We start from the raw sequence: 72,089 nt of genomic DNA on the forward strand, positions 1-72,089 counted from the left end.
ATATTCATATCTTCTTTGGAGAAATGTCTGTTCATGTCCTCTGCCCATTTTTTGATCGGGTTGTTTGTTTTTTTGTTGTTAAGCAGTGTGAGTTCTTTGTAGCTATTCTCCTCAAACTGTTCCAGAAAATTGAGAAAGATGGAGAACTCCCTAACACATTCTATGAAGCCAACATCACTCTGATCCCCAAACCTGACAAGGACAACACAAAGAAGGAGAACTACAGGCCGATATCACTGATGAACATAGATGCAAAAATCCTCAACCAAATTTTGGCAAACCGATTACAGCAATACATCAAAAAGATTATACACCATGATCAAGTGGGATTTATACCAGGGACACAGGGATGGTTCAACACCCGCAAGTCAATCAACGTGATACACTACATCAACAAAATGAAAAACAAAAACCACATGATCATCTCAATAGACGCAGAGAAAGCATTCGACAAGATCCAACACCCATTTATGATAACAACCCTCAGTAAAATGGGTATAGAAGGAAAGTACCTCAACATAATAAAGGCCATATATGATAGACCCACAGCCAACATCATACTCAATGGACAAAAGCTGAAAGCCATCCCTCTGAGGACAGGAACAAGACAAGGGTGCCCACTTTCACCACTCCTATTCAACATAGTACTGGAGGTGCTGGCCAGAGCAATTCGGCAGGAAAAAAAAATAAAAGGAATCCAAATAGGTAACGAAGAAGTAAAACTCGCGTTGTTTGCAGACGACATGATCTTATACATAGAAAACCCCAAAGAATCCACAGAAAAACTATTAGAAATAATCAACAACTACAGCAAAGTAGCAGGGTATAAAATTAACGGGCCCCAAAGCATCTTGCTTCCAGCTCTCTGGGAAGCTAAGAAACAACTCGCTCTGCACAGTGCTCTAACAGCCTACCGGGAACATCTCTTACAAAGGCCTGTGAAACGCAGTTTCTTTGCGGGCCTGATCTGGCTGAAGTAGAACTTCTGCTCTGGGTGTGCTACATTGCCCTAGAGCTGCAAGGCACAAAGTGCTGCGTTCTTTCCATAGGGGCAGATGGGCCCCAAAGCATCTTTTTTTTTTTTTTTTTGGTTTATTAATGTTATGATGGATTACAAGCTTGTGAAATTTCAGTTGTACATTTTTGTTAGTCATGTTGTGGGAACACCACTTCCCCCTCCGTGCCCTCCCCCCACCCCCCCTTTTCCCTGGTAACCACCGATCAGATCTCCTTCTCAATATACTAATTTCCACCTATGAGTGGAGTCATATAGAGTCTGTCTTTCTCTGACTGACTTATTTCGCTTAACATAATGCCCTCGAGGTCCATCCACATTGTTGTGAATGGGCCAATGTCGTCTTTTTTTATGGCTGAGTAGTATTCCGTTGTGTATATATACCACATCTTCTTTATCCAATCATCAGTTTCTGGGCACGTAGGCTGGTTCCACGTCTTGGCTATTGTAAATAATGCTGCGATGAACATAGGGGTGCAACGGACTCTTGAGATATCTGATATCAGGTTCTTAGGATAGATACCCAGTAATGGGATGGCTGGGTCATAGGGTATTTCTATTTTTAACTTTTTGAGAAATCTCCATACTGTTTTCCATAGTGGCTGTACCAGTTTGCATTCCCACCAACAGTGTATGAGGGTTCCTCTTTCTCCACAACCTCTCCAACATTTGTCGTTCTTGGTTTTGGATGTTTTTGCCAATCTAACGGGGGTAAGGTGATATCTTAGTGTAGTTTTGATTTGCATTTCCCTGATGATTAGCGATGATGAACATCTTTTCATGTGTCTATTGGCCATATTCATATCTTCTTTGGAGAAATGTCTGTTCATGTCCTCTGCCCATTTTTTGATCGGGTTGTTTGTTTTTTTGTTGTTAAGCAGTGTGAGTTCTTTGTAGCTATTCTCCTCAAACTGTTCCAGAAAATTGAGAAAGATGGAGAACTCCCTAACACATTCTATGAAGCCAACATCACTCTGATCCCCAAACCTGACAAGGACAACACAAAGAAGGAGAACTACAGGCCGATATCACTGATGAACATAGATGCAAAAATCCTCAACAAAATTTTGGCAAACCGATTACAGCAATACATCAAAAAGATTATACACCATGATCAAGTGGGATTTATACCAGGGACACAGGGATGGTTCAACACCCGCAAGTCAATCAACGTGATACACTACATCAACAAAATGAAAAACAAAAACCACATGATCATCTCAATAGACGCAGAGAAAGCATTCGACAAGATCCAACACCCATTTATGATAACAACCCTCAGTAAAATGGGTATAGAAGGAAAGTACCTCAACATAATAAAGGCCATATATGATAGACCCACAGCCAACATCATACTCAATGGACAAAAGCTGAAAGCCATCCCTCTGAGGACAGGAACAAGACAAGGGTGCCCACTTTCACCACTCCTATTCAACATAGTACTGGAGGTGCTGGCCAGAGCAATTCGGCAGGAAAAAAAAATAAAAGGAATCCAAATAGGTAACGAAGAAGTAAAACTCGCGTTGTTTGCAGACGACATGATCTTATACATAGAAAACCCCAAAGAATCCACAGAAAAACTATTAGAAATAATCAACAACTACAGCAAAGTAGCAGGGTATAAAATTAACGGGCCCCAAAGCATCTTGCTTCCAGCTCTCTGGGAAGCTAAGAAACAACTCGCTCTGCACAGTGCTCTAACAGCCTACCGGGAACATCTCTTACAAAGGCCTGTGAAACGCAGTTTCTTTGCGGGCCTGATCTGGCTGAAGTAGAACTTCTGCTCTGGGTGTGCTACATTGCCCTAGAGCTGCAAGGCACAAAGTGCTGCGTTCTTTCCATAGGGGCAGATGGGCCCCAAAGCATCTTTTTTTTTTTTTTTTTGGTTTATTAATGTTATGATGGATTACAAGCTTGTGAAATTTCAGTTGTACATTTTTGTTAGTCATGTTGTGGGAACACCACTTCCCCCTCCGTGCCCTCCCCCCACCCCCCCTTTTCCCTGGTAACCACCGATCAGATCTCCTTCTCAATATACTAATTTCCACCTATGAGTGGAGTCATATAGAGTCTGTCTTTCTCTGACTGACTTATTTCGCTTAACATAATGCCCTCGAGGTCCATCCACATTGTTGTGAATGGGAAAATGTCGTCTTTTTTTATGGCTGAGTAGTATTCCGTTGTGTATATATACCACATCTTCTTTATCCAATCATCAGTTTCTGGGCACGTAGGCTGGTTCCACGTCTTGGCTATTGTAAATAATGCTGCGATGAACATAGGGGTGCAACAGACTCTTGAGATATCTGATATCACGTTCTTAGGATAGATACCCAGTAATGGGATGGCTGGGTCATAGGGTATTTCTATTTTTAACTATTTGAGAAATCTCCATACTGTTTTCCATAGTGGCTGTACCAGTTTGCATTCCCACCAACAGTGTATGAGGGTCCCTCTTTCTCCACAACCTCTCCAACATTTGTCGTTCTTGGTTTTGGATGTTTTTGCCAATCTAACGGGGGTAAGGTGATATCTTAGTGTAGTTTTGATTTGCATTTCCCTGATGATTAGCGATGATGAACATCTTTTCATGTGTCTATTGGCCATATTCATATCTTCTTTGGAGAAATGTCTGTTCATGTCCTCTGCCCATTTTTTGATCGGGTTGTTTGTTTTTTTGTTGTTAAGCAGTGTGAGTTCTTTGTACCTATTCTCCTCATCTGTTCCAGAAAATTGAGAAAGATGGAGAACTCCCTAACACATTCTATGAAGCCAACATCACTCTGATCCCCAAACCTGACAAGGACAACACAAAGAAGGAGAACTACAGGCCGATATCACTGATGAACATAGATGCAAAAATCCTCAACCAAATTTTGGCAAACCGATTACAGCAATACATCAAAAAGATTATAGACCATGATCAAGTGGGATTTATACCAGGGACACAGGGATGGTTCAACACCCGCAAGTCAATCAACGTGATACACTACATCAACAAAATGAAAAACAAAAACCACATGATCATCTCAATAGACGCAGAGAAAGCATTCGACAAGATCCAACACCCATTTATGATAACAACCCTCAGTAAAATGGGTATAGAAGGAAAGTACCTCAACATAATAAAGGCCATATATGATAGACCCACAGCCAACATCATACTCAATGGACAAAAGCTGAAAGCCATCCCTCTGAGGACAGGAACAAGACAAGGGTGCCCACTTTCACCACTCCTATTCAACATAGTACTGGAGGTGCTGGCCAGAGCAATTCGGCAGGAAAAAAAAATAAAAGGAATCCAAATAGGTAACGAAGAAGTAAAACTCGCGTTGTTTGCAGACGACATGATCTTATACATAGAAAACCCCAAAGAATCCACAGAAAAACTATTAGAAATAATCAACAACTACAGCAAAGTAGCAGGGTATAAAATTAACGGGCCCCAAAGCATCTTGCTTCCAGCTCTCTGGGAAGCTAAGAAACAACTCGCTCTGCACAGTGCTCTAACAGCCTACCGGGAACATCTCTTACAAAGGCCTGTGAAACGCAGTTTCTTTGCAGGCCTGATCTGGCTGAAGTAGAACTTCTGCTCGGGGTGTGCTGCATTGCCCTAGAGCTGAAAGGCACAAAGTGCTGCCTTCTTTACTTAACGGCAGATGGCCCCCAAAGCATCTGGCTTCCAGGTCTTTGGGAAGCTAAGAAACAACTCGCTCTGCACAGTTCTCTAACAGCCTACAGGGAACATCTCTTACAAAGGCCTGTGAAACGCAGTTTCTTTGCAGGTCTGATCTGGCTGAAGTACAACTTCTGCTCGGGGTGTGCTGTATTGCCCTAGAGCTGCAAGGCACAAAGTGCTGCGTTCTTTCCATAGGGGCAGATGGGCCCCAAAGCATCTTGCATCCAGCTCTCTTGGAAGCTAAGAAACTAGTCGCTCTGCACAGTGCTCTTACAGCCTACCGGGAACATCTCTTACAAAGGCCTGTGAAACGAAGTTTCTTTGCAGGTCTGATCTAGCTGAAGTAGAACTTCGGCTCTGGGTGTGCTACATTGCCCTAGAGCTGCAAGGCACAAAGTGCTGCCTCCTTTCCAAAGGGTGAGAGGGCCCCAAAGCATCTTGCTTCCAGCTCTTTGGGAAGCTCAGAAACAACTCGCTCTGCACAGTGCTCTAACAGCCTACCGGGAACATCTCTTACAAAGGCCTGTGAAACGCAGTTTCTTTGCAGGCCTGACCTGGGAGAAGTAGAACATCTGCTCTGGGTGTGCTACATTGCCCTAGAGATGCAAGGCACAAAGTGCTGCCTTCTTTCCTTAAGGGCAGATGGCCCCTAAAGCATCTTGCTTCCAGCCCCTTGGGAAGCTAAGAAACAACTCGCTCTGCACAGTGCTCTAACAGCCTACCGGGAACATCTCTTACAAAGGCCTGTGAAACGCAGTTTCTTTGCAGGCCTGATCTGGCTGAAGTACAACTTCTGCTCGGGGTGTGCTGCATTGCCCTAGAGCTGCAAGGCACAAAGTGCTGCGTTCTTTCCATAGGGGCAGATGGGCCCCAAAGCATCTTTTTTTTGTTGTTGTTGTTTATTAATCTTATGATGGATTACAAGCTTGTGAAATTTCAGTTGTACATTTTTGTTAGTCATGTTGTGGGAACACCACTTCCCCCTCCGTGCCCTCCCCCCACCCCCCCTTTTCCCTGGTAACCACCGATCAGATCTCCTTCTCAATATACTAATTTCCACCTATGAGTGGAGTCATATAGAGTTCGTCTTTCTCTGACTGACTTATTTCGCTTAACATAATGCCCTCGAGGTCCATCCACATTGTTGTGAATGGGCCAATGTCGTCTTTTTTTATGGCTGAGTAGTATTCCATTGTGTATATATACCACATCTTCTTTATGCAATCATCAGTTTCTGGGCATGTAGGCTGGTTCCACGTCTTGGCTATTGTAAATAATGCTGCGATGAACATAGGGGTGCAACGGACTCTTGAGATATCTGATATCAGGTTCTTAGGATAGATACCCAGTAATGGGATGGCTGGGTCATAGGGTATTTCTATTTTTAACTTTTTGAGAAATCTCCATACTGTTTTCCATAGTGGCTGTACCAGTTTGCATTCCCACCAACAGTGTATGAGGGTTCCTCTTTCTCCACAACCTCTCCAACATTTGTCGTTCTTGGTTTTGGATGTTTTTGCCAATCTAACGGGGGTAAGGTGATATCTTAGTGTAGTTTTGATTTGCATTTCCCTGATGATTAGCGATGATGAACATCTTTTCATGTGTCTATTGGCCATGTTCATATCTTCTTTGGAGAAATGTCTGTTCATGTCCTCTGCCCATTTTTTGATCGGGTTGTTTGTTTTTTTGTTGTTAAGCAGTGTGAGTTCTTTGTAGCTATTCTCCTCAAACTGTTCCAGAAAATTGAGAAAGATGGAGAACTCCCTAACACATTCTATGAAGCCAACATCACTCTGATCCCCAAACCTGACAAGGACAACACAAAGAAGGAGAACTACAGGCCGATATCACTGATGAACATAGATGCAAAAATCCTCAACCAAATTTTGGCAAACCGATTACAGCAATACATCAAAAAGATTATACACCATGATCAAGTGGGATTTATACCAGGGACACAGGGATGGTTCAACACCCGCAAGTCAATCAACGTGATACACTACATCAACAAAATGAAAAACAAAAACCACATGATCATCTCAATAGACGCAGAGAAAGCATTCGACAAGATCCAACACCCATTTATGATAACAACCCTCAGTAAAATGGGTATAGAAGGAAAGTACCTCAACATAATAAAGGCCATATATGATAGACCCACAGCCAACATCATACTCAATGGACAAAAGCTGAAAGCCATCCCTCTGAGGACAGGAACAAGACAAGGGTGCCCACTTTCACCACTCCTATTCAACATAGTACTGGAGGTGCTGGCCAGAGCAATTCGGCAGGAAAAAAAATAAAAGGAATCCAAATAGGTAACGAAGAAGTAAAACTCGCGTTGTTTGCAGACGACATGATCTTATACATAGAAAACCCCAAAGAATCCACAGAAAAACTATTAGAAATAATCAACAACTACAGCAAAGTAGCAGGGTATAAAATTAACGGGCCCCAAAGCATCTTGCTTCCAGCTCTCTGGGAAGCTAAGAAACAACTCGCTCTGCACAGTGCTCTAACAGCCTACCGGGAACATCTCTTACAAAGGCCTGTGAAACGCAGTTTCTTTGCAGGCCTGATCTGGCTGAAGTACAACTTCTGCTCTGGGTGTGCTACATTGCCCTAGAGCTGTAAGGCACAAAGTGCTGCCTTCTTTCCAAAGGGTGAGAAGGGCCCCAAAGCATCTGGCTTCCAGCTCTTTGGGAAGCTAAGAAACAACTCGCTCTGCACAGTGCTCTAACAGCCTACCGGGAACATCTCTTACAAAGGCCTGTGAAACGCAGTTTCTTTGCGGGCCTGATCTGGCTGAAGTAGAACTTCTGCTCTGGGTGTGCTACATTGCCCTAGAGCTGCAAGGCACAAAGTGCTGCGTTCTTTCCATAGGGGCAGATGGGCCCCAAAGCATCTTTTTTTTTTTTGTTTGTTCATTAATGTTATGATGGATTACAAGCTTGTGAAATTTCAGTTGTACATTTTTGTTAGTCATGTTGTGGGAACACCAATTCCCCCTCCGTGCCCTCCCCCCACCCCCCCTTTTCCCTGGTAACCACCGATCAGATCTCCTTCTCAATATACTAATTTCCACCTATGAGTGGAGTCATATAGAGTCTGTCTTTCTCTGACTGACTTATTTCGCTTAACATAATGCCCTCGAGGTCCATCCACATTGTTGTGAATGGGCCAATGTCGTCTTTTTTTATGGCTGAGTAGTATTCCGTTGTGTATATATACCACATCTTCTTTATCCAATCATCAGTTTCTGGGCACGTAGGCTGGTTCCACGTCTTGGCTATTGTAAATAATGCTGCGATGAACATAGGGGTGCAACGGACTCTTGAGATATCTGATATCAGGTTCTTAGGATAGATACCCAGTAATGGGATGGCTGGGTCATAGGGTATTTCTATTTTTAACTTTTTGAGAAATCTCCATACTGTTTTCCATAGTGGCTGTACCAGTTTGCATTCCCACCAACAGTGTATGAGGGTTCCTCTTTCTCCACAACCTCTCCAACATTTGTCGTTCTTGGTTTTGGATGTTTTTGCCAATCTAACGGGGGTAAGGTGATATCTTAGTGTAGTTTTGATTTGCATTTCCCTGATGATTAGCGATGATGAACATCTTTTCATGTGTCTATTGGCCATATTCATATCTTCTTTGGAGAAATGTCTGTTCATGTCCTCTGCCCATTTTTTGATCGGGTTGTTTGTTTTTTTGTTGTTAAGCAGTGTGAGTTCTTTGTAGCTATTCTCCTCAAACTGTTCCAGAAAATTGAGAAAGATGGAGAACTCCCTAACACATTCTATGAAGCCAACATCACTCTGATCCCCAAACCTGACAAGGACAACACAAAGAAGGAGAACTACAGGCCGATATCACTGATGAACATAGATGCAAAAATCCTCAACCAAATTTTGGCAAACCGATTACAGCAATACATCAAAAAGATTATACACCATGATCAAGTGGGATTTATACCAGGGACACAGGGATGGTTCAACACCCGCAAGTCAATCAACGTGATACACTACATCAACAAAATGAAAAACAAAAACCACATGATCATCTCAATAGACGCAGAGAAAGCATTCGACAAGATCCAACACCCATTTATGATAACAACCCTCAGTAAAATGGGTATAGAAGGAAAGAACCTCAACATAATAAAGGCCATATATGATAGACCCACAGCCAACATCATACTCAATGGACAAAAGCTGAAAGCCATCCCTCTGAGGACAGGAACAAGACAAGGGTGCCCACTTTCACCACTCCTATTCAACATAGTACTGGAGGTGCTGGCCAGAGCAATTCGGCAGGAAAAAAAAATAAAAGGAATCCAAATAGGTAACGAAGAAGTAAAACTCGCGTTGTTTGCAGACGACATGATCTTATACATAGAAAACCCCAAAGAATCCACAGAAAAACTATTAGAAATAATCAACAACTACAGCAAAGTAGCAGGGTATAAAATTAACGGGCCCCAAAGCATCTTGCTTCCAGCTCTCTGGGAAGCTAAGAAACAACTCGCTCTGCACAGTGCTCTAACAGCCTACCGGGAACATCTCTTACAAAGGCCTGTGAAACGCAGTTTCTTTGCGGGCCTGATCTGGCTGAAGTAGAACTTCTGCTCTGGGTGTGCTACATTGCCCTAGAGCTGCAAGGCACAAAGTGCTGCGTTCTTTCCATAGGGGCAGATGGGCCCCAAAGCATCTTTTTTTTTTTTTTTTTGGTTTATTAATGTTATGATGGATTACAAGCTTGTGAAATTTCAGTTGTACATTTTTGTTAGTCATGTTGTGGGAACACCACTTCCCCCTCCGTGCCCTCCCCCCACCCCCCCTTTTCCCTGGTAACCACCGATCAGATCTCCTTCTCAATATACTAATTTCCACCTATGAGTGGAGTCATATAGAGTCTGTCTTTCTCTGACTGACTTATTTCGCTTAACATAATGCCCTCGAGGTCCATCCACATTGTTGTGAATGGGCCAATGTCGTCTTTTTTTATGGCTGAGTAGTATTCCGTTGTGTATATATACCACATCTTCTTTATCCAATCATCAGTTTCTGGGCACGTAGGCTGGTTCCACGTCTTGGCTATTGTAAATAATGCTGCGATGAACATAGGGGTGCAACGGACTCTTGAGATATCTGATATCAGGTTCTTAGGATAGATACCCAGTAATGGGATGGCTGGGTCATAGGGTATTTCTATTTTTAACTTTTTGAGAAATCTCCATACTGTTTTCCATAGTGGCTGTACCAGTTTGCATTCCCACCAACAGTGTATGAGGGTTCCTCTTTCTCCACAACCTCTCCAACATTTGTCGTTCTTGGTTTTGGATGTTTTTGCCAATCTAACGGGGGTAAGGTGATATCTTAGTGTAGTTTTGATTTGCATTTCCCTGATGATTAGCGATGATGAACATCTTTTCATGTGTCTATTGGCCATATTCATATCTTCTTTGGAGAAATGTCTGTTCATGTCCTCTGCCCATTTTTTGATCGGGTTGTTTGTTTTTTTGTTGTTAAGCAGTGTGAGTTCTTTGTAGCTATTCTCCTCAAACTGTTCCAGAAAATTGAGAAAGATGGAGAACTCCCTAACACATTCTATGAAGCCAACATCACTCTGATCCCCAAACCTGACAAGGACAACACAAAGAAGGAGAACTACAGGCCGATATCACTGATGAACATAGATGCAAAAATCCTCAACCAAATTTTGGCAAACCGATTACAGCAATACATCAAAAAGATTATACACCATGATCAAGTGGGATTTATACCAGGGACACAGGGATGGTTCAACACCCGCAAGTCAATCAACGTGATACACTACATCAACAAAATGAAAAACAAAAACCACATGATCATCTCAATAGACGCAGAGAAAGCATTCGACAAGATCCAACACCCATTTATGATAACAACCCTCAGTAAAATGGGTATAGAAGGAAAGTACCTCAACATAATAAAGGCCATATATGATAGACCCACAGCCAACATCATACTCAATGGACAAAAGCTGAAAGCCATCCCTCTGAGGACAGGAACAAGACAAGGGTGCCCACTTTCACCACTCCTATTCAACATAGTACTGGAGGTGCTGGCCAGAGCAATTCGGCAGGAAAAAAAAATAAAAGGAATCCAAATAGGTAACGAAGAAGTAAAACTCGCGTTGTTTGCAGACGACATGATCTTATACATAGAAAACCCCAAAGAATCCACAGAAAAACTATTAGAAATAATCAACAACTACAGCAAAGTAGCAGGGTATAAAATTAACGGGCCCCAAAGCATCTTGCTTCCAGCTCTCTGGGAAGCTAAGAAACAACTCGCTCTGCACAGTGCTCTAACAGCCTACCGGGAACATCTCTTACAAAGGCCTGTGAAACGCAGTTTCTTTGCGGGCCTGATCTGGCTGAAGTAGAACTTCTGCTCTGGGTGTGCTACATTGCCCTAGAGCTGCAAGGCACAAAGTGCTGCGTTCTTTCCATAGGGGCAGATGGGCCCCAAAGCATCTTTTTTTTTTTTTTTTGGTTTATTAATGTTATGATGGATTACAAGCTTGTGAAATTTCAGTTGTACATTTTTGTTAGTCATGTTGTGGGAACACCACTTCCCCCTCCGTGCCCTCCCCCCACCCCCCCTTTTCCCTGGTAACCACCGATCAGATCTCCTTCTCAATATACTAATTTCCACCTATGAGTGGAGTCATATAGAGTCTGTCTTTCTCTGACTGACTTATTTCGCTTAACATAATGCCCTCGAGGTCCATCCACATTGTTGTGAATGGGCCAATGTCGTCTTTTTTTATGGCTGAGTAGTATTCCGTTGTGTATATATACCACATCTTCTTTATCCAATCATCAGTTTCTGGGCACGTAGGCTGGTTCCACGTCTTGGCTATTGTAAATAATGCTGCGATGAACATAGGGGTGCAACGGACTCTTGAGATATCTGATATCAGGTTCTTAGGATAGATACCCAGTAATGGGATGGCTGGGTCATAGGGTATTTCTATTTTTAACTTTTTGAGAAATCTCCATACTGTTTTCCATAGTGGCTGTACCAGTTTGCATTCCCACCAACAGTGTATGAGGGTTCCTCTTTCTCCACAACCTCTCCAACATTTGTCGTTCTTGGTTTTGGATGTTTTTGCCAATCTAACGGGGGTAAGGTGATATCTTAGTGTAGTTTTGATTTGCATTTCCCTGATGATTAGCGATGATGAACATCTTTTCATGTGTCTATTGGCCATATTCATATCTTCTTTGGAGAAATGTCTGTTCATGTCCTCTGCCCATTTTTTGATCGGGTTGTTTGTTTTTTTGTTGTTAAGCAGTGTGAGTTCTTTGTAGCTATTCTCCTCAAACTGTTCCAGAAAATTGAGAAAGATGGAGAACTCCCTAACACATTCTATGAAGCCAACATCACTCTGATCCCCAAACCTGACAAGGACAACACAAAGAAGGAGAACTACAGGCCGATATCACTGATGAACATAGATGCAAAAATCCTCAACCAAATTTTGGCAAACCGATTACAGCAATACATCAAAAAGATTATACACCATGATCAAGTGGGATTTATACCAGGGACACAGGGATGGTTCAACACCCGCAAGTCAATCAACGTGATACACTACATCAACAAAATGAAAAACAAAAACCACATGATCATCTCAATAGACGCAGAGAAAGCATTCGACAAGATCCAACACCCATTTATGATAACAACCCTCAGTAAAATGGGTATAGAAGGAAAGTACCTCAACATAATAAAGGCCATATATGATAGACCCACAGCCAACATCATACTCAATGGACAAAAGCTGAAAGCCATCCCTCTGAGGACAGGAACAAGACAAGGGTGCCCACTTTCACCACTCCTATTCAACATAGTACTGGAGGTGCTGGCCAGAGCAATTCGGCAGGAAAAAAAAATAAAAGGAATCCAAATAGGTAACGAAGAAGTAAAACTCGCGTTGTTTGCAGACGACATGATCTTATACATAGAAAACCCCAAAGAATCCACAGAAAAACTATTAGAAATAATCAACAACTACAGCAAAGTAGCAGGGTATAAAATTAACGGGCCCCAAAGCATCTTGCTTCCAGCTCTCTGGGAAGCTAAGAAACAACTCGCTCTGCACAGTGCTCTAACAGCCTACCGGGAACATCTCTTACAAAGGCCTGTGAAACGCAGTTTCTTTGCAGGCCTGATCTGGCTGAAGTAGAACTTCTGCTCGGGGTGTGCTGCATTGCCCTAGAGCTGAAAGGCACAAAGTGCTGCCTTCTTTACTTAACGGCAGATGGCCCCCAAAGCATCTGGCTTCCAGGTCTTTGGGAAGCTAAGAAACAACTCGCTCTGCACAGTTCTCTAACAGCCTACAGGGAACATCTCTTACAAAGGCCTGTGAAACGCAGTTTCTTTGCAGGTCTGATCTGGCTGAAGTACAACTTCTGCTCGGGGTGTGCTGTATTGCCCTAGAGCTGCAAGGCACAAAGTGCTGCGTTCTTTCCATAGGGGCAGATGGGCCCCAAAGCATCTTTTTTTTTTTTGTTTGTTCATTAATGTTATGATGGATTACAAGCTTGTGAAATTTCAGTTGTACATTTTTGTTAGTCATGTTGTGGGAACACCACTTCCCCCTCCGTGCCCTCCCCCCACCCCCCCTTTTCCCTGGTAACCACCGATCAGATCTCCTTCTCAATATACTAATTTCCACCTATGAGTGGAGTCATATAGAGTCTGTCTTTCTCTGACTGACTTATTTCGCTTAACATAATGCCCTCGAGGTCCATCCACATTGTTGTGAATGGGAAAATGTCGTCTTTTTTTATGGCTGAGTAGTATTCCGTTGTGTATATATACCACATCTTCTTTATCCAATCATCAGTTTCTGGGCACGTAGGCTGGTTCCACGTCTTGGCTATTGTAAATAATGCTGCGATGAACATAGGGGTGCAACAGACTCTTGAGATATCTGATATCACGTTCTTAGGATAGATACCCAGTAATGGGATGGCTGGGTCATAGGGTATTTCTATTTTTAACTATTTGAGAAATCTCCATACTGTTTTCCATAGTGGCTGTACCAGTTTGCATTCCCACCAACAGTGTATGAGGGTCCCTCTTTCTCCACAACCTCTCCAACATTTGTCGTTCTTGGTTTTGGATGTTTTTGCCAATCTAACGGGGGTAAGGTGATATCTTAGTGTAGTTTTGATTTGCATTTCCCTGATGATTAGCGATGATGAACATCTTTTCATGTGTCTATTGGCCATATTCATATCTTCTTTGGAGAAATGTCTGTTCATGTCCTCTGCCCATTTTTTGATCGGGTTGTTTGTTTTTTTGTTGTTAAGCAGTGTGAGTTCTTTGTACCTATTCTCCTCATCTGTTCCAGAAAATTGAGAAAGATGGAGAACTCCCTAACACATTCTATGAAGCCAACATCACTCTGATCCCCAAACCTGACAAGGACAACACAAAGAAGGAGAACTACAGGCCGATATCACTGATGAACATAGATGCAAAAATCCTCAACCAAATTTTGGCAAACCGATTACAGCAATACATCAAAAAGATTATAGACCATGATCAAGTGGGATTTATACCAGGGACACAGGGATGGTTCAACACCCGCAAGTCAATCAACGTGATACACTACATCAACAAAATGAAAAACAAAAACCACATGATCATCTCAATAGACGCAGAGAAAGCATTCGACAAGATCCAACACCCATTTATGATAACAACCCTCAGTAAAATGGATATAGAAGGAAAGTACCTCAACATAATAAAGGCCATATATGATAGACCCACAGCCAACATCATACTCAATGGACAAAAGCTGAAAGCCATCCCTCTGAGGACAGGAACAAGACAAGGGTGCCCACTTTCACCACTCCTATTCAACATAGTACTGGAGGTGCTGGCCAGAGCAATTCGGCAGGAAAAAAAAATAAAAGGAATCCAAATAGGTAACGAAGAAGTAAAACTCGCGTTGTTTGCAGACGACATGATCTTATACATAGAAAACCCCAAAGAATCCACAGAAAAACTATTAGAAATAATCAACAACTACAGCAAAGTAGCAGGGTATAAAATTAACGGGCCCCAAAGCATCTTGCTTCCAGCTCTCTGGGAAGCTAAGAAACAACTCGCTCTGCACAGTGCTCTAACAGCCTACCGGGAACATCTCTTACAAAGGCCTGTGAAACGCAGTTTCTTTGCAGGCCTGATCTGGCTGAAGTAGAACTTCTGCTCGGGGTGTGCTGCATTGCCCTAGAGCTGAAAGGCACAAAGTGCTGCCTTCTTTACTTAACGGCAGATGGCCCCCAAAGCATCTGGCTTCCAGGTCTTTGGGAAGCTAAGAAACAACTCGCTCTGCACAGTTCTCTAACAGCCTACAGGGAACATCTCTTACAAAGGCCTGTGAAACGCAGTTTCTTTGCAGGTCTGATCTGGCTGAAGTACAACTTCTGCTCGGGGTGTGCTGTATTGCCCTAGAGCTGCAAGGCACAAAGTGCTGCGTTCTTTCCATAGGGGCAGATGGGCCCCAAAGCATCTTGCATCCAGCTCTCTTGGAAGCTAAGAAACTAGTCGCTCTGCACAGTGCTCTTACAGCCTACCGGGAACATCTCTTACAAAGGCCTGTGAAACGAAGTTTCTTTGCAGGTCTGATCTAGCTGAAGTAGAACTTCGGCTCTGGGTGTGCTACATTGCCCTAGAGCTGCAAGGCACAAAGTGCTGCCTCCTTTCCAAAGGGTGAGAGGGCCCCAAAGCATCTTGCTTCCAGCTCTTTGGGAAGCTCAGAAACAACTCGCTCTGCACAGTGCTCTAACAGCCTACCGGGAACATCTCTTACAAAGGCCTGTGAAACGCAGTTTCTTTGCAGGCCTGACCTGGGAGAAGTAGAACATCTGCTCTGGGTGTGCTACATTGCCCTAGAGATGCAAGGCACAAAGTGCTGCCTTCTTTCCTTAAGGGCAGATGGCCCCTAAAGCATCTTGCTTCCAGCCCCTTGGGAAGCTAAGAAACAACTCGCTCTGCACAGTGCTCTAACAGCCTACCGGGAACATCTCTTACAAAGGCCTGTGAAACGCAGTTTCTTTGCAGGCCTGATCTGGCTGAAGTACAACTTCTGCTCGGGGTGTGCTGCATTGCCCTAGAGCTGCAAGGCACAAAGTGCTGCGTTCTTTCCATAGGGGCAGATGGGCCCCAAAGCATCTTTTTTTTGTTGTTGTTGTTTATTAATCTTATGATGGATTACAAGCTTGTGAAATTTCAGTTGTACATTTTTGTTAGTCATGTTGTGGGAACACCACTTCCCCCTCCGTGCCCTCCCCCCACCCCCCCTTTTCCCTGGTAACCACCGATCAGATCTCCTTCTCAATATACTAATTTCCACCTATGAGTGGAGTCATATAGAGTTCGTCTTTCTCTGACTGACTTATTTCGCTTAACATAATGCCCTCGAGGTCCATCCACATTGTTGTGAATGGGCCAATGTCGTCTTTTTTTATGGCTGAGTAGTATTCCATTGTGTATATATACCACATCTTCTTTATGCAATCATCAGTTTCTGGGCATGTAGGCTGGTTCCACGTCTTGGCTATTGTAAATAATGCTGCGATGAACATAGGGGTGCAACGGACTCTTGAGATATCTGATATCAGGTTCTTAGGATAGATACCCAGTAATGGGATGGCTGGGTCATAGGGTATTTCTATTTTTAACTTTTTGAGAAATCTCCATACTGTTTTCCATAGTGGCTGTACCAGTTTGCATTCCCACCAACAGTGTATGAGGGTTCCTCTTTCTCCACAACCTCTCCAACATTTGTCGTTCTTGGTTTTGGATGTTTTTGCCAATCTAACGGGGGTAAGGTGATATCTTAGTGTAGTTTTGATTTGCATTTCCCTGATGATTAGCGATGATGAACATCTTTTCATGTGTCTATTGGCCATGTTCATATCTTCTTTGGAGAAATGTCTGTTCATGTCCTCTGCCCATTTTTTGATCGGGTTGTTTGTTTTTTTGTTGTTAAGCAGTGTGAGTTCTTTGTAGCTATTCTCCTCAAACTGTTCCAGAAAATTGAGAAAGATGGAGAACTCCCTAACACATTCTATGAAGCCAACATCACTCTGATCCCCAAACCTGACAAGGACAACACAAAGAAGGAGAACTACAGGCCGATATCACTGATGAACATAGATGCAAAAATCCTCAACCAAATTTTGGCAAACCGATTACAGCAATACATCAAAAAGATTATACACCATGATCAAGTGGGATTTATACCAGGGACACAGGGATGGTTCAACACCCGCAAGTCAATCAACGTGATACACTACATCAACAAAATGAAAAACAAAAACCACATGATCATCTCAATAGACGCAGAGAAAGCATTCGACAAGATCCAACACCCATTTATGATAACAACCCTCAGTAAAATGGGTATAGAAGGAAAGTACCTCAACATAATAAAGGCCATATATGATAGACCCACAGCCAACATCATACTCAATGGACAAAAGCTGAAAGCCATCCCTCTGAGGACAGGAACAAGACAAGGGTGCCCACTTTCACCACTCCTATTCAACATAGTACTGGAGGTGCTGGCCAGAGCAATTCGGCAGGAAAAAAAAATAAAAGGAATCCAAATAGGTAACGAAGAAGTAAAACTCGCGTTGTTTGCAGACGACATGATCTTATACATAGAAAACCCCAAAGAATCCACAGAAAAACTATTAGAAATAATCAACAACTACAGCAAAGTAGCAGGGTATAAAATTAACGGGCCCCAAAGCATCTTGCTTCCAGCTCTCTGGGAAGCTAAGAAACAACTCGCTCTGCACAGTGCTCTAACAGCCTACCGGGAACATCTCTTACAAAGGCCTGTGAAACGCAGTTTCTTTGCAGGCCTGATCTGGCTGAAGTACAACTTCTGCTCTGGGTGTGCTACATTGCCCTAGAGCTGTAAGGCACAAAGTGCTGCCTTCTTTCCAAAGGGTGAGAAGGGCCCCAAAGCATCTGGCTTCCAGCTCTTTGGGAAGCTAAGAAACAACTCGCTCTGCACAGTGCTCTAACAGCCTACCGGGAACATCTCTTACAAAGGCCTGTGAAACGCAGTTTCTTTGCTTGCCTGATCTGGCTGAAGTAGAACTTCTGCTCTGGGTGTGCTACTTTGCCCTAGAGCTGCAAGGCACAAAGTGCTGCCTTCTTTCCTTAATGGCAGATGGCCCCTAAAGCATCTTGCTTCCAGCTCGTTGGGAAGCTAAGAAACAACTCGCTCTGCACAGTGCTCTAACAGCCTACCGGGAACATCTCTTACAAAGGCCTGTGAAACGCAGTTTCTTTGCGGGCCTGATCTGGCTGAAGTAGAACTTCTGCTCTGGGTGTGCTACATTGCCCTAGAGCTGCAAGGCACAAAGTGCTGCGTTCTTTCCATAGGGGCAGATGGGCCCCAAAGCATCTTTTTTTTTTTTGTTTGTTCATTAATGTTATGATGGATTACAAGCTTGTGAAATTTCAGTTGTACATTTTTGTTAGTCATGTTGTGGGAACACCACTTCCCCCTCCGTGCCCTCCCCCCACCCCCCCTTTTCCCTGGTAACCACCGATCAGATCTCCTTCTCAATATACTAATTTCCACCTATGAGTGGAGTCATATAGAGTCTGTCTTTCTCTGACTGACTTATTTCGCTTAACATAATGCCCTCGAGGTCCATCCACATTGTTGTGAATGGGAAAATGTCGTCTTTTTTTATGGCTGAGTAGTATTCCGTTGTGTATATATACCACATCTTCTTTATCCAATCATCAGTTTCTGGGCACGTAGGCTGGTTCCACGTCTTGGCTATTGTAAATAATGCTGCGATGAACATAGGGGTGCAACAGACTCTTGAGATATCTGATATCACGTTCTTAGGATAGATACCCAGTAATGGGATGGCTGGGTCATAGGGTATTTCTATTTTTAACTATTTGAGAAATCTCCATACTGTTTTCCATAGTGGCTGTACCAGTTTGCATTCCCACCAACAGTGTATGAGGGTCCCTCTTTCTCCACAACCTCTCCAACATTTGTCGTTCTTGGTTTTGGATGTTTTTGCCAATCTAACGGGGGTAAGGTGATATCTTAGTGTAGTTTTGATTTGCATTTCCCTGATGATTAGCGATGATGAACATCTTTTCATGTGTCTATTGGCCATATTCATATCTTCTTTGGAGAAATGTCTGTTCATGTCCTCTGCCCATTTTTTGATCGGGTTGTTTGTTTTTTTGTTGTTAAGCAGTGTGAGTTCTTTGTACCTATTCTCCTCATCTGTTCCAGAAAATTGAGAAAGATGGAGAACTCCCTAACACATTCTATGAAGCCAACATCACTCTGATCCCCAAACCTGACAAGGACAACACAAAGAAGGAGAACTACAGGCCGATATCACTGATGAACATAGATGCAAAAATCCTCAACCAAATTTTGGCAAACCGATTACAGCAATACATCAAAAAGATTATAGACCATGATCAAGTGGGATTTATACCAGGGACACAGGGATGGTTCAACACCCGCAAGTCAATCAACGTGATACACTACATCAACAAAATGAAAAACAAAAACCACATGATCATCTCAATAGACGCAGAGAAAGCATTCGACAAGATCCAACACCCATTTATGATAACAACCCTCAGTAAAATGGATATAGAAGGAAAGTACCTCAACATAATAAAGGCCATATATGATAGACCCACAGCCAACATCATACTCAATGGACAAAAGCTGAAAGCCATCCCTCTGAGGACAGGAACAAGACAAGGGTGCCCACTTTCACCACTCCTATTCAACATAGTACTGGAGGTGCTGGCCAGAGCAATTCGGCAGGAAAAAAAAATAAAAGGAATCCAAATAGGTAACGAAGAAGTAAAACTCGCGTTGTTTGCAGACGACATGATCTTATACATAGAAAACCCCAAAGAATCCACAGAAAAACTATTAGAAATAATCAACAACTACAGCAAAGTAGCAGGGTATAAAATTAACGGGCCCCAAAGCATCTTGCTTCCAGCTCTCTGGGAAGCTAAGAAACAACTCGCTCTGCACAGTGCTCTAACAGCCTACCGGGAACATCTCTTACAAAGGCCTGTGAAACGCAGTTTCTTTGCAGGCCTGATCTGGCTGAAGTAGAACTTCTGCTCGGGGTGTGCTGCATTGCCCTAGAGCTGAAAGGCACAAAGTGCTGCCTTCTTTACTTAACGGCAGATGGCCCCCAAAGCATCTGGCTTCCAGGTCTTTGGGAAGCTAAGAAACAACTCGCTCTGCACAGTTCTCTAACAGCCTACAGGGAACATCTCTTACAAAGGCCTGTGAAACGCAGTTTCTTTGCAGGTCTGATCTGGCTGAAGTACAACTTCTGCTCGGGGTGTGCTGTATTGCCCTAGAGCTGCAAGGCACAAAGTGCTGCGTTCTTTCCATAGGGGCAGATGGGCCCCAAAGCATCTTGCATCCAGCTCTCTTGGAAGCTAAGAAACTAGTCGCTCTGCACAGTGCTCTTACAGCCTACCGGGAACATCTCTTACAAAGGCCTGTGAAACGAAGTTTCTTTGCAGGTCTGATCTAGCTGAAGTAGAACTTCGGCTCTGGGTGTGCTACATTGCCCTAGAGCTGCAAGGCACAAAGTGCTGCCTCCTTTCCAAAGGGTGAGAGGGCCCCAAAGCATCTTGCTTCCAGCTCTTTGGGAAGCTCAGAAACAACTCGCTCTGCACAGTGCTCTAACAGCCTACCGGGAACATCTCTTACAAAGGCCTGTGAAACGCAGTTTCTTTGCAGGCCTGACCTGGGAGAAGTAGAACATCTGCTCTGGGTGTGCTACATTGCCCTAGAGATGCAAGGCACAAAGTGCTGCCTTCTTTCCTTAAGGGCAGATGGCCCCTAAAGCATCTTGCTTCCAGCCCCTTGGGAAGCTAAGAAACAACTCGCTCTGCACAGTGCTCTAACAGCCTACCGGGAACATCTCTTACAAAGGCCTGTGAAACGCAGTTTCTTTGCAGGCCTGATCTGGCTGAAGTACAACTTCTGCTCGGGGTGTGCTGCATTGCCCTAGAGCTGCAAGGCACAAAGTGCTGCGTTCTTTCCATAGGGGCAGATGGGCCCCAAAGCATCTTTTTTTTGTTGTTGTTGTTTATTAATCTTATGATGGATTACAAGCTTGTGAAATTTCAGTTGTACATTTTTGTTAGTCATGTTGTGGGAACACCACTTCCCCCTCCGTGCCCTCCCCCCACCCCCCCTTTTCCCTGGTAACCACCGATCAGATCTCCTTCTCAATATACTAATTTCCACCTATGAGTGGAGTCATATAGAGTTCGTCTTTCTCTGACTGACTTATTTCGCTTAACATAATGCCCTCGAGGTCCATCCACATTGTTGTGAATGGGCCAATGTCGTCTTTTTTTATGGCTGAGTAGTATTCCATTGTGTATATATACCACATCTTCTTTATGCAATCATCAGTTTCTGGGCATGTAGGCTGGTTCCACGTCTTGGCTATTGTAAATAATGCTGCGATGAACATAGGGGTGCAACGGACTCTTGAGATATCTGATATCAGGTTCTTAGGATAGATACCCAGTAATGGGATGGCTGGGTCATAGGGTATTTCTATTTTTAACTTTTTGAGAAATCTCCATACTGTTTTCCATAGTGGCTGTACCAGTTTGCATTCCCACCAACAGTGTATGAGGGTTCCTCTTTCTCCACAACCTCTCCAACATTTGTCGTTCTTGGTTTTGGATGTTTTTGCCAATCTAACGGGGGTAAGGTGATATCTTAGTGTAGTTTTGATTTGCATTTCCCTGATGATTAGCGATGATGAACATCTTTTCATGTGTCTATTGGCCATGTTCATATCTTCTTTGGAGAAATGTCTGTTCATGTCCTCTGCCCATTTTTTGATCGGGTTGTTTGTTTTTTTGTTGTTAAGCAGTGTGAGTTCTTTGTAGCTATTCTCCTCAAACTGTTCCAGAAAATTGAGAAAGATGGAGAACTCCCTAACACATTCTATGAAGCCAACATCACTCTGATCCCCAAACCTGACAAGGACAACACAAAGAAGGAGAACTACAGGCCGATATCACTGATGAACATAGATGCAAAAATCCTCAACCAAATTTTGGCAAACCGATTACAGCAATACATCAAAAAGATTATACACCATGATCAAGTGGGATTTATACCAGGGACACAGGGATGGTTCAACACCCGCAAGTCAATCAACGTGATACACTACATCAACAAAATGAAAAACAAAAACCACATGATCATCTCAATAGACGCAGAGAAAGCATTCGACAAGATCCAACACCCATTTATGATAACAACCCTCAGTAAAATGGGTATAGAAGGAAAGTACCTCAACATAATAAAGGCCATATATGATAGACCCACAGCCAACATCATACTCAATGGACAAAAGCTGAAAGCCATCCCTCTGAGGACAGGAACAAGACAAGGGTGCCCACTTTCACCACTCCTATTCAACATAGTACTGGAGGTGCTGGCCAGAGCAATTCGGCAGGAAAAAAAAATAAAAGGAATCCAAATAGGTAACGAAGAAGTAAAACTCGCGTTGTTTGCAGACGACATGATCTTATACATAGAAAACCCCAAAGAATCCACAGAAAAACTATTAGAAATAATCAACAACTACAGCAAAGTAGCAGGGTATAAAATTAACGGGCCCCAAAGCATCTTGCTTCCAGCTCTCTGGGAAGCTAAGAAACAACTCGCTCTGCACAGTGCTCTAACAGCCTACCGGGAACATCTCTTACAAAGGCCTGTGAAACGCAGTTTCTTTGCGGGCCTGATCTGGCTGAAGTAGAACTTCTGCTCTGGGTGTGCTACATTGCCCTAGAGCTGCAAGGCACAAAGTGCTGCGTTCTTTCCATAGGGGCAGATGGGCCCCAAAGCATCTTTTTTTTTTTTTTTTTGGTTTATTAATGTTATGATGGATTACAAGCTTGTGAAATTTCAGTTGTACATTTTTGTTAGTCATGTTGTGGGAACACCACTTCCCCCTCCGTGCCCTCCCCCCACCCCCCCTTTTCCCTGGTAACCACCGATCAGATCTCCTTCTCAATATACTAATTTCCACCTATGAGTGGAGTCATATAGAGTCTGTCTTTCTCTGACTGACTTATTTCGCTTAACATAATGCCCTCGAGGTCCATCCACATTGTTGTGAATGGGAAAATGTCGTCTTTTTTTATGGCTGAGTAGTATTCCGTTGTGTATATATACCACATCTTCTTTATCCAATCATCAGTTTCTGGGCACGTAGGCTGGTTCCACGTCTTGGCTATTGTAAATAATGCTGCGATGAACATAGGGGTGCAACAGACTCTTGAGATATCTGATATCACGTTCTTAGGATAGATACCCAGTAATGGGATGGCTGGGTCATAGGGTATTTCTATTTTTAACTATTTGAGAAATCTCCATACTGTTTTCCATAGTGGCTGTACCAGTTTGCATTCCCACCAACAGTGTATGAGGGTCCCTCTTTCTCCACAACCTCTCCAACATTTGTCGTTCTTGGTTTTGGATGTTTTTGCCAATCTAACGGGGGTAAGGTGATATCTTAGTGTAGTTTTGATTTGCATTTCCCTGATGATTAGCGATGATGAACATCTTTTCATGTGTCTATTGGCCATATTCATATCTTCTTTGGAGAAATGTCTGTTCATGTCCTCTGCCCATTTTTTGATCGGGTTGTTTGTTTTTTTGTTGTTAAGCAGTGTGAGTTCTTTGTACCTATTCTCCTCATCTGTTCCAGAAAATTGAGAAAGATGGAGAACTCCCTAACACATTCTATGAAGCCAACATCACTCTGATCCCCAAACCTGACAAGGACAACACAAAGAAGGAGAACTACAGGCCGATATCACTGATGAACATAGATGCAAAAATCCTCAACCAAATTTTGGCAAACCGATTACAGCAATACATCAAAAAGATTATAGACCATGATCAAGTGGGATTTATACCAGGGACACAGGGATGGTTCAACACCCGCAAGTCAATCAACGTGATACACTACATCAACAAAATGAAAAACAAAAACCACATGATCATCTCAATAGACGCAGAGAAAGCATTCGACAAGATCCAACACCCATTTATGATAACAACCCTCAGTAAAATGGATATAGAAGGAAAGTACCTCAACATAATAAAGGCCATATATGATAGACCCACAGCCAACATCATACTCAATGGACAAAAGCTGAAAGCCATCCCTCTGAGGACAGGAACAAGACAAGGGTGCCCACTTTCACCACTCCTATTCAACATAGTACTGGAGGTGCTGGCCAGAGCAATTCGGCAGGAAAAAAAAATAAAAGGAATCCAAATAGGTAACGAAGAAGTAAAACTCGCGTTGTTTGCAGACGACATGATCTTATACATAGAAAACCCCAAAGAATCCACAGAAAAACTATTAGAAATAATCAACAACTACAGCAAAGTAGCAGGGTATAAAATTAACGGGCCCCAAAGCATCTTGCTTCCAGCTCTCTGGGAAGCTAAGAAACAACTCGCTCTGCACAGTGCTCTAACAGCCTACCGGGAACATCTCTTACAAAGGCCTGTGAAACGCAGTTTCTTTGCAGGCCTGATCTGGCTGAAGTAGAACTTCTGCTCGGGGTGTGCTGCATTGCCCTAGAGCTGAAAGGCACAAAGTGCTGCCTTCTTTACTTAACGGCAGATGGCCCCCAAAGCATCTGGCTTCCAGGTCTTTGGGAAGCTAAGAAACAACTCGCTCTGCACAGTTCTCTAACAGCCTACAGGGAACATCTCTTACAAAGGCCTGTGAAACGCAGTTTCTTTGCAGGTCTGATCTGGCTGAAGTACAACTTCTGCTCGGGGTGTGCTGTATTGCCCTAGAGCTGCAAGGCACAAAGTGCTGCGTTCTTTCCATAGGGGCAGATGGGCCCCAAAGCATCTTGCATCCAGCTCTCTTGGAAGCTAAGAAACTAGTCGCTCTGCACAGTGCTCTTACAGCCTACCGGGAACATCTCTTACAAAGGCCTGTGAAACGAAGTTTCTTTGCAGGTCTGATCTAGCTGAAGTAGAACTTCGGCTCTGGGTGTGCTACATTGCCCTAGAGCTGCAAGGCACAAAGTGCTGCCTCCTTTCCAAAGGGTGAGAGGGCCCCAAAGCATCTTGCTTCCAGCTCTTTGGGAAGCTCAGAAACAACTCGCTCTGCACAGTGCTCTAACAGCCTACCGGGAACATCTCTTACAAAGGCCTGTGAAACGCAGTTTCTTTGCAGGCCTGACCTGGGAGAAGTAGAACATCTGCTCTGGGTGTGCTACATTGCCCTAGAGATGCAAGGCACAAAGTGCTGCCTTCTTTCCTTAAGGGCAGATGGCCCCTAAAGCATCTTGCTTCCAGCCCCTTGGGAAGCTAAGAAACAACTCGCTCTGCACAGTGCTCTAACAGCCTACCGGGAACATCTCTTACAAAGGCCTGTGAAACGCAGTTTCTTTGCAGGCCTGATCTGGCTGAAGTACAACTTCTGCTCGGGGTGTGCTGCATTGCCCTAGAGCTGCAAGGCACAAAGTGCTGCGTTCTTTCCATAGGGGCAGATGGGCCCCAAAGCATCTTTTTTTTGTTGTTGTTGTTTATTAATCTTATGATGGATTACAAGCTTGTGAAATTTCAGTTGTACATTTTTGTTAGTCATGTTGTGGGAACACCACTTCCCCCTCCGTGCCCTCCCCCCACCCCCCCTTTTCCCTGGTAACCACCGATCAGATCTCCTTCTCAATATACTAATTTCCACCTATGAGTGGAGTCATATAGAGTTCGTCTTTCTCTGACTGACTTATTTCGCTTAACATAATGCCCTCGAGGTCCATCCACATTGTTGTGAATGGGCCAATGTCGTCTTTTTTTATGGCTGAGTAGTATTCCATTGTGTATATATACCACATCTTCTTTATGCAATCATCAGTTTCTGGGCATGTAGGCTGGTTCCACGTCTTGGCTATTGTAAATAATGCTGCGATGAACATAGGGGTGCAACGGACTCTTGAGATATCTGATATCAGGTTCTTAGGATAGATACCCAGTAATGGGATGGCTGGGTCATAGGGTATTTCTATTTTTAACTTTTTGAGAAATCTCCATACTGTTTTCCATAGTGGCTGTACCAGTTTGCATTCCCACCAACAGTGTATGAGGGTTCCTCTTTCTCCACAACCTCTCCAACATTTGTCGTTCTTGGTTTTGGATGTTTTTGCCAATCTAACGGGGGTAAGGTGATATCTTAGTGTAGTTTTGATTTGCATTTCCCTGATGATTAGCGATGATGAACATCTTTTCATGTGTCTATTGGCCATGTTCATATCTTCTTTGGAGAAATGTCTGTTCATGTCCTCTGCCCATTTTTTGATCGGGTTGTTTGTTTTTTTGTTGTTAAGCAGTGTGAGTTCTTTGTAGCTATTCTCCTCAAACTGTTCCAGAAAATTGAGAAAGATGGAGAACTCCCTAACACATTCTATGAAGCCAACATCACTCTGATCCCCAAACCTGACAAGGACAACACAAAGAAGGAGAACTACAGGCCGATATCACTGATGAACATAGATGCAAAAATCCTCAACCAAATTTTGGCAAACCGATTACAGCAATACATCAAAAAGATTATACACCATGATCAAGTGGGATTTATACCAGGGACACAGGGATGGTTCAACACCCGCAAGTCAATCAACGTGATACACTACATCAACAAAATGAAAAACAAAAACCACATGATCATCTCAATAGACGCAGAGAAAGCATTCGACAAGATCCAACACCCATTTATGATAACAACCCTCAGTAAAATGGGTATAGAAGGAAAGTACCTCAACATAATAAAGGCCATATATGATAGACCCACAGCCAACATCATACTCAATGGACAAAAGCTGAAAGCCATCCCTCTGAGGACAGGAACAAGACAAGGGTGCCCACTTTCACCACTCCTATTCAACATAGTACTGGAGGTGCTGGCCAGAGCAATTCGGCAGGAAAAAAAAATAAAAGGAATCCAAATAGGTAACGAAGAAGTAAAACTCGCGTTGTTTGCAGACGACATGATCTTATACATAGAAAACCCCAAAGAATCCACAGAAAAACTATTAGAAATAATCAACAACTACAGCAAAGTAGCAGGGTATAAAATTAACGGGCCCCAAAGCATCTTGCTTCCAGCTCTCTGGGAAGCTAAGAAACAACTCGCTCTGCACAGTGCTCTAACAGCCTACCGGGAACATCTCTTACAAAGGCCTGTGAAACGCAGTTTCTTTGCAGGCCTGATCTGGCTGAAGTACAACTTCTGCTCTGGGTGTGCTACATTGCCCTAGAGCTGTAAGGCACAAAGTGCTGCCTTCTTTCCAAAGGGTGAGAAGGGCCCCAAAGCATCTGGCTTCCAGCTCTTTGGGAAGCTAAGAAACAACTCGCTCTGCACAGTGCTCTAACAGCCTACCGGGAACATCTCTTACAAAGGCCTGTGAAACGCAGTTTCTTTGCTTGCCTGATCTGGCTGAAGTAGAACTTCTGCTCTGGGTGTGCTACTTTGCCCTAGAGCTGCAAGGCACAAAGTGCTGCCTTCTTTCCTTAATGGCAGATGGCCCCTAAAGCATCTTGCTTCCAGCTCGTTGGGAAGCTAAGAAACAACTCGCTCTGCACAGTGCTCTAACAGCCTACCGGGAACATCTCTTACAAAGGCCTGTGAAACGCAGTTTCTTTGCGGGCCTGATCTGGCTGAAGTAGAACTTCTGCTCTGGGTGTGCTACATTGCCCTAGAGCTGCAAGGCACAAAGTGCTGCGTTCTTTCCATAGGGGCAGATGGGCCCCAAAGCATCTTTTTTTTTTTTGTTTGTTCATTAATGTTATGATGGATTACAAGCTTGTGAAATTTCAGTTGTACATTTTTGTTAGTCATGTTGTGGGAACACCACTTCCCCCTCCGTGCCCTCCCCCCACCCCCCCTTTTCCCTGGTAACCACCGATCAGATCTCCTTCTCAATATACTAATTTCCACCTATGAGTGGAGTCATATAGAGTCTGTCTTTCTCTGACTGACTTATTTCGCTTAACATAATGCCCTCGAGGTCCATCCACATTGTTGTGAATGGGCCAATGTCGTCTTTTTTTATGGCTGAGTAGTATTCCGTTGTGTATATATACCACATCTTCTTTATCCAATCATCAGTTTCTGGGCACGTAGGCTGGTTCCACGTCTTGGCTATTGTAAATAATGCTGCGATGAACATAGGGGTGCAACGGACTCTTGAGTTATCTGATATCAGGTTCTTAGGATAGATACCCAGTAATGGGATGGCTGGGTCATAGGGTATTTCTATTTTTAACTTTTTGAGAAATCTCCATACTGTTTTCCATAGTGGCTGTACCAGTTTGCATTCCCACCAACAGTGTATGAGGGTTCCTCTTTCTCCACAACCTCTCCAACATTTGTCGTTCTTGGTTTTGGATGTTTTTGCCAATCTAACGGGGGTAAGGTGATATCTTAGTGTAGTTTTGATTTGCATTTCCCTGATGATTAGCGATGATGAACATCTTTTCATGTGTCTATTGGCCATATTCATATCTTCTTTGGAGAAATGTCTGTTCATGTCCTCTGCCCATTTTTTGATCGGGTTGTTTGTTTTTTTGTTGTTAAGCAGTGTGAGTTCTTTGTAGCTATTCTCCTCAAACTGTTCCAGAAAATTGAGAAAGATGGAGAACTCCCTAACACATTCTATGAAGCCAACATCACTCTGATCCCCAAACCTGACAAGGACAACACAAAGAAGGAGAACTACAGGCCGATATCACTGATGAACATAGATGCAAAAATCCTCAACCAAATTTTGGCAAACCGATTACAGCAATACATCAAAAAGATTATACACCATGATCAAGTGGGATTTATACCAGGGACACAGGGATGGTTCAACACCCGCAAGTCAATCAACGTGATACACTACATCAACAAAATGAAAAACAAAAACCACATGATCATCTCAATAGACGCAGAGAAAGCATTCGACAAGATCCAACACCCATTTATGATAACAACCCTCAGTAAAATGGGTATAGAAGGAAAGAACCTCAACATAATAAAGGCCATATATGATAGACCCACAGCCAACATCATACTCAATGGACAAAAGCTGAAAGCCATCCCTCTGAGGACAGGAACAAGACAAGGGTGCCCACTTTCACCACTCCTATTCAACATAGTACTGGAGGTGCTGGCCAGAGCAATTCGGCAGGAAAAAAAAATAAAAGGAATCCAAATAGGTAATGAAGAAGTAAAACTCGCGTTGTTTGCAGACGACATGATCTTATACATAGAAAACCCCAAAGAATCCACAGAAAAACTATTAGAAATAATCAACAACTACAGCAAAGTAGCAGGGTATAAAATTAACGGGCCCCAAAGCATCTTGCTTCCAGCTCTCTGGGAAGCTAAGAAACAACTCGCTCTGCACAGTGCTCTAACAGCCTACCGGGAACATCTCTTACAAAGGCCTGTGAAACGCAGTTTCTTTGCGGGCCTGATCTGGCTGAAGTAGAACTTCTGCTCTGGGTGTGCTACATTGCCCTAGAGCTGCAAGGCACAAAGTGCTGCGTTCTTTCCATAGGGGCAGATGGGCCCCAAAGCATCTTTTTTTTTTTTTTTTTGGTTTATTAATGTTATGATGGATTACAAGCTTGTGAAATTTCAGTTGTACATTTTTGTTAGTCATGTTGTGGGAACACCACTTCCCCCTCCGTGCCCTCCCCCCACCCCCCCTTTTCCCTGGTAACCACCGATCAGATCTCCTTCTCAATATACTAATTTCCACCTATGAGTGGAGTCATATAGAGTCTGTCTTTCTCTGACTGACTTATTTCGCTTAACATAATGCCCTCGAGGTCCATCCACATTGTTGTGAATGGGCCAATGTCGTCTTTTTTTATGGCTGAGTAGTATTCCGTTGTGTATATATACCACATCTTCTTTATCCAATCATCAGTTTCTGGGCACGTAGGCTGGTTCCACGTCTTGGCTATTGTAAATAATGCTGCGATGAACATAGGGGTGCAACGGACTCTTGAGATATCTGATATCAGGTTCTTAGGATAGATACCCAGTAATGGGATGGCTGGGTCATAGGGTATTTCTATTTTTAACTTTTTGAGAAATCTCCATACTGTTTTCCATAGTGGCTGTACCAGTTTGCATTCCCACCAACAGTGTATGAGGGTTCCTCTTTCTCCACAACCTCTCCAACATTTGTCGTTCTTGGTTTTGGATGTTTTTGCCAATCTAACGGGGGTAAGGTGATATCTTAGTGTAGTTTTGATTTGCATTTCCCTGATGATTAGCGATGATGAACATCTTTTCATGTGTCTATTGGCCATATTCATATCTTCTTTGGAGAAATGTCTGTTCATGTCCTCTGCCCATTTTTTGATCGGGTTGTTTGTTTTTTTGTTGTTAAGCAGTGTGAGTTCTTTGTAGCTATTCTCCTCAAACTGTTCCAGAAAATTGAGAAAGATGGAGAACTCCCTAACACATTCTATGAAGCCAACATCACTCTGATCCCCAAACCTGACAAGGACAACACAAAGAAGGAGAACTACAGGCCGATATCACTGATGAACATAGATGCAAAAATCCTCAACCAAATTTTGGCAAACCGATTACAGCAATACATCAAAAAGATTATACACCATGATCAAGTGGGATTTATACCAGGGACACAGGGATGGTTCAACACCCGCAAGTCAATCAACGTGATACACTACATCAACAAAATGAAAAACAAAAACCACATGATCATCTCAATAGACGCAGAGAAAGCATTCGACAAGATCCAACACCCATTTATGATAACAACCCTCAGTAAAATGGGTATAGAAGGAAAGAACCTCAACATAATAAAGGCCATATATGATAGACCCACAGCCAACATCATACTCAATGGACAAAAGCTGAAAGCCATCCCTCTGAGGACAGGAACAAGACAAGGGTGCCCACTTTCACCACTCCTATTCAACATAGTACTGGAGGTGCTGGCCAGAGCAATTCGGCAGGAAAAAAAAATAAAAGGAATCCAAATAGGTAACGAAGAAGTAAAACTCGCGTTGTTTGCAGACGACATGATCTTATACATAGAAAACCCCAAAGAATCCACAGAAAAACTATTAGAAATAATCAACAACTACAGCAAAGTAGCAGGGTATAAAATTAACGGGCCCCAAAGCATCTTGCTTCCAGCTCTCTGGGAAGCTAAGAAACAACTCGCTCTGCACAGTGCTCTAACAGCCTACCGGGAACATCTCTTACAAAGGCCTGTGAAACGCAGTTTCTTTGCGGGCCTGATCTGGCTGAAGTAGAACTTCTGCTCTGGGTGTGCTACATTGCCCTAGAGCTGCAAGGCACAAAGTGCTGCGTTCTTTCCATAGGGGCAGATGGGCCCCAAAGCATCTTTTTTTTTTTTTTTTGGTTTATTAATGTTATGATGGATTACAAGCTTGTGAAATTTCAGTTGTACATTTTTGTTAGTCATGTTGTGGGAACACCACTTCCCCCTCCGTGCCCTCCCCCCACCCCCCCTTTTCCCTGGTAACCACCGATCAGATCTCCTTCTCAATATACTAATTTCCACCTATGAGTGGAGTCATATAGAGTCTGTCTTTCTCTGACTGACTTATTTCGCTTAACATAATGCCCTCGAGGTCCATCCACATTGTTGTGAATGGGCCAATGTCGTCTTTTTTTATGGCTGAGTAGTATTCCGTTGTGTATATATACCACATCTTCTTTATCCAATCATCAGTTTCTGGGCACGTAGGCTGGTTCCACGTCTTGGCTATTGTAAATAATGCTGCGATGAACATAGGGGTGCAACGGACTCTTGAGATATCTGATATCAGGTTCTTAGGATAGATACCCAGTAATGGGATGGCTGGGTCATAGGGTATTTCTATTTTTAACTTTTTGAGAAATCTCCATACTGTTTTCCATAGTGGCTGTACCAGTTTGCATTCCCACCAACAGTGTATGAGGGTTCCTCTTTCTCCACAACCTCTCCAACATTTGTCGTTCTTGGTTTTGGATGTTTTTGCCAATCTAACGGGGGTAAGGTGATATCTTAGTGTAGTTTTGATTTGCATTTCCCTGATGATTAGCGATGATGAACATCTTTTCATGTGTCTATTGGCCATATTCATATCTTCTTTGGAGAAATGTCTGTTCATGTCCTCTGCCCATTTTTTGATCGGGTTGTTTGTTTTTTTGTTGTTAAGCAGTGTGAGTTCTTTGTAGCTATTCTCCTCAAACTGTTCCAGAAAATTGAGAAAGATGGAGAACTCCCTAACACATTCTATGAAGCCAACATCACTCTGATCCCCAAACCTGACAAGGACAACACAAAGAAGGAGAACTACAGGCCGATATCACTGATGAACATAGATGCAAAAATCCTCAACCAAATTTTGGCAAACCGATTACAGCAATACATCAAAAAGATTATACACCATGATCAAGTGGGATTTATACCAGGGACACAGGGATGGTTCAACACCCGCAAGTCAATCAACGTGATACACTACATCAACAAAATGAAAAACAAAAACCACATGATCATCTCAATAGACGCAGAGAAAGCATTCGACAAGATCCAACACCCATTTATGATAACAACCCTCAGTAAAATGGGTATAGAAGGAAAGAACCTCAACATAATAAAGGCCATATATGATAGACCCACAGCCAACATCATACTCAATGGACAAAAGCTGAAAGCCATCCCTCTGAGGACAGGAACAAGACAAGGGTGCCCACTTTCACCACTCCTATTCAACATAGTACTGGAGGTGCTGGCCAGAGCAATTCGGCAGGAAAAAAAAATAAAAGGAATCCAAATAGGTAACGAAGAAGTAAAACTCGCGTTGTTTGCAGACGACATGATCTTATACATAGAAAACCCCAAAGAATCCACAGAAAAACTATTAGAAATAATCAACAACTACAGCAAAGTAGCAGGGTATAAAATTAACGGGCCCCAAAGCATCTTGCTTCCAGCTCTCTGGGAAGCTAAGAAACAACTCGCTCTGCACAGTGCTCTAACAGCCTACCGGGAACATCTCTTACAAAGGCCTGTGAAACGCAGTTTCTTTGCGGGCCTGATCTGGCTGAAGTAGAACTTCTGCTCTGGGTGTGCTACATTGCCCTAGAGCTGCAAGGCACAAAGTGCTGCGTTCTTTCCATAGGGGCAGATGGGCCCCAAAGCATCTTTTTTTTTTTTTTTTGGTTTATTAATGTTATGATGGATTACAAGCTTGTGAAATTTCAGTTGTACATTTTTGTTAGTCATGTTGTGGGAACACCACTTCCCCCTCCGTGCCCTCCCCCACCCCCCCTTTTCCCTGGTAACCACCGATCAGATCTCCTTCTCAATATACTAATTTCCACCTATGAGTGGAGTCATATAGAGTTCGTCTTTCTCTGACTGACTTATTTCGCTTAAGATAATGCCCTCGAGGTCCATCCACATTGTTGTGAATGGGCCAATGTCGTCTTTTTTTATGGCTGAGTAGTATTCCGTTGTGTATATATACCACATCTTCTTTATCCAATCATCAGTTTCTGGGCACGTAGGCTGGTTCCACGTCTTGGCTATTGTAAATAATGCTGCGATGAACATAGTGGTGCAACGGACTCTTGAGATATCTGATATCAGGTTCTTAGGATAGATACCCAGTAATGGGATGGCTGGGTCATAGGGTATTTCTATTTTTAACTTTTTGAGAAATCTCCATACTGTTTTCCATAGTGGCTGTACCAGTTTGCATTCCCACCAACAGTGTATGAGGGTTCCTCTTTCTCCACAACCTCTCCAACATTTGTCGTTCTTGGTTTTGGATGTTTTTGCCAATCTAACGGGGGTAAGGTGATATCTTAGTGTAGTTTTGATTTGCATTTCCCTGATGATTAGCGATGATGAACATCTTTTCATGTGTCTATTGGCCATATTCATATCTTCTTTGGAGAAATGTCTGTTCATGTCCTCTGCCCATTTTTTGATCGGGTTGTTTGTTTTTTTGTTGTTAAGCAGTGTGAGTTCTTTGTAGCTATTCTCCTCAAACTGTTCCAGAAAATTGAGAAAGATGGAGAACTCCCTAACACATTCTATGAAGCCAACATCACTCTGATCCCCAAACCTGACAAGGACAACACAAAGAAGGAGAACTACAGGCCGATATCACTGATGAACATAGATGCAAAAATCCTCAACCAAATTTTGGCAAACCGATTACAGCAATACATCAAAAAGATTATACACCATGATCAAGTGGGATTTATACCAGGGACACAGGGATGGTTCAACACCCGCAAGTCAATCAACGTGATACACTACATCAACAAAATGAAAAACAAAAACCACATGATCATCTCAATAGACGCAGAGAAAGCATTCGACAAGATCCAACACCCATTTATGATAACAACCCTCAGTAAAATGGGTATAGAAGGAAAGTACCTCAACATAATAAAGGCCATATATGATAGACCCACAGCCAACATCATACTCAATGGACAAAAGCTGAAAGCCATCCCTCTGAGGACAGGAACAAGACAAGGGTGCCCACTTTCACCACTCCTATTCAACATAGTACTGGAGGTGCTGGCCAGAGCAATTCGGCAGGAAAAAAAAATAAAAGGAATCCAAATAGGTAACGAAGAAGTAAAACTCGCGTTGTTTGCAGACGACATGATCTTATACATAGAAAACCCCAAAGAATCCACAGAAAAACTATTAGAAATAATCAACAACTACAGCAAAGTAGCAGGGTATAAAATTAACGGGCCCCAAAGCATCTTGCTTCCAGCTCTCTGGGAAGCTAAGAAACAACTCGCTCTGCACAGTGCTCTAACAGCCTACCGGGAACATCTCTTACAAAGGCCTGTGAAACGCAGTTTCTTTGCTGGCCTGATCTGGCTGAAGTAGAACTTCTGCTCTGGGTGTGCTACATTGCCCTAGAGCTGCAAGGCACAAAGTGCTGCGTTCTTTCCATAGGGGCAGATGGGCCCCAAAGCATCTTTTTTTTTTTTTTTTTGGTTTATTAATGTTATGATGGATTACAAGCTTGTGAAATTTCAGTTGTACTTTTTTGTTAGTCATGTTGTGGGAACACCACTTCCCCCTCCGTGCCCTCCCCCCACCCCCCCTTTTCCCTGGTAACCACCGATCAGATCTCCTTCTCAATATACTAATTTCCACCTATGAGTGGAGTCATATAGAGTCTGTCTTTCTCTGACTGACTTATTTCGCTTAACATAATGCCCTCGAGGTCCATCCACATTGTTGTGAATGGGCCAATGTCGTCTTTTTTTATGGCTGAGTAGTATTCCGTTGTGTATATATACCACATCTTCTTTATCCAATCATCAGTTTCTGGGCACGTAGGCTGGTTCCACGTCTTGGCTATTGTAAATAATGCTGCGATGAACATAGGGGTGCAACGGACTCTTGAGATATCTGATATCAGGTTCTTAGGATAGATACCCAGTAATGGGATGGCTGGGTCATAGGGTATTTCTATTTTTAACTTTTTGAGAAATCTCCATACTGTTTTCCATAGTGGCTGTACCAGTTTGCATTCCCACCAACAGTGTATGAGGGTTCCTCTTTCTCCACAACCTCTCCAACATTTGTCGTTCTTGGTTTTGGATGTTTTTGCCAATCTAACGGGGGTAAGGTGATATCTTAGTGTAGTTTTGATTTGCATTTCCCTGATGATTAGCGATGATGAACATCTTTTCATGTGTCTATTGGCCATATTCATATCTTCTTTGGAGAAATGTCTGTTCATGTCCTCTGCCCATTTTTTGATCGGGTTGTTTGTTTTTTTGTTGTTAAGCAGTGTGAGTTCTTTGTACCTATTCTCCTCAAACTGTTCCAGAAAATTGAGAAAGATGGAGAACTCCCTAACACATTCTATGAAGCCAACATCACTCTGATCCCCAAACCTGACAAGGACAACACAAAGAAGGAGAACTACAGGCCGATATCACTGATGAACATAGATGCAAAAATCCTCAACCAAATTTTGGCAAACCGATTACAGCAATACATCAAAAAGATTATACACCATGATCAAGTGGGATTTATACCAGGGACACAGGGATGGTTCAACACCCGCAAGTCAATCAACGTGATACACTACATCAACAAAATGAAAAACAAAAACCACATGATCATCTCAATAGACGCAGAGAAAGCATTCGACAAGATCCAACACCCATTTATGATAACAACCCTCAGTAAAATGGGTATAGAAGGAAAGTACCTCAACATAATAAAGGCCATATATGATAGACCCACAGCCAACATCATACTCAATGGACAAAAGCTGAAAGCCATCCCTCTGAGGACAGGAACAAGACAAGGGTGCCCACTTTCACCACTCCTATTCAACATAGTACTGGAGGTGCTGGCCAGAGCAATTCGGCAGGAAAAAAAATAAAAGGAATCCAAATAGGTAACGAAGAAGTAAAACTCGCGTTGTTTGCAGACGACATGATCTTATACATAGAAAACCCCAAAGAATCCACAGAAAAACTATTAGAAATAATCAACAACTACAGCAAAGTAGCAGGGTATAAAATTAACGGGCCCCAAAGCATCTTGCTTCCAGCTCTCTGGGAAGCTAAGAAACAACTCGCTCTGCACAGTGCTCTAACAGCCTACCGGGAACATCTCTTACAAAGGCCTGTGAAACGCAGTTTCTTTGCAGGCCTGATCTGGCTCAAGTAGAACTTCTGCTCTGGGTGTGCTACTTTGCCCTAGAGCTGCAAGGCACAAAGTGCTGCCTTCTTTCCTTAAGGGCAGATGGCCCCTAAAGCATCTTGCTTCCAGCTCGTTGGGAAGCTAAGAAACAACTCGCTCTGTACAGTGCTCTAACAGCCTACCGGGAACATCTCTTACAAAGGCCTGTGAAACGCAGTTTCTTTGCGGGCCTGATCTGGCTGAAGTAGAACTTCAGCTCTGGGTGTGCTACATTGCCCTAGAGCTGCAAGGCACAAAGTGCTGCGTTCTTTCCATAGGGGCAGATGGGCCCCAAAGCATCTTTTTTTGTTTGTTTGTTTATTGATTTTATGATGGATTACAAGCTTGTGAAATTTCAGTTGTACATTTTTGTTAGTCATGTTGTGGGAACACCACTTCCCCCTCCGTGCCCTCCCCCCACCCCCCCTTTTCCCTGGTAACCACCGATCAGATCTCCTTCTCAATATACTAATTTCCACCTATGAGTGGAGTCATATAGAGTCTGTCTTTCTCTGACTGACTTATTTCGCTTAACATAATGCCCTCGAGGTCCATCCACATTGTTGTGAATGGGCCAATGTCGTCTTTTTTTATGGCTGAGTAGTATTCCGTTGTGTATATATACCACATCTTCTTTATCCAATCATCAGTTTCTGGGCACGTAGGCTGGTTCCACGTTTTGGCTATTGTAAATAATGCTGCGATGAACATAGGGGTGCAACGGACTCTTGAGATATCTGATATCAGGTTCTTAGGATAGATACCCAGTAATGGGATGGCTGGGTCATAGGGTATTTCTATTTTTAACTTTTTGAGAAATCTCCATACTGTTTTCCATAGTGGCTGTACCAGTTTGCATTCCCACCAACAGTGTATGAGGGTTCCTCTTTCTCCACAACCTCTCCAACATTCGTCGTTCTTGGTTTTGGATGTTTTTGCCAATCTAACGGGGGTAAGGTGATATCTTAGTGTAGTTTTGATTTGCATTTCCCTGATGATTAGCGATGATGAACATCTTTTCATGTGCCTATTGGCCATATTCATATCTTCTTTGGAGAAATGTCTGTTCATGTCCTCTGCCCATTTTTTGATCGGGTTGTTTGTTTTTTTGTTGTTAAGCAGTGTGAGTTCTTTGTACCTATTCTCCTCAAACTGTTCCAGAAAATTGAGAAAGATGGAGAACTCCCTAACACATTCTATGAAGCCAACATCACTCTGATCCCCAAACCTGACAAGGACAACACAAAGAAGGAGAACTACAGGCCGATATCACTGATGAACATAGATGCAAAAATCCTCAACCAAATTTTGGCAAACCGATTACAGCAATACATCAAAAAGATTATACACCATGATCAAGTGGGATTTATACCAGGGACACAGGGATGGTTCAACACCCGCAAGTCAATCAACGTGATACACTACATCAACAAAATGAAAAACAAAAACCACATGATCATCTCAATAGACGCAGAGAAAGCATTCGACAAGATCCAACACCCATTTATGATAACAACCCTCAGTAAAATGGGTATAGAAGGAAAGTACCTCAACATAATAAAGGCCATATATGATAGACCCACAGCCAACATCATACTCAATGGACAAAAGCTGAAAGCCATCCCTCTGAGGACAGGAACAAGACAAGGGTGCCCACTTTCACCACTCCTATTCAACATAGTACTGGAGGTGCTGGCCAGAGCAATTCGGCAGGAAAAAAAAATAAAAGGAATCCAAATGGGTAACGAAGAAGTAAAACTCGCGTTGTTTGCAGACGACATGATCTTATACATAGAAAACCCCAAAGACTCCACAGAAAAACTATTAGAAATAATCAACAACTACAGCAAAGTAGCAGGGTATAAAATTAACGGGCCCCAAAGCATCTTGCTTCCAGCTCTCAGGGAAGCTAAGAAAAAACTCGCTCTGCACAGTGCTCTAACAGCCTACCGGGAACATCTCTTACAAAGGCCTGTGAAACGCAGTTTCTTTGCGGGCCTGAACTGGCTGAAGTAGAACTTCTGCTCTGGGTCTGCTACATTGCCCTAGAGCTGCAAGGCACAAAGTGCTGCGTTCTTTCCATAGTGGCAGATGGGCCCCAAAGCATCTTTTTTTTGTTTGTTTGTTTATTAATGTTATGATGGATTACAAGCTTGTGAAATTTCAGTTGTACATTTTTGTTAGTCATGTTGTGGGAACACCACTTCCCCCTCCGTGCCCTCCCCCCACCCCCCCTTTTCCCTGGTAACCACCGATCAGATCTCCTTCTCAATATACTAATTTCCACCTATGAGTGGAGTCATATAGGGTCTGTCTTTCTCTGACTGACTTATTTCGCTTAACATAATGCCCTCGAGGTCCATCAACATTGTTGTGAATGGGCCAATGTCGTCTTTTTTTATGGCTGAGTAGTATTCCTTTGTGTATATATACCACATCTTCTTTATCCAATCATCAGTTTCTGGGCACGTAGGCTGGTTCCACGTCTTGGCTATTGTAAATAATGCTGCGATGAACATAGGGGTGCAACGGACTCTTGAGATATCTGATATCAGGTTCTTAGGATAGATACCCAGTAATGGGATGGCTGGGTCATAGGGTATTTCTATTTTTAACTTTTTGAGAAATCTCCATACTGTTTTCCATAGTGGCTGTACCAGTTTGCATTCCCACCAACAGTGTATGAGGGTTCCTCTTTCTCCACAACCTCTCCAAGATTCGTCGTTCTTGGTTTTGGATGTTTTTGCCAATCTAACGGGGGTAAGGTGATATCTTAGTGTAGTTTTGATTTGCATTTCCCTGATGATTAGCGATGATGAACATCTTTTCATGTGCCTATTGGCCATATTCATATCTTCTTTGGAGAAATGTCTGTTCATGTCCTCTGCCCATTTTTTGATCGGGTTGTTTGTTTTTTTGTTGTTAAGCAGTGTGAGTTCTTTGTACCTATTCTCCTCAAACTGTTCCAGAAAATTGAGAAAGATGGAGAACTCCCTAACACATTCTATGAAGCCAACATCACTCTGATCCCCAAACCTGACAAGGACAACACAAAGAAGGAGAACTACAGGCCGATATCACTGATGAACATAGATGCAAAAATCCTCAACCAAATTTTGGCAAACCGATTACAGCAATACATCAAAAAGATTATACACCATGATCAAGTGGGATTTATACCAGGGACACAGGGATGGTTCAACACCCGCAAGTCAATCAACGTGATACACTACATCAACAAAATGAAAAACAAAAACCACATGATCAAATCATTAGACGCAGAGAAAGCATTCGACAAGATCCAACACCCATTTATGATAACAACCCTCAGTAAAATGGGTATAGAAGGAAAGTACCTCAACATAATAAAGGCCATATATGGTAGACCCACAGCCAACATCATACTCAATGGACAAAAGCTGAAAGCCATCCCTCTGAGGACAGGAACAAGACAAGGGTGCCCACTTTCACCACTCCTATTCAACATAGTACTGGAGGTGCTGGCCAGAGCAATTCGGCAGGAAAAAAAAATAAAAGGTATCCAAATGGGTAACGAAGAAGTAAAACTCGCGTTGTTTGCAGACGACATGATCTTATATAGAAAACCCCAAAGAATCCACAGAAAAACTATTAGAAATAATCAACAACTACAGCAAAGTAGCAGGGTATAAAATTAACGGGCCCCAAAGCATCTTGCTTCCAGCTCTCTGGGAAGCTAAGAAACAACTCGCTCTGCACAGTGCTCTAACAGCCTACCGGGAACATCTCTTACAAAGGCCTGTGAAACGCAGTTTCTTTGCAGGCCTGATCTGGCTGAAGTAGAACTTCTGCTCGGGGTGTGCTGCATTGCCCTAGAGCTGAAAGGCACAAAGTGCTGCCTTCTTTACTTAACGGCAGATGGCCCCCAAAGCATCTGGCTTCCAGGTCTTTGGGAAGCTAAGAAAGAACTCGCTCTGCACAGTGCTCTAACAGCCTACAGGGAACATCTCTTACAAAGGCCTGTGAAACGCAGTTTCTTTGCAGGCCTGATCTGGCTGAAGAAGAACTTCTGCTCTGGGTGTGCTACATTGCCCTAGAGCTGTAAGGCACAAAGTGCTGCCTTCTTTCCATAAGGTGAGAAGGGCCCCAAAGCATCTTGCTTCCAGCTCTTTGGGAAGCTAAGAAACAACTCGCTCTGCACAGTGCTCTAAAGCCTACCGGGAACATCTCTTACAAAGGCCTGTGAAACGCAGTTTCTTTGCAGGCCTGATCTGGCTGAAGTAGAACTTCTGCTCTGGGTGTGCTACTTTGCCCTAGAGCTGCAAGGCACAAAGTGCTGCCTTCTTTCCTTAAGGGCAGATGGCCCCTAAAGCATCTTGCTTCCAGCTCGTTGGGAAGCTAAGAAACAACTCGCTCTGCACAGTGCTCTAACAGCCTACCGGGATCATCTCTTACAAAGGCCTGTGAAACGCAGTTTCTTTGCGGGCCTGATCTGGCTGAAGTAGAACTTCTGCTCTGGGTGTGCTACATTGCCCTAGAGCTGCAAGGTACAAAGTGCTGCGTTCTTTCCATAGGGGCAGATGGGCCCCAAAGCATCTTTTTTTTTTTGTTTGTTTATTAATGTTATGATGGATTACAAGCTTGTGAAATTTCAGTTGTATATTTTTGTTAGTCATGTTGTGGGAACACCACTTCCCACTCCGTGCCCTCCCCCCACCCCCCCATTCCCTGGTAACCACCGATCAGATCTCCTTTCCAATATACTAATTTCCACCTATGAGTGGAGTCATATAGAGTCTGTCTTTCTCTGACTGACTTATTTTGCTTAACATAATGCCCTCGAGGTCCATCCACATTGTTGTGAAGGGGCCAATGTCGTCTTTTTTTATGGCTGAGTAGTATTCCATTGTGTATATATACCACATCTTCTTTATCCAATCATCAGTTTCTGGGCATGTAGGCTGGTTCCACGTCTTGGCTATTGTAAATAATGCTGCGATGAACATAGGGGTGCAACGGACTCTTGAGATATCTGATATCAGGTTCTTAGGATAGATACCCAGTAATGGGATGGCTGGGTCATAGGGTATTTCTATTTTTAACTTTTTGAGAAATCTCCATACTGTTTTCCATAGTGGCTGTACCAGTTTGCATTCCCACCAACAGTGTATGAGGGTTCCTCTTTCTCCACAACCTCTCCAACATTTGTCGTTCTTGGTTTTGGATGTTTTTGCCAATCTAACGGGGGTAAGGTGATATCTTAGTGTAGTTTTGATTTGCATTTCCCTGATGATTAGCGATGATGAACATCTTTTCATGTGTCTATTGGCCATATTCATATCTTCTTTGGAGAAATGTCTGTTCATGTCCTCTGCCCATTTTTTGATCGGGTTGTTTGTTTTTTTGTTGTTAAGCAGTGTGAGTTCTTTGTAGCTATTCTCCTCAAACTGTTCCAGAAAATTGAGAAAGATGGAGAACTCCCTAACACATTCTATGAAGCCAACATCACTCTGATCCCCAAACCTGACAAGGACAACACAAAGAAGGAGAACTACAGGCCGATATCACTGATGAACATCGATGCAAAAATCCTCAACCAAATTTTGGCAAACCGATTACAGCAATACATCAAAAAGATTATACACCATGATCAAGTGGGATTTATACAAGGGACACAGGGATGGTTCAACACCCGCAAGTCAATCAACGTGATACACTACATCAACAAAATGAAAAACAAAAACCACATGATCATCTCAATAGACGCAGAGAAAGCATTCGAAAAGATCCAACACCCATTTATGATAACAACCCTCAGTAAAATGGGTACAGAAGGAAAGAACCTCAACATAATAAAGGCCATATATGATAGACCCACAGCCAACAGCATACTCAATGGACAAAAGCTGAAAGCCATCCCTCTGAGGACAGGAACAAGACAAGGGTGCCCACTTTCACCACTCCTATTCAACATAGTACTGGAGGTGCTGGCCAGAGCAATACGGCAGGAAAAAAAAATAAAAGGAATCGAAATAGGTAACGAAGAATTAAAACTCGCATTGTTTGCAGACGACATGATCTTATACATAGAAAACCCCAAAGAATCCACAGAAAAACTATTAGAAATAATCAACAACTACAGCAAATTAGCAGGGTATAAAATTAACGGGCCCCAAAGCATCTTGCTTCCAGCTCTCTGGGAAGCTAAGAAACAACTCGCTCTGCACAGTGCTCTAACAGCCTACCGGGAACATCTCTTACAAAGGCCTGTGAAACGCAGTTTCTTTGCAGGCCTGATCTGGCTGAAGTAGAACTTCTGCTCAGGGTGTGCTGCATTGCCCTAGAGCTGCAAGGCACAAAGTGCTGCGTTCTTTCCATAGGGGCACATGGGCCCCAAAGCATCTTGCTTCCGGCTCTCTGGGAAGCTAAGAAACTAGTCGCTCTGCACAGTGCTCTTACAGCCTACCGGGAACATCTCTTACAAAGGCCTGTGAAACGCAGTTTCTTTGCAGATTTGATCTAGCTGAACTAGAACTTCGGCTCTGGGTGTGCTACATTGCCCTAGAGCTGCAAGGCACAAAGTGCTGCCTTCTTTCCAAAGGGTGAGAAGGGCCCCAAAGCATCTTGCTTCCAACTCTTTTGGAAGCTGAGAAACAACTCGCTCTGCAAAATGCTCTAACAGCCTAACGCGAACATCTCTTACAAAGGCCTGTGAAATGCAGTTTCTTTGCGGGCCTGATCTGGCTGAAGTAGAACTTCTGCTCTGGGTGTGCTACATTGCCTTAGAGCTGCAAGGCACAAAGTGCTGCCTTCTTGCCAAAGGGTGAGAAGGGCCCCAAAGCATCTTGCTTCCAGCTCTTTGGGAAGCTAAGAAACAACTCGCTCTGCACAGTGCTCTAACAGCCTACCGGGAACATCTCTTACAAAGGCCTGTGAAACGCAGTTTCTTTGCGGGCCTGATCTGGCTGAAGTAGAACTTCTGCTCTGGGTGTGCTACATTGCCCTAGAGCTGCAAGGCAGAAAGTGCTGCGTTCTTTCCATAGGGGCAGATGGGCCCCAAAGCATCTTTTTTTTTTTTTTTGTTTATTAATGTTATGATGGATTACCAGCTTGTGAAATTTCAGTTGTACATTTTTGTTAGTCATGTTGTGGGAACACCACTTCCCCCTCCGTGCCCTCCCCCCACCCCCCCTTTTCCCTGGTAACCACCGATCAGATCTCCTTCTCAATATACTAATTTCCACCTATGAGTGGAGTCATATAGAGTTCGTCTTTCTCTGCCTGACTTATTTCGCTTAACATAATGCCCTCGAGGTCCATCCACATTGTTGTGAATGGGCCAATGTCGTCTTTTTTTATGGCTGAGTAGTATTCCATTGTGTATATATACCACATCTTCTTTATCCAATCATCAGTTTCTGGGCATGTAGGCTGGTTCCACGTCTTGGCTATTGTAAATAATGCTGCGATGAACATAGGGGTGCAACGGACTCTTGAGATATCTGATATCAGGTTCTTAGGATAGATACCCAGTAATGGGATGGCTGGGTCATAGGGTATTTCTATTTTTAACTTTTTGAGAAATCTCCATACTGTTTTCCATAGTGGCTGTACCAGTTTGCATTCCCACCAACAGTGTATGAGGGTTCCTCTTTCTCCACAACCTCTCCAACATTCGTCGTTCTTGGTTTTGGATGTTTTTGCCAATCTAACGGGGGTAAGGTGATATCTTAGTGTAGTTTTGATTTGCATTTCCCTGATGATTAGCGATGATGAACATCTTTTCATGTGTCTATTGGCCATAATCATATCTTCTTTTGAGAAATGTCTGTTCATGTCCTCTGCCCATTTTTTGATCGGGTTGTTTGTTTTTTTGTTGTTAAGCAGTGTGAGTTCTTTGTACCTATTCTCCTCAAACTGTTCCAGAAAATTGAGAAAGATGGAGAACTCCCTAACACATTCTATGAAGCCAACATCACTCCGATCCCCAAACCTGACAAGGACAACACAAAGAAGGAGAACTACAGGCCGATATCACTGATGAACATAGATGCAAAAATCCTCAACAAAATTTTGGCAAACCGATTACAGCAATACATCAAAAAGATTATACACCATGATCAAGTGGGATTTATACCAGGGACACAGGGATGGTTCAACACCCGCAAGTCAATCAACGTGATACACTACATCAACAAAATGAAAAACAAAAACCACATGATCATCTCAATAGACGCAGAGAAAGCATTCGACAAGATCCAACACCCATTTATGATAAAAACCCTCAGTAAAATGGGTATAGAAGGAAAGTACCTCAACATAATAAAGGCCATATATGACAGACCCACAGCCAACAGCATACTCAATGGACAAAAGCTGAAAGCCATCCCTCTGAGGACAGGAACAAGACAAGGGTGCCCACTTTCACCACTCCTATTCAACATAGTACTGGAGGTGCTGGCCAGAGCAATACGGCAGGAAAAAGAAATAAAAGGAATCGAAATAGGTAACGAAGAATTAAAACTCGCGTTGTTTGCAGACGACATGATCTTATACATAGAAAACCCCAAAGAATCCACAGAAAAACTATTAGAAATAATCAACAACTACAGCAAAGTAGCAGGGTATAAAATTAACGGGCCCCAAGCATCTTGCTTCCAGCTCTCTGGGAAGCTAAGAAACAACTCGCTCTGCACAGTGCTCTAACAGCCTACCGGGAACATCTCTTACAAAGGCCTGTGAAACGCAGTTTCTTTGCAGGCCTGATCTGGCTGAAGTAGAACTTCTGCTCGGGGTGTGCTGCATTGCCCTAGAGCTGCAAGGCACAAAGTGCTGCGTTCTTTCCATAGGGGCAGATGAGCCCCAAAGCATCTTGCTTCCGGCTCTCTGGGAAGCTAAGAAACTAGTCGCTCTGCTCAGTGCTCTTACAGCCTACCGGGAACATCTCTTACAAAGGCCTGTGAAACGAAGTTTCTTTGCAGGTTTGATCTAGCTGAACTAGAACTTCGGCTCTGGGTGTGCTACATTGCCCTAGAGCTGCAAGGCACAAAGTGCTGCCTTCTTTCCAAAGGGTGAGAAGGGCCCCAAAGCATCTTGCTTCCAACTCTTTAGGAAGCTGAGAAACAACTCGCTCTGCAAAATGCTCTAACAGCCTAACGCGAACATCTCTTACAAAGGCCTGTGAAACGCAGTTTCTTTGCGGGCCTGATCTGGCTGAAGTAGAACTTCTGCTCTGGGTGTGCTACATTGCCTTAGAGCTGCAAGGCACAAAGTGCTGCCTTCTTGCCAAAGGGTGAGAAGGGCCCCAAAGCATCTTGCTTCCAGCTCTTTGGGAAGCTAAGAAACAACTCGATCTGCACAGTGCTCTAACAGCCTACCGGGAACATCTCTTACAAAGGCCTGTGAAACGCAGTTTCTTTGCGGGCCTGATCTGGCTGAAGTAGAACTTCTGCTCTGGGTGTGCTACATTGCCCTAGAGCTGCAAGGCAGAAAGTGCTGCGTTCTTTCCATAGGGGCAGATGGGCCCCAAAGCATCTTTTTTTTTTGTTTGTTTATTAATGTTATGATGGTTTACAAGCTTGTGAAATTTCAGTTGTACATTTTTGTTAGTCATGTTGTGGGAACACCACTTCCCCCTCCGTGCCCTCCCCCCACCCCCCCTTTTCCCTGGTAACCACCGATCAGATCTCCTTCTCAATATACTAATTTCCACCTATGAGTGGAGTCATATAGAGTTCGTCTTTCTCTGACTGACTTATTTCGCTTAACATAATGCCCTCGAGGTCCATCCACATTGTTGTGAAGGGGCCAATGTCGTCTTTTTTTATGGCTGAGTAGTATTCCATTGTGTATATATACCACATCTTCTTTATCCAATCATCAGTTTCTGGGCATGTAGGCTGGTTCCACGTCTTGTCTATTGTAAATAATGCTGCGATGTACATAGGGGTGCAACGGACTCTTGAGATATCTGATATCAGGTTCTTAGGATAGATACCCAGTAATGGGATGGCTGGGTCATAGGGTATTTCTATTTTTAACTTTTTGAGAAATCTCCATACTGTTTTCCATAGTGGCTGTACCAGTTTGCATTCCCACCAACAGTGTATGAGGGTTCCTCTTTCTCCACAACCTCTCCAACATTTGTCGTTCTTGGTTTTGGATGTTTTTGCCAATCTAACGGGGGTAAGGTGATATCTTAGTGTAGTTTTGATTTGCATTTCCCTGATGATTAGCGATGATGAACATCTTTTCATGTGTCTATTGGCCATATTCATATCTTCTTTGGAGAAATGTCTGTTCATGTCCTCTGCCCATTTTTTGATCGAGTTGTTTGTTTTTTTGTTGTTAAGCAGTGTGAGTTCTTTGTACCTATTCTCCTCAAACTGTTCCAGAAAATTGAGAAAGATGGAGAACTCCCTAACACATTCTATGAAGCCAACATCACTCTGATCCCCAAACCTGACAAGGACAACACAAAGAAGGAGAACTACAGGCCGATATCACTGATGAACATAGATGCAAAAATCCTCAACCAAATTTTGGCAAACCGATTACAGCAATACATCAAAAAGATTATACACCATGATCAAGTGGGATTTATACCAGGGACACAGGGATGGTACAACACCCGCAAGTCAATCAACGTGATACACTACATCAACAAAATGAAAAACAAAAACCACATGATCACTCAATAGACGCAGAGAAAGCATTCGACAAGATCCAACACCCATTTATGATAAAAACCCTCAGTAAAATGGGTATAGAAGGAAAGTACCTCAACATAATAAAGGCCATATAGGATAGACCCACAGCCAACATCATACTCAATGGACAAAAGCTGAAAGCCATCCCTCTGAGGACAGGAACAAGACAAGGGTGCCCACTTTCACCACTCCTATTCAACATAGTACTGGAGGTGCTGGCCAGAGCAATTCGGCAAGAAAAAAAAATGAAAGGAATCCAAATAGGTAACGAAGAAGTAAAACTCGCGTTGTTTGCAGACGACATGATCTTATACATAGAAAACCCCAAAGAATCCACAGAAAAACTATTAGAAATAATCAACAACTACAGCAAAGTAGCAGGGTATAAAATTAACGGGCCCCAAAGCATCTTGCTTCAAGCTCTCTGGGAAGCTAAGAAACAACTCGCTCTGCACACTGCTCTAACAGCCTACCGGGAACATCTCTTACAAATCCTGTGAAACGCAGTTTCTTTGCTGGCCTGCTCTGGCTGAAGTAGAACTTCTGCTCGGGGTGTGCTACATTGCCCTAGAGCTGCAAGGCACAAAGTGCTGCCTTCTTTCCAAAGGGTGAGAAGGGCCCCAAAGCATCTTGCTTCCAGCTCTTTGGGAAGCTAAGAAACAACTCGCTCTGCACAGTGCTCTAACAGCCTACCGGGAACATCTCTTACAAAGGCCTGTGAAACGCAGTTTCTTTGCGGGCCTGATCTGGCTGAAGTAGAACTTCTGCTCTGGGTGTGCTACATTGCCCTAGAGCTGCAAGGCACAAAGTGCTGCCTTCTTTCCAAAGGGTGAGAGGGCCCCAAAGCATCTTGCTTCCAGCTCTTTGGGAAGCTAAGAAACAACTCGCTCTGCACAGTGCTCTAACAGCCTACCGGGAACATCTCTTACAAAGGCCTGTGAAACGCAGTTTCTTTGCGGGCCTGATCTGGCTGAAGTAGAACTTCTGCTCTGGGTGTGCTACATTGCCCTAGAGCTGCAAGGCAGAAAGTGCTGCGTTCTTTCCATAGGGGAAGATGGGCCCCAAAGCATCTTTTTTTTTTTTTTGTTTATTAATGTTATGATGGATTACAAGCTTGTGAAATTTCAGTTGTACATTTTTGTTAGTCATGTTGTGGGAACACCACTTCCCCCTCCGTGCCCTCCCCCCACCCCCCCTTTTCCCTGGTAACCACCGATCAGATCTCCTTCTCAATATACTAATTTCCACCTATGAGTGGAGTCATATAGAGTTCGTCTTTCTCTGACTGACTTATTTCGCTTAACATAATGCCCTCGAGGTCCATCCACATTGTTGTGAAGGGGCCAATGTCGTCTTTTTTTATGGCTGAGTAGTATTCCATTGTGTATATATACCACATCTTCTTTATCCAATCATCAGTTTCTGGGCATGTAGGCTGGTTCCACGTCTTGGCTATTGTAAATAATGCTGCGATGAACATAGGGGTGCAACGGACTCTTGAGATATCTGATATCAGGTTCTTAGGATAGATACCCAGTAATGGGATGGCTGGGTCATAGGGTATTTCTATTTTTAACTTTTTGAGAAATCTCCATACTGTTTTCCATAGTGGCTGTACCAGTTTGCATTCCCACCAACAGTGTATGAGGGTTCCTCTTTCTCCACAACCTCTGCAACATTTGTCGTTCTTGGTTTTGGATGTTTTTGCCAATCTAACGGGGGTAAGGTGATATCTTAGTGTAGTTTTGATTTGCATTTCCCTGATGATTAGCGATGATGAACATCTTTTCATGTGTCTATTGGCCATGTTCATATCTTCTTTTGAGAAATGTCTGTTCATGTCCTCTGCCCATTTTTTGATCGGGTTGTTTGTTTTTTTGTTGTTAAGCAGTGTGAGTTCTTTGTACCTATTCTCCTCAAACTGTTCCAGAAAATTGAGAAAGATGGAGAACTCCCTAACACATTCTATGAAGCCAACATCACTCTGATCCCCAAACCTGACAAGGACAACACAAAGAAGGAGAACTACAGGCCGATATCACTGATGAACATAGATGCAAAAATCCTCAACCAAATTTTGGCAAACCGATTACAGCAATACATCAAAAAGATTATACACCATGATCAAGTGGGATTTATACCAGGGACACAGGGATGGTTCAACACCCGCAAGTCAATCAACGTGATACACTACATCAACAAAATGAAAAACAAAAACCACATGATCATCTCAATAGACGCAGAGAAAGCATTCGACAAGATCCAACACCCATTTATGATAAAAACCCTCAGTAAAATGGGTATAGAAGGAAAGTACCTCAACATAATAAAGGCCATATATGATAGACCCACAGCCAACATCATACTCAATGGACAAAAGCTGAAAGCCATCCCTCTGAGGACAGGAACAAGACAAGGGTGCCCACTTTCACCACTCCTATTCAACATAGTACTGGAGGTGCTGGCCAGAGCAATTCGGCAGGAAAAAAAAATGAAAGGAATCCAAATAGGTAACGAAGAAGTAAAACTCGCGTTGTTTGCAGACGACATGATCTTATACATAGAAAACCCCAAAGAATCCACAGAAAAACTATTAGAAATAATCAACAACTACAGCAAAGTAGCAGGGTATAAAATTAACGGGCCCCAAAGCATCTTGCTTCCAGCTCTCTGGGAAGCTAAGAAACAACTCGCTCTGCACAGTGCTCTAACAGCCTACCGGGAACATCTCTTACAAAGGCCTGTGAAACGCAGTTTCTTTGCGGGCCTGATCTGGCTGAAGTAGAACTTCTGCTCGGGGTGTGCTACATTGCCCTAGAGCTGCAAGGCACAAAGTGCTGCCTTCTTTCCAAAGGGTGAGAGGGCCCCAAAGCATCTTGCTTCCAGCTCTTTGGGAAGCTAAGAAACAACTCGCTCTGCACAGTGCTCTAACAGCCTACCGGGAACATCTCTTACAAAGGCCTGTGAAACGCAGTTTCTTTGCGGGCCTGATCTGGCTGAAGTAGAACTTCTGCTCTGGGTGTGCTACATTGCCCTAGAGCTGCAAGGCAGAAAGTGCTGCGTTCTTTCCATAGGGGAAGATGGGCCCCAAAGCATCTTTTTTTTTTTTTTGTTTATTAATGTTATGATGGATTACAAGCTTGTGAAATTTCAGTTGTACATTTTTGTTAGTCATGTTGTGGGAACACCACTTCCCCCTCCGTGCCCTCCCCCCACCCCCCCTTTTCCCTGGTAACCACCGATCAGATCTCCTTCTCAATATACTAATTTCCACCTATGAGTGGAGTCATATAGAGTTCGTCTTTCTCTGACTGACTTATTTCGCTTAACATAATGCCCTCGAGGTCCATCCACATTGTTGTGAAGGGGCCAATGTCGTCTTTTTTTATGGCTGAGTAGTATTCCATTGTGTATATATACCACATCTTCTTTATCCAATCATCAGTTTCTGGGCATGTAGGCTGGTTCCACGTCTTGGCTATTGTAAATAATGCTGCGATGAACATAGGGGTGCAACGGACTCTTGAGATATCTGATATCAGGTTCTTAGGATAGATACCCAGTAATGGGATGGCTGGGTCATAGGGTATTTCTATTTTTAACTTTTTGAGAAATCTCCATACTGTTTTCCATAGTGGCTGTACCAGTTTGCATTCCCACCAACAGTGTATGAGGGTTCCTCTTTCTCCACAACCTCTGCAACATTTGTCGTTCTTGGTTTTGGATGTTTTTGCCAATCTAACGGGGGTAAGGTGATATCTTAGTGTAGTTTTGATTTGCATTTCCCTGATGATTAGCGATGATGAACATCTTTTCATGTGTCTATTGGCCATGTTCATATCTTCTTTTGAGAAATGTCTGTTCATGTCCTCTGCCCATTTTTTGATCGGGTTGTTTGTTTTTTTGTTGTTAAGCAGTGTGAGTTCTTTGTACCTATTCTCCTCAAACTGTTCCAGAAAATTGAGAAAGATGGAGAACTCCCTAACACATTCTATGAAGCCAACATCACTCTGATCCCCAAACCTGACAAGGACAACACAAAGAAGGAGAACTACAGGCCGATATCACTGATGAACATAGATGCAAAAATCCTCAACCAAATTTTGGCAAACCGATTACAGCAATACATCAAAAAGATTATACACCATGATCAAGTGGGATTTATACCAGGGACACAGGGATGGTTCAACACCCGCAAGTCAATCAACGTGATACACTACATCAACAAAATGAAAAACAAAAACCACATGATCATCTCAATAGACGCAGAGAAAGCATTCGACAAGATCCAACACCCATTTATGATAAAAACCCTCAGTAAAATGGGTATAGAAGGAAAGTACCTCAACATAATAAAGGCCATATATGATAGACCCACAGCCAACATCATACTCAATGGACAAAAGCTGAAAGCCATCCCTCTGAGGACAGGAACAAGACAAGGGTGCCCACTTTCACCACTCCTATTCAACATAGTACTGGAGGTGCTGGCCAGAGCAATTCGGCAGGAAAAAAAAATGAAAGGAATCCAAATAGGTAACGAAGAAGTAAAACTCGCGTTGTTTGCAGACGACATGATCTTATACATAGAAAACCCCAAAGAATCCACAGAAAAACTATTAGAAATAATCAACAACTACAGCAAAGTAGCAGGGTATAAAATTAACGGGCCCCAAAGCATCTTGCTTCCAGCTCTCTGGGAAGCTAAGAAACAACTCGCTCTGCACAGTGCTCTAACAGCCTACCGGGAACATCTCTTACAAAGGCCTGTGAAACGCAGTTTCTTTGCGGGCCTGATCTGGCTGAAGTAGAACTTCTGCTCGGGGTGTGCTACATTGCCCTAGAGCTGCAAGGCACAAAGTGCTGCCTTCTTTCCAAAGGGTGAGAAGGGCCCCAAAGCATCTTGCTTCCAGCTCTTTGGGAAGCTAAGAAACAACTCGCTCTGCACAGTGCTCTAACAGCCTACCGGGAACATCTCTTACAAAGGCCTGTGAAACGCAGTTTCTTTGCGGGCCTGATCTGGCTGAAGTAGAACTTCTGCTCTGGGTGTGCTACATTGCCCTAGAGCTGCAAGGCACAAAGTGCTGCCTTCTTTCCAAAGGGTGAGAGGGCCCCAAAGCATCTTGCTTCCAGCTCTTTGGGAAGCTAAGAAACAACTCGCTCTGCACAGTGCTCTAACAGCCTACCGGGAACATCTCTTACAAAGGCCTGTGAAACGCAGTTTCTTTGCGGGCCTGATCTGGCTGAAGTAGAACTTCTGCTCTGGGTGTGCTACATTGCCCTAGAGCTGCAAGGCAGAAAGTGCTGCGTTCTTTCCATAGGGGAAGATGGGCCCCAAAGCATCTTTTTTTTTTTTTTGTTTATTAATGTTATGATGGATTACAAGCTTGTGAAATTTCAGTTGTACATTTTTGTTAGTCATGTTGTGGGAACACCACTTCCCCCTCCGTGCCCTCCCCCCACCCCCCCTTTTCCCTGGTAACCACCGATCAGATCTCCTTCTCAATATACTAATTTCCACCTATGAGTGGAGTCATATAGAGTTCGTCTTTCTCTGACTGACTTATTTCGCTTAACATAATGCCCTCGAGGTCCATCCACATTGTTGTGAAGGGGCCAATGTCGTCTTTTTTTATGGCTGAGTAGTATTCCATTGTGTATATATACCACATCTTCTTTATCCAATCATCAGTTTCTGGGCATGTAGGCTGGTTCCACGTCTTGGCTATTGTAAATAATGCTGCGATGAACATAGGGGTGCAACGGACTCTTGAGATATCTGATATCAGGTTCTTAGGATAGATACCCAGTAATGGGATGGCTGGGTCATAGGGTATTTCTATTTTTAACTTTTTGAGAAATCTCCATACTGTTTTCCATAGTGGCTGTACCAGTTTGCATTCCCACCAACAGTGTATGAGGGTTCCTCTTTCTCCACAACCTCTGCAACATTTGTCGTTCTTGGTTTTGGATGTTTTTGCCAATCTAACGGGGGTAAGGTGATATCTTAGTGTAGTTTTGATTTGCATTTCCCTGATGATTAGCGATGATGAACATCTTTTCATGTGTCTATTGGCCATGTTCATATCTTCTTTGGAGAAATGTCTGTTCATGTCCTCTGCCCATTTTTTGATCGGGTTGTTTGTTTTTTTGTTGTTAAGCAGTGTGAGTTCTTTGTACCTATTCTCCTCAAACTGTTCCAGAAAATTGAGAAAGATGGAGAACTCCCTAACACATTCTATGAAGCCAACATGACTCTGATCCCCAAACCTGACAAGGACAACACAAAGAAGGAGAACTACAGGCCGATATCACTGATGAACATAGATGCAAAAATCCTCAACCAAATTTTGGCAAACCGATTACAGCAATACATCAAAAAGATTATACACCATGATCAAGTGGGATTTATACCAGGGACACAGGGATGGTTCAACACCCGCAAGTCAATCAACGTGATACACTACATCAACAAAATGAAAAACAAAAACCACATGATCATCTCAATAGACGCAGAGAAAGCATTCGACAAGATCCAACACCCATTTATGATAAAAACCCTCAGTAAAATGGGTATAGAAGGAAAGTACCTCAACATAATAAAGGCCATATATGATAGACCCACAGCCAACATCATACTCAATGGACAAAAGCTGAAAGCCATCCCTCTGAGGACAGGAACAAGACAAGGGTGCCCACTTTCACCACTCCTATTCAACATAGTACTGGAGGTGCTGGCCAGAGCAATTCGGCAGGAAAAAAAAATGAAAGGAATCCAAATAGGTAACGAAGAAGTAAAACTCGCGTTGTTTGCAGACGACATGATCTTATACATAGAAAACCCCAAAGAATCCACAGAAAAACTATTAGAAATAATCAACAACTACAGCAAAGTAGCAGGGTATAAAATTAACGGGCCCCAAAGCATCTTGCTTCCAGCTCTCTGGGAAGCTAAGAAACAACTCGCTCTGCACAGTGCTCTAACAGCCTACCGGGAACATCTCTTACAAAGGCCTGTGAAACGCAGTTTCTTTGCGGGCCTGATCTGGCTGAAGTAGAACTTCTGCTCGGGGTGTGCTACATTGCCCTAGAGCTGCAAGGCACAAAGTGCTGCCTTCTTTCCAAAGGGTGAGAAGGGCCCCAAAGCATCTTGCTTCCAGCTCTTTGGGAAGCTAAGAAACAACTCGCTCTGCACAGTGCTCTAACAGCCTACCGGGAACATATCTTACAAAGGCCTGTGAAACGCAGTTTCTTTGCGGGCCTGATCTGGCTGAAGTAGAACTTCTGCTCTGGGTGTGCTACATTGCCCTAGAGCTGCAAGGCACAAAGTGCTGCCTTCTTTCCAAAGGGTGAGAGGGCCCCAAAGCATCTTGCTTCCAGCTCTTTGGGAAGCTAAGAAACAACTCGCTCTGCACAGTGCTCTAAAAGCCTACCGGGAACATCTCTTACAAAGGCCTGTGAAACGCAGTTTCTTTGCGGGCCTGATCTGGCTGAAGTAGAACTTCTGCTCTGGGTGTGCTACATTGCCCTAGAGCTGCAAGGCAGAAAGTGCTGCGTTCTTTCCATAGGGGAAGATGGGCCCCAAAGCATCTTTTTTTTTTTTTTGTTTCTTAATGTTATGATGGATTACAAGCTTGTGAAATTTCAGTTGTACATTTTTGTTAGTCATGTTGTGGGAACACCACTTCCCCCTCCGTGCCCTCCCCCCACCCCCCCTTTTCCCTGGTAACCACCGATCAGATCTCCTTCTCAATATACTAATTTCCACCTATGAGTGGAGTCATATAGAGTTCGTCTTTCTCTGACTGACTTATTTCGCTTAACATAATGCCCTCGAGGTCCATCCACATTGTTGTGAATGGGCCAATGTCGTCTTTTTTTATGGCTGAGTAGTATTCCATTGTGTATATATACCACATCTTCTTTATCCAATCATCAGTTTCTGGGCATGTAGGCTGGTTCCACGTCTTGGCTATTGTAAATAATGCTGCGATGAACATAGGGGTGCAACGGACTCTTGAGATATCTGATATCAGGTTCTTAGGATAGATACCCAGTAATGGGATGGCTGGGTCATAGGGTATTTCTATTTTTAACTTTTTGAGAAATCTCCATACTGTTTTCCATAGTGGCTGTACCAGTTTGCATTCCCACCAACAGTGTATGAGGGTTCCTCTTTCTCCACAACCTCTGCAACATTTGTCGTTCTTGGTTTTCGATGTTTTTGCCAATCTAACGGGGGTAAGGTGATATCTTAGTGTAGTTTTGATTTGCATTTCCCTGATGATTAGCGATGATGAACATCTTTTCATGTGTCTATTGGCCATGTTCATATCTTCTTTTGAGAAATGTCTGTTCATGTCCTCTGCCCATTTTTTGATCGGGTTGTTTGTTTTTTTGTTGTTAAGCAGTGTGAGTTCTTTGTACCTATTCTCCTCAAACTGTTCCAGAAAATTGAGAAAGATGGAGAACTCCCTAACACATTCTATGAAGCCAACATCACTCTGATCCCCAAACCTGACAAGGACAACACAAAGAAGGAGAACTACAGGCCGATATCACTGATGAACATAGATGCAAAAATCCTCAACAAAATTTTGGCAAACCGATTACAGCAATACATCAAAAAGATTATACACCATGATCAAGTGGGATTTATACCAGGGACACAGGGATGGTTCAACACCCGCAAGTCAATCAACGTGATACACTACATCAACAAAATGAAAAACAAAAACCACATGATCATCTCAATAGACGCAGAGAAAGCATTCGACAAGATCCAACACCCATTTATGATAAAAACCCTCAGTAAAATGGGTATAGAAGGAAAGTACCTCAACATAATAAAGGCCATATAGGATAGACCCACAGCCAACATCATACTCAATGGACAAAAGCTGAAAGCCATCCCTCTGAGGACAGGAACAAGACAAGGGTGCCCACTTTCACCACTCCTATTCAACATAGTACTGGAGGTGCTGGCCAGAGCAATTCGGCAGGAAAAAAAAATGAAAGGAATCCAAATAGGTAACGAAGAAGTAAAACTCGCGTTGTTTGCAGACGACATGATCTTATACATAGAAAACCCCAAAGAATCCACAGAAAAACTATTAGAAATAATCAACAACTACAGCAAAGTAGCAGGGTATAAAATTAACGGGCCCCAAAGCATCTTGCTTCAAGCTTTCTGGGAAGCTAAGAAACAACTCGCTCTGCACACTGCTCTAACAGCCTACCGGGAACATCTCTTACAAATCCTGTGAAACGCAGTTTCTTTGCTGGCCTGCTCTGGCTGAAGTAGAACTTCTGCTCGGGGTGTGCTACATTGCCCTAGAGCTGCAAGGCACAAAGTGCTGCCTTCTTTCCAAAGGGTGAGAAGGGCCCCAAAGCATCTTGCTTCCAGCTCATTGGGAAGCAAAGAAACAAGTCGCTCTGCACAGTGCTCTAACAGCCTACCGGGAACATCTCTTACAAGGGCCTGTGAAACGAAGTTTCTTTGCAGGCCTCACCTGGCAGAAGTAGAACATCTGCTCTGGGTGTGCTACATTGCCCTAGAGATGCAAGGCACAAAGTGCTGCCTTCTTTCCTTAAGGGCAGATGGCCCCTAAAGCATCTTGCTTCCAGCTCTTTGGGAAGCTAAGAAACAACTCGCTCTGCACAGTGCTCTAACAGCCTACCGGGAACATCTCTTACAAAGGCCTGTGAAACGCAGTTTCTTTGCGGGCCTGATCTGGCTGAAGTAGAACTTCTGCTCTGGGTGTGCTACATTGCCCTAGAGCTGCAAGGCAGAAAGTGCTGCGTTCTTCCATAGGGGCAGATGGGCCCCAAAGCATTTTTTTTTGTTTGTTTGTTTGTTAATGTTATGATGGATTACAAGCTTGTGAAATTTCAGTTGTACATTTTTGTTAGTCATGTTGTGGGAACACCACTTCCCCCTCCGTGCCCTCCCCCCACCCCCCCTTTTCCCTGGTAACCACCGATCAGATCTCCTTCTCAATATACTAATTTCCACCTATGAGTGGAGTCATATAGAGTTCGTCTTTCTCTGACTGACTTATTTCGCTTAACATAATGCCCTCGAGGTCCATCCACATTGTTGTGAAGGGGCCAATGTCGTCTTTTTTTATGGCTGAGTAGTATTCCATTGTGTATATATGCCACATCTTCTTTATTAAATCATCAGTTTCTGGGCATGTAGGCTGGTTCCACGTCTTGGCTATTGTAAATAATGCTGCGATGAACATAGGGGTGCAACGGACTCTTGAGATATCTGATATCAGGTTCTTAGGATAGATACCCAGTAATGGGATGGCTGGGTCATAGGGTATTTCTATTTTTAACTTTTTGAGAAATCTCCATACTGTTTTCCATAGTGGCTGTACCAGTTTGCATTCCCACCAACAGTGTATGAGGGTTCCTCTTTCTCCACAACCTCTGCAACATTTGTCGTTCTTGGTTTTCGATGTTTTTGCCAATCTAACGGGGGTAAGGTGATATCTTAGTGTAGTTTTGATTTGCATTTCCCTGATGATTAGCGATGATGAACATCTTTTCATGTGTCTATTGGCCATGTTCATATCTTCTTTTGAGAAATGTCTGTTCATGTCCTCTGCCCATTTTTTGATCGGGTTGTTTGTTTTTTTGTTGTTAAGCAGTGTGAGTTCTTTGTACCTATTCTCCTCAAACTGTTCCAGAAAATTGAGAAAGATGGAGAACTCCCTAACACATTCTATGAAGCCAACATCACTCTGATCCCCAAACCTGACAAGGACAACACAAAGAAGGAGAACTACAGGCCGATATCACTGATGAACATAGATGCAAAAATCCTCAACCAAATTTTGGCAAACCGATTACAGCAATACATCAAAAAGATTATACACCATGATCAAGTGGGATTTATACCAGGGACACAGGGATGGTTCAACACCCGCAAGTCAATCAACGTGATACACTACATCAACAAAATGAAAAACAAAAACCACATGATCATCTCAATAGACGCAGAGAAAGCATTCGACAAGATCCAACACCCATTTATGATAAAAACCCTCAGTAAAATGGGTATAGAAGGAAAGTACCTCAACATAATAAAGGCCATATATGATAGACCCACAGCCAACAGCATACTCAATGGACAAAAGCTGAAAGCCATCCCTCTGAGGACAGGAACAAGACAAGGGTGCCCACTTTCACCACTCCTATTCAACATAGTACTGGAGGTGCTGGCCAGAGCAATTCGGCAGGAAAAAAAAATGAAAGGAATCCAAGTAGGTAACGAAGAAGTAAAACTCGCGTTGTTTGCAGACGACATGATCTTATACATAGAAAACCCCAAAGAATCCACAGAAAAACTATTAGAAATAAACAACAACTACAGCAAAGTAGCAGGGTATAAAATTAACGGGCCCCAAAGCATCTTGCTTCCAGCTCTCTGGGAAGCTAAGAAACAAATCGCTCTGCACAGTGCTCTAACAGCCTACCGGGAACATCTCTTACAAAGGCCTGTGAAACGCAGTTTCTTTGCGGGCCAGATCTGGCTGAAGTAGAACTTCTGCTCGGGGTGTGCTACATTGCCCTAGAGCTGCAAGGCACAAAGTGCTGCCTTCTTTCCAAAGGGTGAGAAGGGCCCCAAAGCATCTTGCTTCCAGCTCTTTGGGAAGCTAAGAAACAAGTCGCTCTGCACAGTGCTCTAACAGCCTACCGGGAACGTCTCTTACAAGGGCCTGTGAAACGAAGTTTCTTTGCAGGCCTGACCTGGCAGAAGTAGAACATCTGCTCTGGGTGTGCTACATTGCCCTAGAGATGCAAGGCAGAAAGTGCTGCCTTCTTTCCTTAATGGCAGATGGCCCCTAAAGCATCTTGCTTCCAGCTCTTTGGGAAGCTAAGAAACAACTCGCTCTGCACAGTGCTCTAACAGCCTACCGGGAACATCTCTTACAAAGGCCTGTGAAACGCAGTTTCTTTGCGGGCCTGATCTGGCTGAAGTAGAACTTATGCTGTGGGTGTGCTACATTGCCCTAGAGCTGCAAGGCAGAAAGTGCTGCGTTCTTCCATAGGGGCAGATGGGCCCCAAAGCATTTTTTTTTTGTTTGTTTGTTTATTAATGTTATGATGGATTACAAGCTTGTGAAATTTCAGTTGTACATTTTTGTTAGTCATGTTGTGGGAACACCACTTCCCCCTCCGTGCCCTCCCCCCACCCCCCCTTTTCCCTGGTAACCACCGATCAGATATCCTTCTCAATATACTAATTTCCACCTATGAGTGGAGTCATATAGAGTTCGTCTTTCTCTGACTGACTTATTTCGCTTAACATAATGCCCTCGAGGTCCATCCACATTGTTGTGAAGGGGCCAATGTCGTCTTTTTTTATGGCTGAGTAGTATTCCATTGTGTATATATACCACATCTTCTTTATCCAATCATCAGTTTCTGGGCATGTAGGCTGGTTCCACGTCTTGGCTATTGTAAATAATGCTGCGATGAACATAGGGGTGCAACGGACTCTTGAGATATCTGATATCAGGTTCTTAGGATAGATACCCAGTAATGGGATGGCTGGGTCATAGGGTATTTCTATTTTTAACTTTTTGAGAAATCTCCATACTGTTTTCCATAGTGGCTGTACCAGTTTGCATTCCCACCAACAGTGTATGAGGGTTCCTCTTTCTCCACAACCTCTGCAACATTTGTCGTTCTTGGTTTTGGATGTTTTTGCCAATCTAACGGGGGTAAGGTGATATCTTAGTGTAGTTTTGATTTGCATTTCCCTGATGATTAGCGATGATGAACATCTTTTCATGTGTCTATTGGCCATGTTCATATCTTCTTTTGAGAAATGTCTGTTCATGTCCTCTGCCCATTTTTTGATCGGGTTGTTTGTTTTTTTGTTGTTAAGCAGTGTGAGTTCTTTGTACCTATTCTCCTCAAACTGTTCCAGAAAATTGAGAAAGATGGAGAACTCCCTAACACATTCTATGAAGCCAACATCACTCTGATCCCCAAACCTGACAAGGACAACACAAAGAAGGAGAACTACAGGCCGATATCACTGATGAACATAGATGCAAAAATCCTCAACCAAATTTTGGCAAACCGATTACAGCAATACATCAAAAAGATTATACACCATGATCAAGTGGGATTTATACCAGGGACACAGGGATGGTTCAACACCCGCAAGTCAATCAACGTGATACACTACATCAACAAAATGAAAAACAAAAACCACATGATCATCTCAATAGACGCAGAGAAAGCATTCGACAAGATCCAACACCCATTTATGATAAAAACCCTCAGTAAAATGGGTATAGAAGGAAAGTACCTCAACATAATAAAGGCCATATAAGATAGACCCACAGCCAACATCATACTCAATGGACAAAAGCTGAAAGCCATCCCTCTGAGGACAGGAACAAGACAAGAGTGCCCACTTTCACCACTCCTATTCAACATAGTACTGGAGGTGCTGGCCAGAGCAATTCGGCAGGAAAAAAAAATGAAAGGAATCCAAATAGGTAACGAAGAAGTAAAACTCGCGTTGTTTGCAGACGACATGATCTTATACATAGAAAACCCCAAAGAATCCACAGAAAAACTATTAGAAATAATCAACAACTACAGCAAAGTAGCAGGGTATAAAATTAACGGGCCCCAAAGCATCTTGCTTCCAGCTCTCTGGGAAGCTAAGAAACAACTCGCTCTGCACAGTGCTCTAACAGCCTACCGGGAACATCTCTTACAAAGGCCTGTGAAACGCAGTTTCTTTGCGGGCCTGATCTGGCTGAAGTAGAACTTCTGCTCGGGGTGTGCTACATTGCCCTAGAGCTGCAAGGCACAAAGTGCTGCCTTCTTTCCAAAGGGTGAGAAGGGCCCCAAAGCATCTTGCTTCCAGCTCTTTGGGAAGCTAAGAAACAAGTCGCTCTGCACAGTGCTCTAACAGCCTACAGGGAACGTCTCTTACAAGGGCCTGTGAAACGAAGTTTCTTTGCAGGCCTGACCTGGCAGAAGTAGAACATCTGCTCTGGGTGTGCTACATTGCCCTAGAGATGCAAGGCACAAAGTGCTGCCTTCTTTCCTTAATGGCAGATGGCCCCTAAAGCATCTTGCTTCCAGCTGTTTGGGAAGCTAAGAAACAACTCGCTCTGCACAGTGCTCTAACAGCCTACAGGGAACATCTCTTACAAAGGCCTGTGAAACGCAGTTTCTTTGCGGGCCTGATCTGGCTGAAGTAGAACTTCTGCTCGGGGTGTGCTACATTGCCCTAGAGCTGCAAGGCACAAAGTGCTGCCTTCTTTCCAAAGGGTGAGAAGGGCCCCAAAGCATCTTGCTTCCAGCTCTTTGGGAAGCTAAGAAACAAGTCGCTCTGCACAGTGCTCTTACAGCCTACCGGGAACATCTCTTACAAAGGCCTGTGAAACGAAGTTTCTTTGCGGGCCTGATCTGGCTGAAGTAGAACTTCTGCTCTGGGTGTGCTACATTGCCCTAGAGCTGCAAGGCAGAAAGTGCTGCGTTCTTTCCATAGGGGAAGATGGGCCCCAAAGCATCTTTTTTTTTTTTTTTTTGTTTATTAATGTTATGATGGATTACAAGCTTGTGAAATTTCAGTTGTACATTTTTGTTAGTCATGTTGTGGGAACACCACTTCCCCCTCCGTGCCCTCCCCCCACCCCCCCTTTTCCCTGGTAACCACCGATCAGATCTCCTTCTCAATATACTAATTTCCACCTATGAGTGGAGTCATATAGAGTTCGTCTTTCTCTGACTGACTTATTTCGCTTAACATAATGCCATCGATGTCCATCCACATTGTTGTGAATGGGCCAATGTCGTCTTTTTTTATGGCTGAGAGGTATTCCATTGTGTATATATACCACATCTTCTTTATCCAATCATCAGTTTCTGGGCATGTAGGCTGGTTCCACGTCTTGGCTATTGTAAATAATGCTGCGATGAACATAGGGGTGCAACGGACTCTTGAGATATCTGATATCAGGTTCTTAGGATAGATACCCAGTAATGGGATGGCTGGGTCATAGGGTATTTCTATTTTTAACTTTTTGAGAAATCTCCATACTGTTTTCCATAGTGGCTGTACCAGTTTGCATTCCCACCAACAGTGTATGAGGGTTCCTCTTTCTCCACAACCTCTGCAACATTTGTCGTTCTTGGTTTTGGATGTTTTTGCCAATCTAACGGGGGTAAGGTGATATCTTAGTGTAGTTTTGATTTGCATTTCCCTGATGATTAGCGATGATGAACATCTTTTCATGTGTCTATTGGCCATGTTCATATCTTCTTTTGAGAAATGTCTGTTCATGTCCTCTGCCCATTTTTTGATCGGGTTGTTTGTTTTTTTGTTGTTAAGCAGTGTGAGTTCTTTGTACCTATTCTCCTCAAACTGTTCCAGAAAATTGAGAAAGATGGAGAACTCCCTAACACATTCTATGAAGCCAACATCACTCTGATCCCCAAACCTGACAAGGACAACACAAAGAAGGAGAACTACAGGCCGATATCACTGATGAACATAGATGCAAAAATCCTCAACCAAATTTTGGCAAACCGATTACAGCAATACATCAAAAAGATTATACACCATGATCAAGTGGGATTTATACCAGGGACACAGGGATGGTTCAACACCCGCAAGTCAATCAACGTGATACACTACATCAACAAAATGAAAAACAAAAACCACATGATCATCTCAATAGACGCAGAGAAAGCATTCGACAAGATCCAACACCCATTTATGATAAAAACCCTCAGTAAAATGGGTATAGAAGGAAAGTACCTCAACATAATAAAGGCCATATAGGATAGACCCACAGCCAACAGCATACTCAATGGACAAAAGCTGAAAGCCATCCCTCTGAGGACAGGAACAAGACAAGGGTGCCCACTTTCACCACTCCTATTCAACATAGTACTGGAGGTGCTGGCCAGAGCAATTCGGCAGGAAAAAAAAATAAAAGGAATCGAAATAGGTAACGAAGAAGTAAAACTCGCGTTGTTTGCAGACGACATGATCTTATACATAGAAAACCCCAAAGAATCCACAGAAAAACTATTAGAAATAACCAACAACTACAGCAAGGTAGCAGGGGATACAATTAACGGGCCCCAAAGCATCTTGCTTCCAGCTCTCTGGGAAGCTAAGAAACAACTCGCTCAGCACAGTGCTCTAACAGCCTACCGGGAACTTCTCTTACAAAGGCCTGTGAAACGCAGTTTCTTTGCAGGCCTGATCTGGCTGAAGTAGAACTTCTGCTCTGGGTGTGCTACATTGCCCTAGAGCTGCAAGGCACAAAGTGCTGCCTTCATTTCAAAGGGGCAGATGAGCCCCAAAGAATCTTGCTTCCAACTCTTTTGGAAGCTGAGAAACAACTCGCTCTGCACAATGCTCTAACAGCCTAACGCGAACATCTCTTACAAAGGCCTGTGAAACGCAGTTTCTTTGCAGGCCTGATTGGCTGAAGTAGAACTTCTGCTCTGGGTGTGCTACATTGCCTTAGAGCTGCAAGGCACAAAGTGCTGCCTTCTTGCCAAAGGGTGAGAAGGGCCCCAAAGCATCTTGCTTCCAGCTCTTTGGGAAGCTAAGAAACAACTCGCTCTGCACAGTGCTCTAACAGCCTACCGGGAACATCTCTTACAAAGGCCTGTGAAACGCAGTTTCTTTGCGGGCCTGATCTGGCTGAAGTAGAACTTCTGCTCTGGGTGTGCTACATTGCCCTAGATCTGCAAGGCACAAAGTGCTGCGTTCTTTCCATAGGGGCAGATGGGCCCCAAAGCATCTTTTTTTTTTGTTTGTTTATTAATGTTATGATGGTTTACAAGCTTGTGAAATTTCAGTTGTACATTTTTGTTAGTCATGTTATGGGAACACCACTTCCCACTCCGTGCCCTCCCCCCACCCCCCCTTTTCCCTGGTAACCACCGATCAGATCTCCTTCTCAATATACTAATTTCCACCTATGAGTGGAGTCATATAGAGTTCGTCTTTCTCTGACTGACTTATTTCGCTTAACATAATGCCCTCGAGGTCCATCCACATTGTTGTGAAGGGTCCAATGTCGTCTTTTTTTATGGCTGAGTAGTATTGCATTGTGTATATATACCACATCTTCTTTATCCAATCATCAGTTTCTGGGCATGTAGGCTGGTTCCACGTCTTGGCTATTGTAAATAATGCTGCGATGAACATAGGGGTGCAACGGACTCTTGAGATATCTGATATCAGGTTCTTAGGATAGATACCCAGTAATGGGATGGCTGGGTCATAGGGTATTTCTATTTTTCACTTTTTGAGAAATCTCCATACTGTTTTCCATAGTGGCTGTACCAGTTTGCATTCCCACCAACAGTGTATGAGGGTTCCTCTTTCTCCACAACCTCTCCAACATTTGTTGTTCTTGGTTTTGGATGTTTTTGCCAATCTAACGGGGGTAAGGTGATATCTTAGTGTAGTTTTGATTTGCATTTCCCTGATGATTAGCGATGATGAACATCTTTTCATGTGTCTATTGGCCATATTCCTATCTTCTTTGGAGAAATGTCTGTTCATGTCCTCTGCCCATTTTTTGATCGGGTTGTTTGTTTTTTTGTTGTTAAGCAGTGTGAGTTCTTTGTACCTATTCTCCTCAAACTGTTCCAGAAAATTGAGAAAGATGGAGAACTCCCTAACACATTCTATGAAGCCAACATCACTCTGATCCCCCAACCTGACAAGGACAACACAAAGAAGGAGAACTACAGGCCGATATCACTGATGAACATAGATGCAAAAATCCTCAACCAAATTTTGGCAAACCGATTACAGCAATACATCAAAAAGATTATACACCATGATCAAGTGGGATTTATACCAGGGACACAGGGATGGTTCAACACCCGCAAGTCAATCAACGTGATACACTACATCAACAAAATGAAAAACAAAAACCACATGATCATCTCAATAGACGCAGAGAAAGCATTCGACAAGATCCAACACCCATTTATGATAAAAACCCTCAGTAAAATGGGTATAGAAGGAAAGTACCTCAACATAATAAAGGCCATATATGATAGACCCACAGCCAACAGCATACTCAATGGACAAAAGCTGAAAGCCATCCCTCTGAGGACAGGAACAAGACAAGGGTGCCCACTTTCACCACTCCTATTCAACATAGTACTGGAGGTGCTGGCCAGAGCAATACGGCAGGAAAAAGAAATAAAAGGAATCGAAATAGGTAACGAAGAATTAAAACTCGCGTTGTTTGCAGACGACATGATCTTATACATAGAAAACCCCAAAGGATCCACAGAAAAACTATTAGAAATAATCAACAACTACAGCAAAGTAGCAGGGTATAAAATTAACGGGCCCCAAAGCATCTTGTTTCCAGCTCTCTGGGAAGCTAAGAAACAACTCGCTCTGCACAGTGCTCTAACAGCCTACCGGGAACATCTCTTACAAAGGCCTGTGAAACGCAGTTTATTTGCAGGCCTGATCTGGCTGAAGTAGAACTTCTGCTCGGGGTGTGCTGCATTGCCCTAGAGCTGCAAGGCACAAAGTGCTGCGTTCTTTCCATAGGGGCACATGGGCCCCAAAGCATCTTGCTTCCGGCTCTCTGGGAAGCTAAGAAACTAGTCGCTCTGCACAGTGCTCTTACAGCCTACCGGGAACATCTCTTACAAAGGCCTGTGAAACGAAGTTTCTTTGCAGGTTTGATCTAGCTGAACTAGAACTTCGGCTCTGGGTGTGCTACATTGCCCTAGAGCTGCAAGGCACAAAGTGCTGCCTTCTTTCCAAAGGGTGAGAAGGGCCCCAAAGCATCTTGCTTCCAACTCTTTTGGAAGCTGAGAAACAACTCGCTCTGCAAAATGCTCTAACAGCCTAACGCGAACATCTCTTACAAAGGCCTGTGAAACGCAGTTTCTTTGCGGGCCTGATCTGGCTGAAGTAGAACTTCTGCTCTGGGTGTGCTACATTGCCCTAGAGCTGCAAGGCAGAAAGTGCTGCGTTCTTTCCATAGGGGCAGATGGGCCCCAAAGCATCTTTTTTTTTTGTTTGTTTATTAATGATATGATGGTTTACAAGCTTGTGAAATTTCAGTTGTACATTTTTGTTAGTCATGTTGTGGGAACACCACTTCCCCCTCCGTGCCCTCCACCCACCCCCCCTTTTCCCTGGTAACCACCGATCAGATCTCCTTCTCAATATACTAATTTCCACCTATGAGTGGAGTCATATAGAGTTCGTCTTTCTCTGACTGACTTATTTCGCTTAACATAATGCCCTCGAGGTCCATCCACATTGTTGTGAAGGGGCCAATGTCGTCTTTTTTTATGGCTGAGTAGTATTCCATTGTGTATATATACCACATCTTCTTTATCCAATCATCAGTTTCTGGGCATGTAGGCTGGTTCGACGTCTTGGCTATTGTAAATAATGCTGCGATGTACATAGGGGTGCAACGGACTCTTGAGATATCTGATATCAGGTTCTTAGGATAGATACCCAGTAATGGGATGGCTGGGTCATAGGGTATTTCTATTTTTAACTTTTTGAGAAATCTCCATACTGTTTTCCATAGTGGCTGTACCAGTTTGCATTCCCACCAACAGTGTATGAGGGTTCCTCTTTCTCCACAACCTCTCCAACATTTGTCGTTCTTGGTTTTGGATGTTTTTGCCAATCTAACGGGGGTAAGGTGATATCTTAGTGTAGTTTTGATTTGCATTTCCCTGATGATTAGCGATGATGAACATCTTTTCATGTGTCTATTGGCCATATTCATATCTTCTTTGGAGAAATGTCTGTTCATGTCCTCTGCCCATTTTTTGATCGAGTTGTTTGTTTTTTTGTTGTTAAGCAGTGTGAGTTCTTTGTACCTATTCTCCTCAAACTGTTCCAGAAAATTGAGAAAGATGGAGAACTCCCTAACACATTCTATGAAGCCAACATCACTCTGATCCCCAAACCTGACAAGGACAACACAAAGAAGGAGAACTACAGGCCGATATCACTGATGAACATAGATGCAAAAATCCTCAACCAAATTTTGGCAAACCGATTACAGCAATACATCAAAAAGATTATACACCATGATCAAGTGGGATTTATACCAGGGACACAGGGATGGTTCAACACCCGCAAGTCAATCAACGTGATACACTACATCAACAAAGTGAAAAACAAAAACCACATGATCATCTCAATAGACGCAGAGAAAGCATTCGACAAGATTCAACACCCATTTATGATAACAACCCTCAGTAAAATGGGTATAGAAGGAAAGTACCTCAACATAATAAAGGCCATATATGATAGACCCACAGCCAACAGCATACTCAATGGACAAAAGCTGAAAGCCATCCCTCTGAGGACAGGAACAAGACAAGGGTGCCCACTTTCACCACTCCTATTCAACATAGTACTGGAGGTGCTGGCCAGAGCAATACGGCAGGAAAAAGAAATAAAAGGAATCGAAATAGGTAACGAAGAATTAAAACTCGCGTTGTTTGCAGACGACATGATCTTATACAGACAAAACCCCAAAGAATCCACAGAAAAACTATTAGAAATAATCAACAACTACAGCAAAGTAGAAGGGTATAAAATTAACGGGCCCCAAAGCATCTTGCTTCCAGCTCTCTGGGAAGCTAAGAAACAACTCGCTCTGCACAGTGCTCTAACAGCCTACCGGGAACATCTCTTACAAAGGCCTGTGAAACGCAGTTTCTTTGCAGGCCTGATCTGGCTGAAGTAGAACTTCTGCTCGGGGTGTGCTGCATTGCCCTAGAGCTGCAAGGCACAAAGTGTTGCGTTCTTTCCATAGGGGCACATGGGCCCCAAAGCATCTTGCTTCCGGCTCTCTGGGAAGCTAAGAAACTAGTCGCTCTGCACAGTGCTCTTACAGCCTACCGGGAACATCTCTTACAAAGGCCTGTGAAACGAAGTTTCTTTGCAGGTTTGATCTAGCTGAACTAGAACTTCGGCTCTGGGTGTGCTACATTGCCCTAGAGCTGCAAGGCACAAAGTGCTGCCTTCTTTCCAAAGGGTGAGAAGGGCCCCAAAGCATCTTGCTTCCAACTCTTTTGGAAGCTGAGAAACAACTCGCTCTGCAAAATGCTCTAACAGCCTAACGCGAACATCTCTTACAAAGGCCTGTGAAACGCAGTTTCTTTGCGGGCCTGATCTGGCTGAAGTAGAACTTCTGCTCTGGGTGTGCTACATTGCCCTAGAGCTGCAAGGCACAAAGTGCTGCGTTCTTTCCATAGGGGCAGATGGGCCCCAAAGCATCTTTTTTTTTTGTTTGTTTATTAATGTTATGATGGTTTACAAGCTTGTGAAATTTCAGTTGTACATTTTTGTTAGTCATGTTGTGGGAACACCACTTCCCCCTCCGTGCCCTCCCCCCACCCCCCCTTTTCCCTGGTAACCACCGATCAGATCTCCTTCTCAATATACTAATTTCCACCTATGAGTGGAGTCATATAGAGTTCGTCTTTCTCTGACTGACTTATTTCGCTTAAGATAATGCCCTCGAGGTCCATCCACATTGTTGTGAATGGGCCAATGTCGTCTTTTTTTATGGCTGAGTAGTATTCCATTGTGTATATATACCACATCTTCTTTATCCAATCATCAGTTTCTGGGCATGTAGGCTGGTTCCACGTCTTGGCTATTGTAAATAATGCTGCGATGAACATAGGGGTGCAACGGACTCTTGAGATATCTGATATCAGGTTCTTAGGATAGATACCCAGTAATGGGATGGCTGGGTCATAGGGTATTTCTATTTTTAACTTTTTGAGAAATCTCCATACTGTTTTCCATAGTGGCTGTACCAGTTTGCATTCCCACCAACAGTGTATGAGGGTTCCTCTTTCTCCACAACCTCTCCAACATTTGTCGTTCTTGGTTTTGGATGTTTTTGCCAATCTAACGGGGGTAAGGTGATATCTTAGTGTAGTTTTGATTTGCATTTCCCTGATGATTAGCGATGATGAACATCTTTTCATGTGTGTATTGGCCATATTCATATCTTCTTTTGAGAAATGTCTGTTCATGTCCTCTGCCCATTTTTTGATCGGGTTGTTTGTTTTTTGTGGTTAAGCAGTGTGAGTTCTTTGTACCTATTCTCCTCAAACTGTTCCAGAAAATTGAGAAAGATGGAGAACTCCCTAACACATTCTATGAAGCCAACATCACTCTGATCCCCAAACCTGACAAGGACAACACAAAGAAGGAGAACTACAGGCCGATATCACTGATGAACATAGATGCAAAAATCCTCAACCAAATTTTGGCAAACCGATTACAGCAATACATCAAAAAGATTATACACCATGATCAAGTGGGATTTATACCAGGGACACAGGGATGGTTCAACACCCGCAAGTCAATCAACGTGATACACTACATCAACAAAATGAAAAACAAAAACCACATGATCATCTCAATAGACGCAGAGAAAGCATTCGACAAGATCCAACACCCATTTATGATAAAAACCCTCAGTAAAATGGGTATAGAAGGAAAGTACCTCAACATAATAAAGGCCATATATGATAGACCCACAGCCAACAGCATACTCAATGGACAAAAGCTGAAAGCCATCCCTCTGAGGACAGGAACAAGACAAGGGTGCCCACTTTCACCACTCCTATTCAACATAGTACTGGAGGTGCTGGCCAGAGCAATTCGGCTGGAAAAAACTATAAAAGGAATCCAAATAGGTAACGAAGAAGTAAAACTCGCGTTGTTTGCAGACGACATGATCTTATACATAGAAAACCCCAAAGAATATACAGAAAAACTATTAGAAATAATCAACAACTACAGCAAAGTAGCAGGGTATAAAATTAACGGGCCCGAAAGCATCTTGCTTCCAGCTCTCTGGGAAGCTAAGAAACTAGTCGCTCTACACAGTGCTCTTACAGCCTACCGGGAACATCTCTTACAAAGGCCTGTGAAACGAACTTTCTTTGCAGGTCTGATCTAGCTGAAGTAGAACTTCGGCTCTGGGTGTGCTACATTGCCCTAGAGCTGCAAGGCACAAAGTGCTGCCTTCTTTCCAAAGGGTGAGAGGGTCCCAAAGCATCTTGCTTCCAGCTCGTTGGAAAGCTAAGAAACAAGTCGCTCTGCACAGTGCTCTAACAGCCTACCGGGAACATCTCTTACAAAGGCCTGTGAAACGCAGTTTCTTTGCAGGCCTGATCTGGCTGAAGTAGAACATCTGCTCTGGGTGTGCTACATTGCCCTAGAGCTGCAAGGCACAAAGGGCTGCCTTCTTTACTTAAGGGCAGATGGCCCCCAAAGCATCTTGCTTCCGGCTGTTCGGGAAGCTATGAAACAAGTCGCTCTGCACAGTGCTCTAACAGCCTACAGGGAACATCTGTTACAAAGGCCTGTGAAACGCAGTTTCTTTGCAGGCCTGACCTGGCAGAAGTAGAACATCTGCTCTGGGTGTGCTACATTGCCCTAGAGCTGCAAGGCACAAAGTGCTGCCTTCTTTCCTTAAGGGCAGATGGCCCCCAAACCATCTTGCTTCCAGGTCTTTGGGAAGCTAAGAAACAACTCGCTCTGCACAGTGCTCTAACAGCCTACGGGGAACATCTCTTACAAAGGCCTGTCAAACGCAGCTTCTTTGCAGGCCTAATCTGGCTGAAGTACAACTTCTGCTCTGGGTGTGCTACTTTGCCCTAGAGCTGCAAGGCACCAAGTGCTGCCTTCTTTCCAAAGGGTGATAAGGGCCCCAAAGCATCTTGCTTCCTGCTCTCTGGGAAGCTAAGAAACTAGTCGCTCTGCACAGTGCTCTTACAGCCTACCGGGAACATCTCTTACAAAGGCCTGTGAAACGAAGTTTCTTTGCAGGTCTGATCTAGCTGAAGTAGAACTTCTGCTCTGGGTGTGCTACATTGCCCTAGAGCTGCAAGGCACAAAGTGCTGCCTTCTTTCCAAAGGCTGAGTAGGGCCCCAAAGCATCTTGCTTCCAGCTCTTTGGGAAGCTAAGAAACAACTCGCTCTGCACAGTGCTCTAACAGCCTACCCGGAACATCTCTTACAAAGGCCTGTGAAACGCAGTTTCTTTGCAGGCCTGACTTGGCAGAAGTAGAACAACTGCTCTGGGTGTGCTACATTGCCCTAGAGATGCAAGGCACAAAGTGCTGCCTTCTTTCCTTAAGGGCAGATGGCCCCTAAATCATCTTGCTTCCAGCTCTTTGGGAAGCTAAGAAACAACTCTCTCTGCACAGTGCTCTAACAGCCTACCGGGAACATCTCTTACAAAGTCCTGTGAAACGCAGTTTCTTTGCAGGCCTGACCTTGCAGAAGTAGAACAACTGCTCTGGGTGTGCTACATTGCCCTGGAGCTGCAAGGCACCAATTGCTGCCTTCTTTCCTTAGGGGCAGATGGCCACCAAAGCATCTTGCTTCCAGGTCTTTGGGAAGCTAAGAAAGAACTCGCTCTGCACAGTGCTCAAACAGCCTACCGGGAACATCTCTTACAAAGGCCTGTGAAACGCAGTTTCTTTGCAGGCCTGATCTGGCTGAAGTACAACTTCTGCTCTGGGTGTGCTACATTGCCCTAGAGCTGCAAGGCACAAAGTGCTGCCTTCTTGCCAAAGGGTGAGTAGGGCACCAAAGCATCTTGCTTCCAGCTGTTTGGGAAGCTAAGAAACAACTCGCTCTGCACAGTGCTCTAACAGCCTACCGCGAACATCTCTTACAAAGGCCTGTGAAACGCAGTTTCTTTGCAGGCCTGATCTGGGTGAAGTAGAACTTCTGCTCTGCGTGTGCT

Source organism: Equus asinus, chromosome 1 (genome assembly GCF_041296235.1).
Source record: "Equus asinus isolate D_3611 breed Donkey chromosome 1, EquAss-T2T_v2, whole genome shotgun sequence".
In the NCBI taxonomy this organism is placed as follows: Eukaryota; Metazoa; Chordata; class Mammalia; order Perissodactyla; family Equidae; genus Equus; species Equus asinus.